General features: G+C 34.7%; 1 protein-coding gene and 1 pseudogene across 1 annotated transcript; both read right to left on the bottom strand.

Annotated features, from left to right (window-relative positions):
- Positions 1-17,876: 17,876 nt before the first annotated feature.
- LOC132058505 (exocyst complex component EXO70H1-like) lies at positions 17,877-19,707 on the bottom strand (annotated as a pseudogene).
- A 17,004-nt stretch (positions 19,708-36,711) lies between these two features.
- Positions 36,712-56,265, bottom strand: LOC132057198 (exocyst complex component EXO70H1-like). The gene is given in 3 exon segments (XM_059449680.1): positions 36,712-36,882; positions 36,884-37,176; positions 54,627-56,265. Coding segments are annotated over 3 exon segments (1,929 nt in total). The 5' UTR covers positions 56,107-56,265; the 3' UTR covers positions 36,712-36,726.
- Between the last annotated feature and the right edge of the window lie 15,824 nt (positions 56,266-72,089).

The following is a 72,089-nucleotide window of genomic DNA, read 5'->3' as shown; positions in this document are numbered from 1 at the left end:
TCTTCAATAACAAGGAGCTAAGAATATTCATATATTCACACTTCACAGTTACATAATTCATATATTCACACTTCAGAGTTACATAATTAGTTTTTCTGTTGCTTATGACTTATGAGTTATGTCTAAATTCGGTGTATTTAAGTTTAAGAAATTGAAGAGCAGGACAAATTAATTCGATAAGAATTTCACGAATATGAAATTAAAAAAATTCAGCTTCAAGTTCCAAGTCAGAGGAAATGCGAATTTTTTTACGTTATTGATATTTGAATTACTTCGTGATATTATATTTTTTAGTCAATATGATATATACATTGGGAAAAAAAAATCTACATGAGATATTACGTACATGGCATTTATTAGAATACTAGTTTTTGGACTCATGATAATCAATACAAACTTTTTAAAACGGTATAGATGATGTTAAAACATGTAATCGATGAGTAATTGAAAATTTGAAAGGAAAGTAAAAGCTGAAAAATGAATAGTGAGCATATTCGAAAGACTTGATCGCCAATTACTATTATATGAATCCAATAGGTGTTTTCCAAATGTCCCATGATCCCTTTATGTGAATCCATAACTGTCTTCCAAGAACATTCTTATTCTCAAAAGATAAAGAATCATGACTCATAGAGTTCTTATGCTGCTAAAGATAAATATGTTTTATGATGACGATGGTCCCATTTCTAGAAACTTCTATGTTATAATTCCCTACATATGTTTCATAACCTCCGTACTTCCAAAAGTTAGAGTTCATGATTCAAAGGTATGACTTCTTTCTTGATAATCCATAAATGTTTTCCAAAATGTCCCTATTTTCCGAGTCAAAGATTTATGATTCTATAAGCTTTTATGACAACAACAACGGACATGTTTTTACAATGTTAATGACGATGCTAAAGATGAGAATGTTTCTATAATGATTACGACGACGATGATGATTTCATATTTAAAAGTCCCAAGCTTATGATTTCAATGTAAATATGAGAATGTTGAGTTATTTTCGTGATTTTCTTGATTTTTATTCATTGTTGTTGATCTCGCCTTATAATAATTGTTCCTTCAGGTGAGATAGAACGATGATGATTATTCCATAATATAAATCAGAGGTTACCGACCTTACGTCACTCCGATGTATTTATAGCTTTTATTTGGCTCTCATGCATGCTTTATATATATATATATATATATATATATATATATATGTATGTATTTTCTCACACCGCGCCGCGTTATAGTCGGTCGGGCATGGCACGTAGATGTGCACACCACTGCAGTGGGCATGTTATGATATTGCCCCGGACGCGGGAGGCCCGGACGCGGGCTAATGATGATAACACCGAGCCTTAATGGCCGGGCATGATACTATATATATATGACACCGAGCCTTAATGGCCGGGCATGGTACTATGTATATGTATAAAAATATTTTTTTTAAACGCTAAGCATGCATGACATCTGCCTTATGAGGCATCCAGATGTACAGGTTATCTCTTTTATTTCATGTTACCTTTCATGTCTATATTATGTTGTTATTCATGCCTTACATACTCAGTACATTATTCGTGCGCGTCCCTTCTTGTGGACGCGCGCTCGTACCCGCGGTAGGTAGGAACACGGATCAGACCCGTACGTGTTCTATCAGCGGATTCTCAGGAGCACTCCACTTACTTCGGAGCTGCAATTGTCCTTATGATCATTTGTATTCTATGTAGAGGTTCGTAGACGTATGTGTATAGTTAGATGTTTTATAGCTCCACCGGCTCATATTGTTGTATAATATATTGCTGGCCTTGTCGGCCTTATTTTGAGCTCTTGATACTTTACTGTTAGCCTTGCCAGCTTTATGAAATACATTATGTTGTGGCGACCTTGTCGGTACACGTATGTACATATGTGCTGAATGATCGGATATTCCTATGTTGGGCCTTTTCTGCATGCAGCTATTCTTTGAGTTATGGTTTATAATGTTCAAAGTCACGGATGAGTCAGGTGGTTCCCGGCCTACGGGTCGGAGCCCGTCATACTCCTGGTAGGGGTGTGACAAAGTGGTATCGAGCTTGATTCGTCCTAGGGAATGTCTACGAGCCGTGTCCAAGAGAGTCTTGTTTAAGGGTGTGAAGCGTGCCACATTATAAACAAGAGGCTGCAGGGCATTTAGGAACCATTGACCTTTCTTTCTTATCTTAGATCGTGCCATAGAGCTAAATCATAGGATATGATGTCCCTGATCCTAACCCAAATGTTTTGATCATGGATAAGCAGTTGATTATGTCGCTACGAGGAAATTGCTTCGAATTGAAGTTGTTCATTCGAAAGGTATGTTTCCTGTTTTATTAATATGGATAGATGTTGATATAAGAACTTGAGCAAGATATTATGGTATTTGTGATTGCTGTGTGGAGCATTTGATGTGTTTTCTGAGCTATGTGCAGGAATGAGGTAGTAAGAATTATAGAGAAAACTCTACCGAAATTTTTACAATTGAATTGTTTGCATGTCTATAGAGAAAGAGTAAAGGGAAAATGTGACCATCAGCCATTTGGTAAGTCATGATTGAAGGAACAACTATACGATGCTTTCAAAGAGAAGTTTTAGAGTGATTCGAATTTAATTTAAAGGAGGAACCCTGGAGGGAAAAATGATTAGTAGTTAAGAAACTGGGATGAGTTGCGTCCGAGATTTCGGAGGATTGAAACCTATTGGAAACATGAAGAAACTTGACATTAGGAACTCAAATACGGTATTACGATTTATAGATTAGATTGGTTAGTAAGAGATAACAAAGAGATATTGATATAGAAAAGGAAGTTAACGAGTACGGAAAAGTTTCACCCTAGAAGTATATATATACGAGATCAAGATGGGTTTTTATTCATAGTGGAATGTTCTGCAAACTTCCTAGTAGATATTATTAAGTGGCAAACGGGAAAGAGCACTTTAAGAGCAACCTTGAGGACAGAAGTACGAGAAAATGCTATTATAAATTAATTAAAGGAAGTTATGTGATCGGTGACGATAAGAGGAAGCTTAATAAATTAGTAAGGTTGACCAAAGGTAGATAGTAATGGCATACGACAGTGGACTTGGAATAGAGATGCGATTATAAAGGAAACAGGAAAAATATACGAGGAATAGACATACATACGAGCAAGCTATGGTATCGTAAAGGGAAATAAGAAATGAATGAAGGAAAAAAGGAAAAGGGCGTATTTTACTAAAATTTCATGATGAGAACGAGAATCTCCAGGACATTAGAAGGATTATGATGCATGATTATGATACAAACAATTAGTTAAGAGAAACTATGGGACACTATGAGCCAAATTAAGAAAAGGACGAATCGTGAGAATGAATGAGAGAGAGTATCGACTTTTACTAGTATGATATAAATCCAACTCGGAATCAGGAACCAAGAGTAAGAGGAATCTCAAGGGTAGTGCGGTGAAAGGATAGCTATGCGGGAAAATTGCGGGTGAAGGAGCATGGTATAGTCGGGCATTCTATAAGGAGCTTAACAATTCCGATGTCACCATTGATTCGTTAACCTAGGGGACTATTAGGCATGAAGGAAGGAAGTGGTTTGAGTTGGGTCCAATATGTGTGGACATTTGACTTGATACAAGAATCCGGGTTAGCAAAAAAAAAAAAAAAGAAATAACTCAAGCCACGTACGATGAAAGTAACTGCGGCATTATATGGACTAGAAGAGTTGAAGGATCGCTAGGTCGGCCAAATGACTACCAAAGACGGTCAATACTCGAATATTCGGTATATGAGAACATTCTTAGACGAATTAGAATATTCCCAAGTACAGAAGAAGGAAATGTACTGGCTTGAAGGAGTCGAAATTCGAGATGAACTAATATAGCAAGGATGTGCTAAAGAAAAGTGGAAATGGACTAAATACAAGTATATTATGAGACAAACATAGGAAAGGAGGCATGACAAGATAATGAAAGTTTAGCAAATCAAGGAAATAAGTTTTGTCAATGCAATACGTTGTGTTCCGGACTATGATTCGAATCGCTAGTACCAGAGAAATTTTTGGTTACAATTAAATATGCAGCAAACGTGCCCCAAAAAGGTAACAGAAGAAGTGAGAAGGCCTACAAGTGACCAAGGATAAGTAGTAGGGATTAGTAAAGAGGAATCATAGCACTGGAAGAGATGAGAGTTTTAAAAGAGGAATATTTATAGGAATTTCAATGATCGTCAAAAGAAAGAAAGACAGTATGCCTATGGATAGCACGACAACAACACTGCCTGAGACTAGAAAATACCTCCTGCATCGTGAAATCATAAGTCACCGTTTATATTAAATTGCGAAAGTATATGTCATAGGACCATATAAATAATCGTCCTGATGAAATGGCTAGTAAAATGGTGTGGGGACGACCATAAATATTTGAAGAAGAATGGAAGCTAGTTAAGTCTCAATTAGCCGCTGGTATTGGAGAGCCAAGGACTTAAAGAGGGAAGCACACTCGTATTGAAAGGAAGTTGTGATTAAGTAAGATTTTATTTTAGTCTCCTGCTTATGAGTTATTTTGTAATGATGTTAAGATTAGAGGAGAGGAAATTGGAGGAAAGCTTCAAACATAGATTTGAAGATATTTTGAATAGTAGATTAGCTTGGGATATGAGTATTAGTATGTTGTAACTTGTAAATATAATCTTGTGATAAAGGATAACGACGGTGACAAGAAAATGTTGCATACAAGTGTATACGGGATGATGCTGAGGTTGTTGTATGGCTCGAATTGAGTTCCATTTAAATATGAATCCCTTGGCTATAGTATTTTTGACGCATTGGATGAGTAATCTGAAGTAAAGTAATTAATGAGAATAATAAGCCATTAGCAAGGCAATGCTATTGCAAGCCATCTAGGCGCTACCATAGGTGGAACTATGATGACATTGTAAGGAATTAAGGAGTTCGACAAAAGCATTAGAAAGGAGATAGAATGATATGTATATAAAATTGATTAGTACTAAGAGGGATAATCTAAAGTAGCACTAGAGAAGCAAGCAAGGAAAAGTGCCACAGCCAAATAAGAAAGTTGTCCACTAGTAGAGAAATAGAGGGTTGCGAAACAGGAGGGACTAAGTCAACAGAAGGTGAAGTCATGGAAGTAGATGAAGATAAGATCGCAGGAAAAGGATTCAAGGATATAAATAAAGGAGATGGACATTTAAGGAATTAAGAGATCCGCTTGATTGATAAACCAAATGACAGATGATTGCGTAAACTACGGGAAAGACTTATTAAGTGAGAATCGGGCAAAGGTTAAAAGTAGAAGGAGAACCCCAAAGGAAATGATCAAAGGATATCACATTTGATTGGAACAAGCGGGTGAAAATGAGACCTCGTGAAACAAGCAAAATGATGGCTCTTATTGGAAAAATTGATGAGTGAAGGTTACAAACAAAGGAAAGAATGAAAAGATCCGAATTCGCTGCATGACTAGGAATCTTGGTTATTCTTTGACAAATTTCTGAATTCACCCCTAAGTTATTAGCCGAACAAAGGATCAGAAACTTTAAGAGTAAATTGAAGGTAAGGAATCATTAAAGAAGAGGTTTGAGATGTTTTTGATATAAGTACAAGAATTACCGTTAGTTAGCCAAGTACTAGAAATCCAACTGAAGGAAAGAGAAATTAAGCGAGACATTTCGGTGTTAAACTAGTTGAAAGATAAAGTACCACAAAGATTAATTCGACTGCTATAGAAAGCAAAGGATGTTAAAATGTGACCAGTCTTGAGGTTATCTTTAAGGAAGGAAGAACAAGAAAAAGTAAACTCCAAGAAGACAAAGGCCTGGGATATCTGTAAAACATAAAAAAGATACGTGGAGATCGAAGAGAACAAGAATTTCTAAATAAAAAGAAGATGGGATCAAAATTGGATAAAAGTATGCGGTAAGTACGGGATGAAAGGGCATACAAGAATGTAAACAACGAAGGCTGAAGAGACAATGAGAACGATAAAGCATAAATAGTTAGTAGACAAACAGATAATAAGAAAAGGGACGACCTTGATTATGGGAATAAATTTCGGCTACAAAAGAAGAAGGATAAACTGCATAATTCGGATAAGTTCAGTTTTAAATGAGCAAGTAAGACTACATGTAAGTAAAGTAAATATCAACAAATACAGGTAAGAACATTGACATCTACCTCAGAGCGAACTCTACCTCAACATTCGAGGACGAATGTTTATGAAGGGGGGGGGGGGGGATGTTACACCCCACACTTTCAGAGCATGAGCATATCACGTACTTCACCGTTGTAATGGAGCATTGGAGACGTCCATGAAGTTTGGAAGGTACAAGTCATGGCAAGTACGTAACAATAGAATAAAGGATGAATTACGATCTCGTAAGTCGTAACCAGGAAGGACAATCTTGAAACACGAGAACATGATCATTACCAAGTATAATAAATGATAAATAGCATGTAAGGGGAGTTTTGGAAGATTTTGGGACCAAGCAAATCAAAGAAAATAAGTTTGTCGAAAATTTGAAAAAAAAAGTTGGCAGAATTAAGGGCAGAATTTTGGGTCAACTTTGGAAGGGCATATCTCCAGGCATATGAGGATTTTTAAGGTGTTTTAAAATCCTAAAATGAAGTTCGTCGAGTCTAGTTTTCAACTCAATAAACCGCTCATCGATACGACATCGGAATAGAGAATTATGGACGTTACAAGTTAGGCTGACGGAGCAGAAACAACACTGCTACAGTGCTGCTACGGTGCTGCCGACTTTTAGCCTCTATAAAAGGGTTAAAAACCCCATTTTTCTCCATCACAATCTTCTAAAAATTTCCAGAAAATTCAGCAAGCAAAAGAGCTCTTAGATCACATAAAAGATGAGGATTTTGAGTAAATTTCAAGTTACGGCGTATTAATCAAGGTCCGGACAACGTGTAGTCGCGATTATAGTTTTGTCTTGCGTTGGAATTGGCTTGGATTCAAAGTAAACATTGAAGATATTGCTGCTCTCGCAAGAATATGGTATGAAGCTCTCCTTATTAATATTAATTTTAGTTTATTTACGGAGATAAAGTTATTAAATAGTCGTATAATAAGTTGAATAGTTGAGAAACTTGGAAAACATCGTATGGAATGTTTTATGGAGCTATTGGTGTTGATAATGTTGTTGTGATGTTGGTATTGTTGTTGTTGTTGTTGGTTATTGGATTGTGATTTCGGGCTAGGCATATAAACAAGGGAGATGCTGCTCGAATTTCGGCAGATTCTAAATGGATTTTAATTAAGGGTTTAAGACGAGTGTATGACGATGAGCCTAATAATAGTATGGATGGTCATATATGTAGATTACGAGGCTACGAATGATCTTAAGGGAATTGCAAGACAGGACGTAAGTTGGAAGTTGAGAAATTATCTTCCAGGTATGTTAAGGCTATTCCTCTTTCTTCTAAAGGCATGATTCCTTTCTTATGAATCCAATAGTGTGTTTTCCAAATGTCCCATGATCCCTTTCTGTGAATCCATAACTGTCTTCCAAGAACATTCTTATTCTCAAAAGATAGAGATTTAATGATTCATAGAGTTCTTATGCTGCTAAAGATAAATATGTTTTATGATGACGATGGTCCCATTTCTAGAAACTTCTATGTTATAATTCCTACATATGTTTCATAACCTCCGTACTTCCAAAAGTTAGAGTTCATGATTCAAAGGTATGACTTCTTTCTTGATAATCCATAAATGTTTTCCAAAATGTCCCTATTTTCCGAGTCAAAGATTTATGATTCTATAAGCTTTTATGACAACAACAACGGACATGTTTTTACAATGTTAATGACGATGCTAAAGATGAGAATGTTTCTATGATGATTACGACGATGATGATGATTTCATATTTAAAAGTCCCAAGCTTATGATTTCAATGTAAATATGAGAATGTTGAGTTATTTTCTTGGTTTTTCTTGATTTTTTATTCATTGTTGTTGATCTCGCCTTACAATAATTGTTCCTTCAAGGTGAGATAGAACGATGATGATTATTCCATAATATAATCGGAGGTTACCGACCTTATGTCACTCCGATGTATTTATAGCTCTTATTTGGCTCTCATGCATGCTTTATATATATATATATATATATATATATATATATATATATATATATATATATATATATATATATATATATATATATATATATATATATATTTATTTATTTTCTCACACGCGGGCTATAGATGATAACAGGCATGGCACGTAGATGTTATATATGACACCGAGCCTTAATGGCCGGGCATGATACTATATATATGACAGGACCTGAATGGCGGGCATGATACTATATATATATTGACGCGGCACGATGATAACACCGAGCCTTAATGAGGCATCCGGCATGATACTATATATTCCATGTTACATTTCATGTCTATATATTATGGTCATGCCTTACGTATGATACTATATATATGACACCGAACCTTGTGGAATGGCGCTTATGATACTATATATATGACACCGATTCCTTAATGGTCAGCATGGTACTATGTATATGTATAAAAATATTTTTTTTAAAGGCTTAAAATAATTTATTTCCCCTTCGTGGCATAAATAACTCTCATTACTCATAATTGTTATCTCTTTTTTTCCTTGTTACATTTCATGTCTATATTATGTTGTTATTTTTGCCTTTTTAAATACTCGGAGATATTTTTCTCTATAGTTTCTAAAATTTTTACAAAACGCCGCGCTAAAGTGCTTAACGTAAGTATATAAGATTTCACTCAAATAATTGGTGTTCTATCCATTTCCGATTTTCGGAGCACTCCACTTACTTTGGATTAAAGAACACATGCATATGTTATTTAATGACTAAGATTTAATTGACTAAAACAAGGCCGATATTCAATTGCATTTTTCATATTGTTCATGCATTATTAAATAATTTATTCTCTACCTATTTTACGTGAGATATAAAATAACTTTCCTTACTCATAATTGTTTTTTTTTTTTTTTCCCTTCTTCCCAAGACACAAACTAAGTAAATTTCCACTGACATTTTTAAGTATCTTATTTTTCCATTTTTTAAATGAGAAAAGTTGCTCTGAGACTATTTTTCTCTATAGTTTCTAAAATTATTTACAAAATTGTAGAGTAAAGTGAATTAACGTAAGTATGTCTGATTTCACTCAAATAATTGGTCAAGTTGGCCGTTCGATAAACATTGTGTGCCGAACATATTGGAACTGAATGAATATTTTATTTCCAGTCAAATTTTGCGCAGCTCTTACTGCAAGTTGTTTTGATCGAATAAGCTGTTTTTTCAGATTTTAGTCATATTACTTAGCTAAGATTAAAGATGAATAAGGAAAAAATGAACAAAATTGATAGTTAATAAACAAGAAGAAAATTACAGACAAATGATAACTGATTATGTTGGGTCGTTGAAGTACAGGAATATATCTTCAGACTTATATTTGTTTTCTAATATGAAAAAAGTCAATAGCAGTTATCGTTTTTCGACGTAACCCGATATCTAAGTTAAAACAAAAGTTACAAATAAGGCATGACGAAAACATGTTTATCGTATCATAGTATCACAAAGGATTGCAAATAAGCAAAAGCCTTTCATCTAACGAAGTCGTTATGCTAGCTGGACATCAGGAAAATATACCCTTTTTTTTTTAACTACAATTTGTATTTATTTTATATTACATGATCCATTTCCTTCCTATCATTATATTTTTTAGTACAAAAAATTGCAAATGGGGAAGGGAAGTTTGGGTCGTACTTCTAGTAAAGTGTAGTTCATTATATTTTTTAGTACAAAAAATTGCAAATGGCGGAAGTTTGGGTCGTACTTCTTGTCCAAGTAGTACACAACATGTACAATTTTGCGGCTCCTAGCTACTTTTAGTTTGAAAGAGAGATACCTGAAGAATAATGATCAGTAGTTTACTTTGTGTTTATTTCTTTTTATTTATCAAAGCACTCTAGTATATTCTAGTTGTTAATTATGTTTGTTTATGTTGGAACTGCAAGTTGGACTTTGCGCGTAACTTAATACTTAACTCCGCTTCCAATTTAAAGATCTTCTTTTCTTTTGATCACTGTAAAAAGAGTATATATATTTAGTAAGTTGGCAATTCAAACATCCTGCATTAAGTTTATAACTACAAGATTCAAATAACTTTTCTACTTTACACATCTTTAGTTTAAGGTAGCACAAAATTAAAAAAAAAACTCCCTTTATTTCTTAAACTTCAATGTAAGTCAAACTAGGACACTTAAGTCGGAACAGAGGGAGTATAAAAAAATAGCTCATAAAGTGATGATTGTTTAAAACCATATAAGGAGATAATAATTTATTTCTCTTAGTGGCGCATGTAGATTTTTTCTTAAGCGATATCAATATTTGAAGAAGTGAACAAATAAATAAGTTACATTAGTAACAAGTGGTGTCAATTTAAGTTAAAAATGATCAAAAATAAGTGGTGTTAATTTTTATTTATAAATATCTCGTGTTATTTTTTTTAGCGATATCATACGAAAAGAATCGTCTAACTAAAATAGCCTTTATAATTAACTATAAAACCAAATCTTCCCAAAAAATAAATGTAGTTTACTTCCTCAATGTGAAACCAAAATTGTATAATAACTTTTTATTTGGACCTGTCTAAAATGAACAATATCACATCATGTTAAGGAGTATTTATGGGCGCGTAGTTCTAGCCCAATAATTAATAAGGAGATGATAGAGTAATGGCGTGGGACCCAGCTTAGTATTGTTGCCCGTCTATGTAACTATTTTCTACTTTTATCCATAGCTCTGAAGTCGCATACAAAAAATAATAAAAAGAACCCAATGGACTGAGTTTGGTGGCCATAAATACTCGATTAACAGAATAAAACATGAATGATGATGGGATGTGGAACTTAATTCAAGCGAAAGATTGTTAGGTGTGTGTGAACAACTTACGTTTCACGTTGAAAGCAAAAAAGAAGAAAAACTATATTTATTAGGTGTTTGATACTCTGGTGTGAGACCTTTTGAAGAAAACCGTACAAGCTTAACCAAAATTAAATAGTATCACATTATATTAAGAATATGTTAAGTTATTTTAGCCCAACATATAAATCTACCCCCAGTAAAGATTTCTTATCATTAGTGTTCGACTCTTCTAACGTGTATGACGAGTATATAATATTATTATTCAAGTAGGACCCAACCCTAATATAATTGGCCTGTGGGTTCCAATTAACAGTTGATCATGTCATGGAAAGTGTAAGCAAAAAGTTCATATGAAATCGCTTACCTCATATATGTTTTACCAGCTTGCTTATCAGCCACCATTCTAGTTATATATTTCCTGAAATTTTCTCAGTTGTTTCGTTTATTTGTTACATTAGTCGTTATTTAATTTTTTTTCCTTAATCTTTGTCCTTAAGGGTCTTTAGGTTTGTGATGGATGATATATCGTACTAATTTCTCGAATTGACTATTTAACACATTTTCTATCGTCAGAGATCAGAATAATTATACCTAGCGATCTAATTGCTCCACATTTCAAACATGTCACTTTCAAGAATTCATTAGACAAAAGAAACTATAACAATTAAACCAACTACTAATTTATATGTAAGTCATGCGCTCCTACTTCGGTCAATTAGTATGAGCGATTGCAATTATTTTTATGTCAAGTCTTTCGAGATTTAAAAATAAAATACAAAAAAATGGCTATAATATAATGTAAAACTTGCTAAAAGCCCTTCTACGACCTTATCTTCTCCCTTTTTTCTTTTTGCTGAAAGATATATTTTATATATTAACTATATCATTACAAACTTGACCCCCTCAAGACTAGATAAATTTGAAGGATCAGTATCAAAGTAATCATATACAAACGAAGGCGACGAAGTAGAACATTGCAGGACAGCATTACCATTATTAATACAATCATCTTGCGATAAAATATATGTCACAATACTGCTTCTCTAAAGATATGTAGATGCATAGCTAGACTTCCAAGATCATCAAGCAATAACCTATCATATAGGATGGAGTCATAATAATTTATTAGCTACTTATGCATCATTCTACCAAAAGGAAAAAAAAAAAGAATCTAATTAAAATGATTATATATACTCAGAATTCTGTTTATCCATTTTCTTTTCCAACAAGCTGATGTGGGATAAACGAGTATTTAGATCCCCCTTTCCAAACAATGACAATTCAGAGATAGCATCGTTAAGATCTATCTCGGCGGACTTTAATTTCTATCTTTCGTTATGTTGTAAAATTTCCTCTTTCAAGCAAAAAAAATAAATAAAAAAAAAAAAAAAATCGTGCTAAGGGGTAAAATACAGTATTAAGAGCTCACATCACTACTAGAAAAAGAAAATGAGCTTTGCATCAATTGGACATTCTATTTTAATTTTAAGGATTCAAATTAAAACTTATTCCATTAACATCAATCTTTCTAAATAAATTAATGAGAAGATTTGGGTTGTTCTTCATTATATGTAACAGAAAAAATTTCGTTATGTTTCAATTTCACTTTCAGGATTAAAATTTGAATTTTTTCAGTCATACAAACAAAATAATGAACATCAAAAAAGCGTACTAATTGAGAATATGTATTTTAAATTAATGTTAGATTCCCACATCGGAAATGGATGGGAGACTTGGTTTCTTATATATGGTCTTGACAGTTTTTAACTCATGAGTTAACTTTTTGAGTTGGTAAAGTCTATGTTTTATGATTGTATTTACCAAAGGGTCCCAAAAATTTATATATAAAAAGTTGGTGTTGGGTTTTAAATGAGAATGGGGTTTGATTACCAAAAAATTTTGAGTTAGATAAGTCAACGAAAAATTAAAAAAAAAAAACTTTTTGTCCCGCGTGTTGTTGGTGCTCGTTATACAATATAATTAAAAACGTGGAAATACGTTTTGATCAATATTTTTTTCTTTTTTTTTTTTCAGCACTAAAAAAAATCCAATACCTAAACTTTTTTTTTTTTAACACTTAGTGTGTTTTTTCATACTGTCACCAATGATTAATCGTTGTGAAAATTAGTTATTTCCATAGATCATTTCTTTTTTAAATAAAATAATGTAGGCTGTTACATCAAGGATACGTACATTATTGAGATCCATTTTAGGGGTTGAAAAGGTGCCCGAAGTAATTCTATTACTATAAATATAGTTAATGTTTGGTTGATTTAATTATTGAAACTATTCTCATAAGTTCTTTTTTTTACGTTGAAATCTATTGCGTTGGGTTAGATCTTAAAGTAAATAAAACTGAAGAAGGTCACGCCAATTTGGGGGAAAATCAACCTGAATGGGATAATTTTTTTTTTAAAAATCCATCACCATCGTAGTGATGGGGGGTTTGTCCGCACAGATCTCGAAAAATGTCAAGTTGAAAAAAAAAATTAGTTACACGGAGGGGGCCATGAGCGCTACCTCCATACATAAAGTTTGACCACTATATATACTATTTTTATACCTAATTTTTTAGAAATATTTATATTCAAAATAATGTTTTATGGATTAAAAAATAAGTCACCTTAAATCAAAGCACTTAAAAACAAAACACTTAAACTCTTCTCCAAAACTTATTTCGAGTTATTCATTGACTATGCGGTCCTCTAGCCTCTGATGTATTGAGCTTCACCTTCATTCAAAAAATATCTAGGGACTTGAATTTGACGTTGCCCTATTTCACACACGACTAATCATTGGTCAAAGTATGAAAAAAAAACATTCCTTTTTTCAAACAAAACTTTATCGAGATTTTCACGTGACGATCCGATCTATGCCTTAGTGTTTTCTATAATGACCATCTATCATTTGTACCACTAAAAAATATCGAGTCTAATTCTACTTCAAGTGGCTTCACACGATTAATCATTGGTCATTGACACACCAAGAAATTCCAAAAAAAAAAAGTTTACTAAATTATTTTTTTTAGTGCTCGCAAAAAAAAAAAAAAAATTGGATATGCAAAGGCCATGACCATATTCCAAATTCTATTCCTAACAATACCACGTTATACAATCTTTTTTTTTTTTAATTTTTCGTTGACTTCCATTTTTGTTTGGTATATAAAGTGTTGCACCCCCTTTGATCCATACCGTGTATCTTACTAGTTATCTCAGCTTTGAAGTTTTTGAGTTGTAAACAAACTTTATGATTGTGTAGTCTCCTGTTCTTGATCTTGAAGTTGGTGTTGGGTTTTGATGAGAATGGGGGTTTGATTGAAAACATATATTAGATAGTAAATGAGCAATGATTTTTTTGTTCAATTTCTTAATGCACCTTGCTCTCCAAATTTCCCAACATAATCATTGGAGTGATAAGTAGAAGGTTTTCAAAATAACCAATACCTTATTGTGTGTTTTGTTGTCTCCACATGATTGGCTTTTGAAATTGTTATTTCCAATATCATTTCTTTTATTAAATAAAATTTTAGGTGTTTCCCGTTCTACATTATTGAGATCCTGATTTGCCTAATTCTATTACTATAAAAGTTCACTTTGTGCAAAAAACTATTCTCATAAGTTCTTTTTTTTTTTTTTTTTGTGTGTGGGTTAGAGAAAATGTGGAGAAGGTCTCATTAGCAACCAACCTAATCCTTCATTCTATCCTTGTTAGTTTATTGCTTTATTCGGCCCTTCCTTTCTTTCATTTACTTTAAACCGTGTTCTTCTCGATAGAAAAGTTGGTTGATATTATATGTTCCAATTTAGTTTATAGCATAAGAAAAAAGAGATGTGAAATTATCTCCAGGTCATTATTGGATACACGTTATCTTAATCTGAAAGTATGAAGATTTATGTTTTCTTTAATGCTACTTGTAATTACTAAATAAAAAGAAGCAAGTTGAGCATATATATCTTTGAACATTCTGAATAAGCAGATCACCCCTTTTATCCTAATTCCTCAAAGATAAGGATAATGTGAACATAGGTGCTTCATTTGAGGAATGAAATCACATCATGCATTTATACTTTATAGACAGAGAAAATTTGGTTCAAGTGCTACTTATCGAATAAAAACACCAGGTTAGAAACTCATTATTAAACAATGAACATTTTAAATTTAAAAAGATCGTCAATTATATGAGTCTCCTATATAAACATTTAACTAAGTTCAGGTCCGATCCAATGTATATAAATTAATTCCTATATATTTTAAAAAAGAAAAAAAGGAGAGATAAAAGATGTAAAGAATTAATACAAAACAGCTATCTTTAAGCACCCAAAAATGGACCATGGACTTGAAAGACAAGGAAATGACTAAAGGAGTATGTAGACTCGTCTATTTTCCAATGTAAAACCATGATATTTGTTACCATGAAACCTCTTTCAGTTTACGCTTCTCAAAAGTACTAATATTCCTTCTAGTTTGAAACATAAAATCTCAAACTCTGCCAAAATGATTATACAATTTTGCGACATTCATATTTAAATTATTGGGTGTTTGTGTTATCCTCTGAACTATAATTTGGCACGATTAGTTGGAAAGAGAATACATGTAAGCCACTTCCTCATTCATTTACGCTCTTTCAACCCTTGCTTATTTATGCTTCAATTTAACTACGTTTCCTATTAGCTGATTGATAAAACGAAGATTATAAAACCAAAATTGTGTAATAATAATGTTCGCTTTGGCACCTACTATTTCAATCTACCCCAATAAATATTTCTGGTCATTAGAGCATTTGACTTTTCTAACGAGTACGATATTATTTATTACTTCCTCCGTTTTAATTTATGTGAACCCATTTGACTGGGCACGACATTTAAGAAAGAGTGAAGACTTTTGAAACTTGTGGTTCAAAATAAGTCTTGAATATTTGTGTGGGTAGCAAATCATTTCCATAAAGTTGAATTTGTTTCCAAATTAGAAAAGAGATTAATTCGTTTAAGTAGCATTAAAAAGGAAATAGTGTTCACATAAATTAAAAAGAAAGGGGATTCAAGAAATGGGACCCAACCCTAACATATTTGGCTTGCGGATCCCATCAGTTTGATGTCATGAAAAGTCTAGGCACAAAATTCACATGAAATAGCTTACCTAACCTGTTTTACCAGCTTGCTTATCAGTCACAATTCTAGTTATTTGCTGAAATTTCCTCATTTGTTTCGTTTTCTAATAGGCGGAGCCATGCATGGCTTGAAATTTATAATTTTGAACTCATAGCTCGTGTTAATTATTGAGTTTGCAATTAAATATTTATGTATATTTAATGAATTTCTTCTCTGTCGCATAGATGAAGTCATGTGTGTTTGATATGGAGCAATTTTTTTTTTCAAGAAATGTTGTCCAATTTTTTTGGTGTTTGATTGGTCAAAGTGTTTTGAAAAATATTTTTTTGAAAAATAAGTTTCTTAAAAATCAAAAAGATACTTCCTTAGTAAAAATAGAGAAAACAAGTTTCAAAAATGACCTGTCATATTGAATGTCTCCCTCTCACCCCAACACTCCACCTACCCCATCCCCCGCCACCACCTAGCACGCATCCTTCTACCCCAATCGTAACTACAGCCGACTCAATAAGATTGGAGCCTTAAAGCCAAACTTTATAAAGAGATCCTAATTATTTATTTATTTATTTAAAAAAAAAAAAAGATCGTCATATATATTTTCATATAAAGACTATTTTTCTAGCTTTTTTAGATGCGAAGTCATTAATTATTGTTTTATAATTGATTTCTTCTAACAAATCATTTTCAATTGATAATATAGCCATTAAGGGCTCCTTTTGGGATTTAATTGTTTCTTCAATTTTATTTTATTTTTACTTTCTCTTTTTTGGAATTAGAATATTTAATAACAAGATAATAAGAATAGTAAAAGTGGGAATTAGACTTTAACAATACATACAAAAGAAAATTAGTAACATATATGATAAACTTTTAAAAAAAATGGGGTCCTTAAAGATTTGGGGCCAAAAGTCATTGCTTTAGTGGCCTTATGGTAGAGCCGGCCCTGACCACACCCCCAAAACTCCCACACTGCCACCCTGCAATCCCTAGCCCACCCCCACCCCAACCGCTCCACCAACTCCATCCTCACAGTTAGGGTCAGGGTGTACATGAACCAGGTTGGTTCGGGTTTTTCAAATACCAAACCATAACAATTGTGCCGGGTTTTTAAATCTACAAACCAAACCAAACCAATAAAAGTCGGGTTTTTCAACCTCAGGTTTTCTCAAAAATTTTGGTTTTCTCGAGTTTTTCGGTTTTCTCGAATTTTTTGGTTTTTTTCCTATAAAATTTTCATACAAAACATATAACTTGTGCTTCAAATATTCTAAATTCTAAAATAAGTACTGTTAATAAGTATTACTTACATGACTAAATATTATTAAAAAAATTAAATTAAATTATTTACTTTCACTATCTAAACCAATAGAAAACTAAGGATAGACATTCAGATCTGCAACGATGACTACTCAGAAGTGTGAATTCGGAAACTAGCTTGTCAACATATTTCCAACTAACTTTCCGTCGAAAATTCATCTTTTTTAGCAGTGATAGCAATATAACCGGCATAGCCATATACCAATAAGGAAGCTTAATGTAACTAATGAATCTTCACATTCTTGCAAACATGGTTTTGTTTCTTAAAGCATAGAATATATTTACGTTATTACATTTTTCATACTGCAGTATGGTCAAAACACATTACTTTCTGTTTCAAATTATCTGTCGTGGTTCTTTTTTACACGCTTCTTAATAATCATTAATTAAGAGAGATTTTAACTATTTTACTGTTTATTAGTATTTGATATTAGTATTTGAACAATCATAACACCACCCCAAAACTCACTAGTACCTCTCCATCTAAAATAGTACGCAATAACTAAACTTTTGAATTCCAAAAACTTGCTGGTGTATGCATGGAGTTACAAAATAATCAATTTATCAAAATATTCTCATCAACCATTTTAGATACAACCACAAAATTTGTGCAATTTATACACCTTTCAATACGATCATATTTCATGTACTTTACATATTTATAACTGTTTTTCTTCACCGCAATCGTGATGGTGTTGTACGTGATGAACTTCCCAATTCAACCGGTCCAAAAAATAAATCGGACAAATAATGTCCTAAATCCTCGGGAGAAAATCTGATCACATGACTAGAATGTCTCTCTTTTAATATTACATCTCTGTGTCTTGTTTAACCCTAAATAAGGTCCAGAAAAATATTTAACAAATTCAATGAAGGATATGAACAAGAAACGCTAAATGGGTAAAAAATCAAACCTAAATCATCGGGTTCGGAAGGGCCTCGGTTAGAAACCGAGGGTCATGCCTTTTTATCTCGAAATTTTCAAGGAATGTAAACAAAACAAAACTTATGAACAAAAGGAACAGTAGCTATATTCTTTGAATCTCTCAATCCTCTCTCTCTTTCAAAATTGCCAACCCTTTTCTAATGGGGTTATCCCCTTTATATAAATGGAGGAATTATAGACCTAAAAGACAACTCTAAATAAAGCAAATAATCTGCTTGACAAATACGTCAGCTGGGATTGGCGCCGAATATCCTAGAGGGCGATATTTCCGACACTCATTCTTCCATTATTATCTCGCACAACTCCGTTCTCGAGCTCTCGATCCCGATGTGATGCTCGGGCGTAACTCGAGCATAAGGGTAATAACGGGAGACCGAGCATGACCATGTCCTTGGTTTTACCCGTATACATGTCTATTGTAAAACTCTCTGTACACGGGAAGTATTTTCCTCGCGATTGACACTTTCAAATCGTCGCGGAGCTTACTATTAGGTACTACGCACACAGATTGCTTCCGGTGAGCTTGCTCGCACAAATTAAAATTTGAAAATCTCCTCCACTTGTTGTGGAGCCATTGTAGCATTTGGTTCACGCGGGAGAGATTCAATGACGTGGCTCCATCCTAGCCGTTCATAATTCAACGCGAACTTTTTGATTTTTCCCTCTTGTTTTGATATCCAATTTTCACCTAGCAAGTATTTGAGATTCGACGAACGGACTTTTACGACGACGTAGTGGAGATTGTTGGCTAAGAAGAGATACGCGAGAGAAACGTCCTTGTAGTGCTTCGCTTTACCGTGGAGTTTGCAGAGAAGAGTGAGAATCAACCAAGCGAATTGGAGTGAGATCACCGGTGCCGGAGACTCATCAGAATCGGCGATATTAAAGTATGATTCTGGCAACGAACCTTTCGCCGGAGGTGGAGACTGACGAGGATATCGGAGAGTACGTTGCTGTAATCAGCAAGTAGAGTGATGTAATTCATTGCTTCGACTGTGAGATGATGGATTCCACCTCCTGCAACGGTCGTCTTTGAGGATTCCTTTTGTAGAGTTGTTTTGAACTCAGTTAATACCGTCCTTATAGACTCGCCAAGCTTGATGAGTGATGTTAATGCTTGAGATCGTACAGCAGATTCCGAATCGAAAGAAAATATAGCTTCAATCTCCTGCCAGTGTTCTGCGATGGAAGTGTACATGTCGAGCAAACGGAACATTTTTTCAGGTGACTTTTTGCTGTTTTTCGCTACAATTTCCGGGAAACTAAACAGAATCATAGCTCCATCTTTTGATATTTCAGTATAACACATCTCTCTGATTGAATCGTTCGATGCAAAGACGTGATCGCAGAGAATCCTCTCTCCATTAAAAAATGTTTTCATTGCTATATCAATTGCGTTATGCATATATATATATATATATATATATATATATATATATATATATATATATATATGCATAAAAATAGTGCAAATTAATAATGTCCAAAAAAAAAAGTGCACCCCATATTAAAAAATCAAACAATATTCATGTAATTTCCAAAGTATCTCATTAAGTCAATAATGATGGATTCATTGCCACGCATATCAATCCATTCGTGTGAGCAAATGAAATTGCTTTTCTTCAAAAGGTGTTGCTAAGTAGTCAAACCATACAATTTTTTTTTTTTGGCTATTCCGCATGTCATTTATTTGTTATGTTTATTAAAATAAATATACTTAAAATATTTATATTTTAAAATAAGATAGAATTTAATTACTTTTTTATTTTTATTCTTACTCTAGTAAATGTGAAAAGAGATTAATGTCGTAAAAAAATATATATCAAATGGAGATCAAATAATGAATAAGGTAAATTAGTCAAATTATAATTCTAATCGACGTTTTCTTAAAAAATCATGCAAAAGACAACATGACAAGTAATGAGCTAAACCGAGAATATTTATCAAAAATTAAAAATAGTATTTCTTCGTTTAAATAGAAAATCAATTTCTACTTTGTTTCGTTTTAAACATGTAAAATTAATTTAATAATTAGAATTAGAATTATCCAAATTAAAATTTGATAAAAAATAATAAATATTTTACACCTTTAAATTAATCGAATTAAAATTGAAAGTATCAACTGATGCTTAAATATTGCTATTGTTTTATCTCAAAGAGAGGAAAATAGTTTCCTTTTAAACAAGTCTTTTCTTTTAAAAAATATTAATAAATTTGCCGATTTTGTATTCATAGCAAACATTAATATAATAAAGTTTTAGATACGGAGCACAAACTACAATGTTATATTAATCGTGCTTTGAACATAATATATATATATATATATAAAAAATCACTATCCAAACACAACTACATACACATAGGTGCACTATAATCTAAAGTGTTGGGCCCGTGAGCAGCACAGGCATAGGCCGTCTAGTGAATTAATAAAATTCAGCTTCAAGTTCCAAGTCAGAGGAAATGCGAATTTTTTTACGTTATTGATATTTGAATTACTTGGTGATATTATATTTTTTAGTCAATGAGATATATACATTGGAAAAAAAAAATCTCCATGAGATATTACGTACATGGCATTTATTAGAATACATGTCTCATCATAATTAGTACAAAACTTTTTAAAATGGCGTAGATGATGTTAAAACACGTAATCGATGAGTAATTGAAAATTTGAAAGGAAAGTAAAAGCTGAAAAATGAATGGTGAGCATATTTGAAAGACTTGATCGCCAACTACTATTATAATTTTTAGTTATACACAATCAACTGAATTAGTATAACCTTTTTTTTATGTGGTCCTTATAATAATCTATCAAATATTCAGGTTGACAGTTCCTTATTGTTCTTTTTTAACATTTCAATGACATTATTACTTAAATGTGAATAATCTTGTACTTTCTGACTGCAACCTTGATTTCCTAAAATATAAGTAGGAAAAATTGTCAAAGAAATTCTCAAACAACATCAATCCTCGTGAATTCTACATTATAAGTTTATAACAATGTCAAGTTATTGTCTCATCCTCTACTTAGAATATAGTAGAAATAGATGTAATTAGATCAACCTATGATGCAAGCTCATATATGGAGCAACAAAATTAAAAGCGATCGACCAATCACTAGAAAGTTCACGAGAAATCAAATATGCTAGAATTTAATAACCAAGAGTATTTGGAAACCATAATAGGAAAGAAGTAATCCATATGTTTTGGGAAGTTTTACTCTTTTTAAAAAGATTATGTGAAAAGAAAAAAGTAATATCAAGGAGTCCGATGATCATGTAAAATACAACATGACAATGCTTGAGGCAATATCATTGAAAAATTCATACCTTTTCCAATGAATTATATTTGGCCTACACTGCAAGAAAAATTAAGAGTACTGGAAACTACAAGAGATTATCCACTTTAGGATTGTGTGAAAAGAAAAAGTAATTATCGAGAAATTCGATGATCTTGTACGATATAACATGACAGTGTTTGATTTTATAATTTATCATAACAGAATACATACTTCCTCCAATGAATTATGTTTTGGATTACACTGCCCAAAAAAAAAAAATTAGAGAAACAATTTATAGCAAATCATTGGACAAAAAAAAAACATAACAAACAACTAACATATGACTTGGCTATAAGCTGATTCAAGAGAAAATAGAAAAGAAGAGCTTGGAAGGAAAAGAAGAGGAAGTTGGGAGTCCTAATGGACTTTATTCGCTACCTAGTCCTCTTATCTCCCTCCCTACTCCCATTTTAACCACTCTACCCCCTCTCATTTCTTAAAACACTACACAAAATCTAAGGAAAAGAGAAAAATCTCTCTGCACCCAAGGTTCGCTTTTTCTTGCAAATCTCTCGTTATTTCAAGGTGTGTGCTCTCTTTCACTGCCCTATAACTTGATTGTGGCTTTCTATTTCAAAATTTCCATGCTTATCTTGCTAGATTTAGAGAAAAGTTGGTTTCTTTGAACATGAGTTTTGATTTCTTAGGGTGGGAAGTTTCTTGGATCATGGAGGGTTATTTCGTCATTTTTTTTATTTTTTTTTAAATAAAACAACTAGCACTAGGCATAGTTGTGAATTTTATAAAAATAAAGTTCTGTACAGAAAGTGTAAAGAAAGCAAAAAAAAAAAAAAAAGGCAAAAAGCAAAAAAGATTACAAGGCCAAAAGTGCCTAGAAATCAAAGGTTAAACAGCCTAAGTAGCTATATCTAGCCTAATGTATGAATGACCATTCCAAGCCTAGGCTTGATTCCATTTTAGTCACCTCAAGCTCTCACCAGGTGTTATGTAATCAAATGCCAAATGTAAGTATCCTTCCAACTTGCAACCGTGCAAAATTAGGCCTTTATGCTAGCCAAAGTCAGATAATCCGAGTCTCCTAAACTTGAATATGACAAGTTTATCCGACTTATCCTCTATTACTAAGGAGATTCTTCCAACAAAACAACATGAAGTTAATACCACACATTGGATAGAATTTGCTTAGTAGCGTAGTCAAGAGCAGATAAACTTGATCTTGAAAAACCTCCACCTTGATAATCCCGTCAACAATGATCTGCAGCTTTCAGTGTTGCTGCATTTGAACTTATGAATTGCATGCTTTAATCTGGCTCCCTAGGAATTACTGTTTTAAATCTGAAGCTTGGCAAATGCATTTTATCCATGTTTACAAGTCTCCTAGCTGCAGTTGGTAGATCAGTAAATAGCTCAAAGTTAAGAGTACCTGCAAAATCAAAAGCATAGTTAGTTAAGAAATCAGCAAGCTGGTTGCCCTCTCTCAGCACATGTCTAACTTGTATCAGTCCCTTCTTCCTCCATTCTCTAATCTTCTGCACCTTCATACTAATACTCCATAGAACTTCCCAGTCCCCTTCTACTATCTTCATTAAACCAAGTGAACCTGTCTCCAATATCAGTGGTAGATGTTGCTTTGTTACACAAAATATAATGCCATCATGCATTGCTTTTGGCTCTGCACACAGAAAAGTTGTTTCTGCAATCTTGCTAGCAGTAGCATGAATGAACTCTCATTCATGATTTCTCACACAAAATGCAAATGCATTAGGACCGGATTTCCCGAGGCACCATCACTATTACATTTGAACCATCCCGCAGAAGGCTAATCCATTGAACCGATGTACCGTATGCGAGGCCTATATTGTTCCAAATGTTGTACCACCGAGGCCAAGAGTTTGCGTATTTGTCATCCATGGATATCTAGTTTTGGCCATTGAATGAAATTAAGATTAATCTTATATATGACCTTATGCCTAGACATATTGCCACCATGCAAAACTGTGTTTCTTTTTTTCCAAAGTTGCCAAAGTGTGATTGCAGGAGCTGCTTGATATAATGGTTTCAGCTTTGAAGAACACTTTGTGTCCCATCATTTCTTGATAGTTTGATTAACTTGAATGAAAGGGCCTTGCACACCTGCTGCTACTGAGAACATCTTCCATATATCTGCAAAGATATTGACCTGTCACAAACATATAGTTTATTGTTTCTTGGTGGGGCTGAGCACAACACCTGCATATAGACACAATAGATATCCCCATCTTTGCAAGTACATCATCAACAGGTAACTTCTGCTTCCACACTCCCCACAAGAAGAAAGCAATCTTGAAAGGCAAACCTTTTGTCCAGAATTGCTTATAATGCCAGTTTGAGGCACCTCTTTGTCTTATTACTTCCCATGCACTACTAACAGTGTACTTACCACTACTAGTGAGCATCCACCAGGCCTTATCCATATCTTCTGAGGGAGTGTCAATGTGCATTTCCTTTCTTATATGATCAATAATATCTTCTGGCACAGTTTGTTGCAATGTCTGATAATTCCAAGTGCCATTTTCCATCACATCTGCAACCTCCTGAATACTGTTATCCATAGGGAAATTAGCTGGCATAAGCTGGGCAAGAGGACCAAGTTTAGTCCAGTTCTCAAACCAAAAGCTAGCAGAACCATTTCTTGGTTCCCACCAGATCTCCCCTTCTATAACATCTCTTGATTCTGGCATCTTCTTCCATAATTGTGAGCCTCCTTTCCATTGAACCATCATTGGAATATATTTCTTACAGTACTTATTCCATATGAATGTTGACCACAAGGTACCAGAAGTTCTGAATCTCCACCATAGCTTAGTAAATAAAGCTTTTGATACATTAAAAAGGGACCTAAATCCCAAACCTCCTTCCTGTTTAGGAACACACACTTTCAGCCAAGCTGACCAGTGTCTACTCTTGCCTTCTTCCTTATTACTCCAATAAAATCTTGCAAAGATTTTATGCAGTTCATTTAGTGTGTACTTAGTAGGTGCCGTTACGGCAGTATAGAAGGTACATTGGCATACTTTGTAAGACAACTGTTGATAAGAACTCGCCTTCCCTCCAAATGATAACAACCTTCCTTTCCAGTTCTGTAGCCTATCTTTCACCCTCTTAATTAGATCATTATAATAAACTTTCCTTTTTCTAAAGTGGAAGATAGGACAACCAAGATATTTGAAGGCAAACATGCCTCTTGTAAAACCAGTTACCTACTCAACTTCTTGGCATAATTGCACTGCTGATTTCTGATGCATGTAAAAGAAACTTTTCTCTCTATTTATTAATTGACTTGAAAACTTTTCATAATCTCTCAAAACATTCATAGTCAGCTCCAATGATAATTTATCAGCTGATGCAAAGATGATGGTATCATCAGCATAAGCAAGATGATTGAGGTTTGCACTCCATTTAGGCATACCAAAGCACTTATAGTGATCATGCTTAAATAAAGAGTAAAGTGCTCTAGATAGCACTTCACAAAGTATAAATAGAGCAGGTGACAATGGATCACCTTACTTCACACCCCTTGTAAAGTGGAAAAACCATAATATTGGCCATTCAACAAAACTAAATACCAGCTTATTTGCCAACACCTCCATATCCGGTCCATAAAAATTTTTAAAATCCCATTCTTCTCACACCATAGTTAAATATAGCCGTGGACACTTATCATATGCCTTAGCCATATCTAACTTAATCACCACATTTGCAGGTTTACCTCTCTTTCTAATATCTGTGACAATTTCTTGAGTGAGCAACACATTCTCAATAATGCTTCTTCCCTTCACAAAACCAGACTGGTTGCTAGAGATCAAACCTGGTAGAATCTTATCCAGTCTTCTATGAACCACTCTTGAGATGAACTTGTTTATGATGTTACTCAAGCTTATTGGTCTGAGATCCCCAAAAGTGTGAACTTCTGATTTCTTAGGGATCAACACCAAATTAGTATGAGTTACTGATTTTGGGAGAGTATGACCTTCATAGAAAGCCTAAACCATTCTGAATACATCCATTCCTACAATGTCCCAACATGAATAAAAGAAAGTTCCTGATAATCCATTAGGACCACAAGCACTCTCTCCTTTAAGTTCAAAAACAACATTCTTTACTTCTTCCTGGGATGGAAGTGCACAAAGCAAATCATTGCTTTCAGAAGAGTCTATTTGTCGAATATGCTTTAAAGATGCCAAAATCTAGAGCCCCTTCATCTTGAGAGAATTGTTGTTGGAAGAAATTAACTACTTCTGCTGCAAGCTGCTCCTTATCATCTATCCACTCACCATCAGATATTTGAATTCTATTCACCTGTAACCTTTTTCTCCTTCCATTTACTAAATTGTGAAAAAACCTGGTGTTTCTATCACCTTCAGAGAACCAAGTGTATCCTGCTTTTGTCTCCAAAACTCTTCCTCATAATGTAAATACTTCTTCAATTCAGCCTGAGCAACCTGCAAGACTATTCTATTTTCTGCAAAAGGATCATATTCAAACAGTTGTTCCTTAATTCTCACTATATCTTCCCTGATGATAAGTTGTTTGAAGATATCTCCAAAAGCCATTCCACTCCAAGCAGATAGAGCCCCTTTTACTTTCTTGATCTTCGTTTAAAAAACCAAAAATATTGCCAATACTCTCCTCAGACCAATTCAGCCTTACTATGTCCAAGAGATCTTTATGCTCAGTCCAAAATTTTAAAAACCTAAATGGTTTTATGAATGTCTGAACTTCCTCACCCAAAGTAATAAGAAGTGGGGCATGATCAGATCCAGTCCTAGATAAATGCTCCACTTCAATGTGACCAAACCATTATTGAAACTGTGAGTTAAAGAAGATTCTGTCCAATCTTTCAAATATACAATCATCCCCAGCCCTGCCATTCCACCATGTAAAAGGACTGCCTTTAAAACCTGTTTCAAATAAATCACATGAGTTGATACAAAAGGCAAAATCCTCATAGTCCTGAGGGACTACAGGGACTCCAATTATTTTCTCCTCTTCATTCATCACTACATTAAAATCTCCCCCCAATGTACAAGGCATGTCATAGGAGCCAGCTAACTGATAAATATTATCCCAAAGAGGCATTCTTTCTACTTCATCACATTTAGCATAGACCAAAGTTGTTATAAGAGATCTATTGTGCTCTTGAAGAAATAGTTTCATGTGATCTCATTGCGGCAAGATCGATAAAATTTCCATATCTAAATTCTCCTCTACAAAAAACCAAATCTTTCCACTACACAGACACACCGATGCATCCCTAACCTCCTTTTGAATTTTTGTATCCGTCTAACATGTTGAAAAGGCTCCATTAAGGCAACTAACATAAACCTGTGATGTCTATGTAATATTTGAAGTCTGTGAAAAGCTTGTTGTGTACTCCGCACCGATCTAATATTCCAAATGAATGTTTTAATCATCATTTAAAACTTGACTTAATACCGCGTATCTCTTTGGCACAACCCTGGTAGGTTGTTGTGGCTCTGCACCTAATGGTTTCTTTCCTTCTATCTGTTTCTTGCCTTTCCTTCCACCTTTGACCTTTGATGTTGGAGAAATATCTACTTGTTTGCATACCTGCTCAAGCTTCTGCTCAACAGACTCCTCCAGGTCATCCTCATTAATGTGACAATTCTCTTTATCCTCCAAATGACCTTTAGCATTTTCAGCATTATGTGAAATAATATCATGTAATCTCTGCATAGGGGAATCAGTCTTTAATAGCTGTAAAGGCTGAGCCAATGGACTACTGCGAACAATAGCATTTTCAGCAGTTGGTTGAGGTGAATAGAGTCCACCTCCACCTGGATCATCTATGCCAACACTATCTCCATTCACCACATCTCCTCCCATAACCTTTCCTCATCCACCCTATCCCCCCATTTATTAGAAGGAGAACTAACTTCTAATAAACCATCATGAGCTACTACCACCTCCTCTAGATTAGTCAGAACTTTTCCGCTTCCCTTTGTTCTCGCCTTTTCTCTCTGTACTATGATCTCATCCTCTTTGTCTACTCCTTCTTCTATATTGGATGTACCTATAGGTGGCACAACTTCTTGAACTTGTCCGTCGTATTGCTGTTGTTGCACAATATCAAACTTTTCAACCTTGTTCTCCTTCTCATTGACTTCAGTTGCAGGAGAATTATCTTCCACTATATTAGCATTCAACCCCACAGTGTTAACGTCCACCTCCTCTACTTGCAGTGTTAGTTCATCCTCCACAAGTTCTACTCCTTATTCCACAATCCCTCCATTCTGCAAAGCTTCAAAAGCATTTTTGAGTTTGAACTTCTGCTAAATTCCCATTTATAGGTCTCCCATCTATAAATTTGTATGGATTCTTTTCTTTTGTAACGCCCTCTTATCTTTGACAGTATTCCAATCTTCAGGGCCTCCACCATATCTCCCCCCTGGTCTTCTAAAATTCCTATAATGCCCCTTATTTGGCTGAGCATCTTGAGGTTCTGCAGTCTTGCCCTTGTCTTCTTTTTCTACATGTACCACTCTCAGTTCTGGATGTAAGATCCTGCAACCTTCTTCATTATGACCCTGCAACTTACACCTTGTGCAGTATTTGGGTAATACATCATACTGAATTTGTACCTTGACAATCCTAGAAACACCAGATTTCTCATCTGTGATCTTCATGTTAACTACTTTTGGGAGATTAGCAGCAAGATCTACTATAACTTTAACTCTAGCACAGTTTGGTCGAGTTTTATTAATAGTGGCCATATCCAGATGCAATGGTTTACCAACTGCTGATGCTAGAGAGAATAAGGAGTTCTTCACAAAAAAAGTTGGCAGTAAATTTGGAAAGGATATCCAAGCCATCGCCATTGTAGTTTCCTCATCAATTTTGAATCTAGTATCATATAACAAAGGCCTCATCTGGTACATTCCTCCATCTCTCGACTTAATGTAATGAGCCATCTTTGCCATCATCTGTAGGTAGTCTTCAAACCTTTCAAACCTCATAAGAATATGTCTATTTCTAAATAATCCAATACGACAGTCTCCTTTGATCCCACACTGCAATGGGATCTGAGTTCTCAATTCTTCAAGTTCCGGCCAGCCATATGAGAACTTACCAATGACAGCATATTGGAGCTTCTCAATTATGTTCATACGTTCAACTTCTGCTTCTGTCCATTCCACCACGTGTTCTCCTTCAACTATGTCAACTGATTTGATTGGAATAGGCTCAATGACATTTTCCATCGTCTGCATGGTGTCATTACCATCTTTATTCACTATTGTCGCAAAGTTCTTATTAATTGTCATCATTTCCGCATGGTTTTCATGGCTGTTAGGGTTAGGGTTTTTAGGGTTTATGGAGGAAGATGCTTCCATGTGAGGGTTTGTGGAGGAAGAAGGGTTGGTCAAAGGAGGGAATTGTAGTGTAGAGGAGATTGCCAAAGGCCGACCAGCCACCTGAGCCAAGGTCAAGCAACCAAAGGTGGCTGACCAGTAGCCAGCGCCGCCATGAAGGTTTAGAATAAGGTTAGGGTTTGCATAGGAATAGGAGAGAGAAGAGAGCAATTATTTTTGGTAAAGTCCTCATAGCAAGATAAGATGGATATTTCGTCATTCATATTGCTTTAACATCACTTTATACTAAAGATCTGCTTAAAAAGGGGTAGATTATGTTGGGGTGTTGTTGTTTTGTAGTGGTGCAATTTTTCGATGTTCTTGCTCAAAATTTTGGTACCCATTGTAGTCGGAATAGGGCAATAGGTTGTAAAAGTCATACATGCTATCATACTACTTGATCCATAACAAAAATGAGGGAACTATGATGAAAATTTGGGTTTCCTAAAAGTTGATTTTTAGACTGGGGAAGATGGGTCCGCTGCGGCGGACCTTCCATCGCTATAGCGGTCCAACTGTGGCGGTGGTTAGTCGCTGGGAGCGGTCCCTTCTGTTGGGAGATGCCCGCTGTAGTGGGCCTCTGCTCGCTATAGCGACCAGGAAACGCAATGGCGAAGCCTTGTTCGCTGTAGCGGCCCTCTTGTCGCTATGGGCTCTCCGCCGAAAGGGTCATTCTACCGCCGCAAAAAAGTCGTCGAGGCAAAGAATAAAATTTTGGGATTTTCTACCACTCCATGCATGGCTTATCACTGCTAAATCTTAGGGCCACAATATTCTAACTCGATTTTTTTTCTTCATTTTTTCAGGCTAACTCTCTCACTCTGCTATGGCGGATTCACAACAACAAAGAAGAACAACAATAACCGGAACAACAATAACAAGGACAACAACCACCGCCTCCAAGATATGTTAAGTTCGCTCTCATACTTGCAAGAGGCGTTACATGGAACAACAAACCATGGGCTCGGCTCCCACGAGCGGGCCTTCATTATGGACCAAGTGAAGGAGAGCCGGCCCCCGAGTTCTATCACCTTCTACATCGCATAAGATGGGGTCCGCTTGTCGAGGAGCCGTGAATGTTAACCGCAACTAGGTCGGGAATTCTATGCTATGCTCCCTACTATTGACCGGATCTGCCCCGTGCAGCCAGAGATTACTATCGTGGGGTCAATATAAAGGTGGGTGTCAAGCCCTTAATGTTGTTCACGGGTCGCCCAACCCTTCACAGCCGAGCTTTGACCAAGGACCACGAGGAAGCGGCCGTGGTTGGTGAGGATGCTAGTGAAAGATTCAAAGAGGAGGAAGGCTACCTGGGGTGTCACCTGTTCTGCCATTAAGAGTCGATACTTCACTCCTGAGGCTTGGAGGTGGCTGAACCTCGCTGCCCGATGGGTTCGCCTTTCGAGCAATATAACTAATGTCACTTACTCCCGGGCTTTTATGGTGGCTTGCATTCTGGATAGCGTGCCCGTGAATATGGGGATGCAGGTGATCGAGGAGTGGCGGAGTTTTATGGCCAAGGCTGGCCCGAGTTTGATGTTTCCCTCCCTGATTACCCATCTAAGCCCCAATGTTGTGGCTGTCGGAGCTCGGTGATCGTATGTGAGTGTGATGTCGCTTTTGACCCACTGAAGGTCAAGGGAGCACCGGGCAGGGGCAAGAGAAAGAGGACTGGCTCGGATGACAGCGATGGCCCACAGGGCGGGAGTGGTCAGTCACAGACCCCGGGTACCTTGAAGGGCATGGAGGCAAGTATGGCTAGGGTGAAGGCGGACATGATGGGGTTTGCAAGGCCCTCCATAAAGGCCGGGCCGTCTAGTGATGCTGCTGGTACTGGCTATTTCACTACTGATCAGGTGAAGGGCTATATGGATGCCCAGACCAAGATGGGGGAGGTTGTGGATGCCTTGCAAGGCGCCTATGATCCTTAGCCTAGGCCCATGTGGATCTCCAAGTTGACTTGGACAGGGAGAAGAAGAAAAGCCGAGCTAGGAACAAGCCTGTTCGTGAGGATGTGGAAAGGCGTCAAAAGCCTTTTGAAGGCCCTAGTTCCGAAGGCGAAGCACCCCAAGGTGACCATCATAGATTCCCTTCAGTTCTCCTTCCTTAGCGCGTCCAAACTTAGCAGCGAGGACTCTAATGACTCCGAGGATGGTGGTGATGAGGCGACTAGCCGAGGAGTGGCTTAGAGATTCCCCCCTGTATATCAGCTTTGGTTATCACTTGCCCTTGCAGGGCTTTATGTTCAGACAATTTCTTATTTTTGGGATGTTTGGATAATTTTCCTTTTTGTTATTTTTGGTGCGGGTGCCCCAGATTAAGGGTGCTCGTAAGGCAATTGCTCTAGTTGGGCTGATATTTTTATATAGGTATTTGCTTTGGAAATGATTTCTTCTAGGTTTTTTGATGAATTACATAGGTTGGGAAAAACAGAGAGAGAGGGGAGCTACTAGTTCATGGTACCGCTGCGGCGGTCACTTGATCACTGCAGCGGTACCGCTATGGCGATGGGAGTCTCGCTATAGTGGGGTTCTGCAGAAGTTGGGTCCGCTATAGCGGTCCGATGCTCGCTATAGCGAGCCCGCTGTAGCGATCCACTTACCGCTGCAGCGGTGCTACAGTACCAGTGGGCGAAAATTTTTGCCCACCAGTCCAGGTCGCGTAGGGGCTCGCTCAGTTTCTTAGCGCGTAACAACACGATTTTCACCCAAGGAGTACGAATGCACTACTAATCTTTTAATCTTCCTAAAAAGAAGTACACAATCCGGAACACTTTACCCTATCACGAGATTTCCGTTTGTTCACACAATAAACACGCACCTACTCATGGAAGGTCTTTCTTGAGTCAATGTAGAGAGATACCAATGGAATTGACAGATACCAATTTTCCCATCAAAATACCAATTGGAATCAACTAGGTACCAATTGGATTCAACTAGGAAACGACGTAACTAGGTTGCACGATAGAATGAATGAAGGGAAACTTCTAGATGTCCTATAGCCTCTTGCGGACGGGTACGGACGTCATCGTACCATTCCACAAGACTCTACTAGACATTTGCTCTTGTACTTGTGAGATCGGTAACTTAGGCTCTGATACCAACTGCACGACCCGTGGGTCGAGTCGTGACACTTGATCGCCAATTACTATTATAATTTGTAGTTATACACAATCAACTGAATTAGTATAACCTTTTTTTATGTGGTCCTTATAATAATATATCAAATATTCAATGACAGTTCCTTATTGTTCTTTTTTAAAATTTCAATAACATTATTACTTAAATGTGAATAATCTTGTACTTTCTGACTGCAACCTTGATTTCCTAGAATATAAGTAGGAAAAATTGTCAAAGAAATTCTCAGACACATCAACCATCGTGAATTCTACATTATAAATTTATAACAAATGTCAAGTTATTGTCTCATCCTCTACTCAAAATATAGTAGAAAGAAGATGCAATTAGATCAAACTATGATGCAAGCTCACATATGGAGCAACAAAATTAAAAGCGATCGACCAATCACAAGAAAGTTCACGAGAAATCAAATATGCTAGATTTAATAATCAAGAGTATTTGGAAACCATAATAGGAAAGAAGTAATCCATATGTTTTGAGAAGTTTTACTCTTTTTAAAAAGATTATGTGAAAAGAAAAAGTAGTATCAAGGAGGCTGATGATCATGAACAATACAACATGACAATGCTTGAGGTAATATTAGTGAAAAATTCATACCTTCTCCAATAAATTATATTTGGCCTACACTGCAAGAAAATTTAAGAGTACTGGAAACTACAGTATTATCCACTTTAGGATTGTGTGAAAGAAAAAGTAATTATCGAGAAATCCGATGATCTTGTACGATACAACATGACAGTGCTTGATTTTATAATTTATCATAACAGAATACATACTTCCTCCAATGAATTATGTTTTGGATTACACTGCGAAAAAAAAAATTAAAAAAAAAATTAGAGAAACAATTTATAGTAAATCATTGGACAAAAAAAACATAACATATGACTTGGCTATAAGCTGATTCAAGAGAAAATAGAAAAGAAGAGCTTGGAAGGAAAATAAGAGGAAATTTATGCTATAGGGAGGGCTGAAGCGTACGTGGGTGGAGGAACTTGGGAGTCCTAATGGACTTTATTCATTTTTAAAAAAACCTTTCACATTACTGACTCTTCAAATTGAATCTTCTTCATTTTTAAAACTCTTCAGATTACTAACTCTTAAACTTATTCATGTTTTAATAGTGAGTAATTATGGTGGGTGAATAATTATGGAGGAAACAGTTTTGGTAAATTGATGTGCAGCAGTAAAGTTTGATGCTGCCTGCTGAACTTCTAATCCAAACTTTGTGTAATTAAAATATTACTAATTAATTAGATTTTAATTTTCTATAGGGGCAAAATGGTAATCTAACTTTGAAGGTTGGAGCTTCCTACTTTTAGTATAATAATATTATTTTTGTCACATGATCAATATGAAACTTGAATAATAAATACTTTAAAAGTCAAAGAAATATATAGAATGGTTTATTCGATGAATTAATTATACTGCTTGATATTCAATTGCATTTTTCATATTGTTCATGCATTAAAAATAGTTTATTTTACCCTTCGTGAGATATAAAATAACTCTCCTTACTCATATTTGTTTTTTTTTTTCCTTCTTCCCAAGACACAAACTAAGTAAATTTCCACTGACATTTTTAAGTATCTTATTTTTCCATTTTTTAAATGAGAAAAGTTGCTCTGAGACTATTTTTCTCTATAGTTTCTAAAATTATTTACAAAATTGTAGAGTAAAGTGAATTAACGTAAGTAGGTCTGATTTCACTCAAATAATTGGTCAAGTTGGCCGTTTGATAAACATTGTGTGCCGAACATATTGGAACTGAATGAATATTTATTTCCAGTCAAATTTTGCGCAGCTCTTACTGCAAGTTGTTTTGACCGAATAAGTTTTTTTTTCAGATTTTATTCATATTACTTAGCGAAGATTAAAGATGAATAAGGGAAAAATGAACAAAATTGATAGTTAATAAACAAGAAGAAAATTACAAACAAATGATAACTGATTATGTTGGGTCGTTGAAGTACAGGAATATATCTTTAGTCTTATATTTGTTTTTTAATATGAAAAAAGTCAATAGTAGTTATCGTTTTTCGACGTAACCCGATATCTAAGTAAAAACAAAAGTTACAAATAAGGCATGACGAAAACATGTTTATCGTATCATAGTATCACAACGGATTGCAAATAAGCAAAAGCCTTTCATCTATCGAAGTCGTTATGCTAGCTGGACATTAGGAAAATATACTTCTTTTTTTACTACAATTTGTATTTATTTTATATTACATGATCCATTTCCTTCCTATCATTATATTTTTTAGTACAAAAAATTGCAAATGGGGAAGGGAAGTTTGGGTCGTACTTCCAGTAAAGTGTAGTTCATTGTATTTTTTATTACAAAAAATTGCAAATGGCGGAAGTTTGGGTCGTACTTCTTGTCCAAGTAGTACACAACATGTACAATTTTGCGGCTCCTAGCTACTTTTAGTTTGAAAGAGAGATACCTGAAGAATAATGATCACTAGTTTACTTTGTGTTTATTTTGCTTAATTTATCAAAGCACTCTGGTATATTCTAGTTGTTAATTATGTTTGTTTATGTTAGAACTGCAAGTTGGACTTTGCGCGTAACTTAATACTCCCTCCGTTCCCAATTTAAGTATCTTACTTTCTTTTTTGATCTGTCCCAAAAATAGTGTCTCTTTCTATATTTAGTAAGTTGACTTCAAACATCTTACGTGACAAGTTTATAACTACAAGATTCAAATAACTTTTTGCAATTTTACATATCTTTAGTTTAAGGCCACAAGATTCAAAAGTCTCTCTTTATTTCTTAAACTTTATGCCAAGTCAAACTAAGACACTTAAGTCGGAACGGAGGGAGTATAAAAAAATAGCTCATAAAGTGATGATTGTTTAAAACCATAGAAGGAGATAATAATTTATTTCTCTTAGTGACGCATGTAGATTTTTTCTTAAGCGATATCAATATTTGAAGAAGTGAACAAATAAATAAGTTACATTAGTAACAAGTGGTGTCAATTTAAGTTAAAAATGATCAAAAATAAGTGGTGTTAATTTTTATTTATAAATATCTCGTGTTATTTTTTTTAGCGATATCATTCGAAAAGAATCGTATAACTAAAATAGCCTTTATAATTAACTATAAAACCAAATCTTCCCAAAAAATAAATGTAGTTTACTTCCTCAGTGTGAAACCAAAATTGTGTAATAACTTTTTATTTGGACCTGTCTAAAATGAACAATATCACTGTTAAGGAGTATCTATGGGCGCGTAGTTTTCGCCCAATAATTAATAAGGAGATGATAGAGTAATGGCATGGGACCCAGCTTAGTATTGTTGCCCGTCTATGTAATTATTTTCTACCTTTATCCATACTACGAAGACGCATACAAAAATAATAAAAGAAGACCCAATGGATCGGGTTTGGTGGCCATAAATACTCGATTAACAGAATAAAACATGAATGATGATGGGATGTGGAACTTAATTCAAGCGAAAGATTGTTGGGTGTGTGTGAACAACTTACGTCTCACGTTGAAACCAAAAAAGAAGAAGAACTATATTTATTAGGTGTTTGATACTCCTGTGTGAACACTTTTGAAGAAAACGCTGTTTAACCAAAATTAAATAGTATCATATTACGTTAAGAATATGTTAAATTATTTTAGCCCAACATTTAAATCTACCCCCAGTAAAGATTTCTTATCATTAGTGTTCGACTCTTCTAATGTGTATGACGAGTATATAATATTATTATTCAAGTAGGACCCAACCCTAATATAATTGGCCTGTGGGTTCCATTTAACAGTTGATCATGTCATGGAAAGTGTAAGCAAAAAATTCATATGAAATCGCTTACCTCATATATGTTTTACCAGCTTGCTTATCAGCCACCATTCTAGTTACTTCCTGATCAAATTTTCTCAGTTGTTTCGTTTATTTGTTACAATATTAGTCATTATTTAATTTTCTTTTCTTTCTTAACCTTTGTCCTTAAGGGTCTTTAGGTTAGTGATGGGTGATATATCGTACTAATTTCTCTAATAGACTATTTAACATATTTTCTATCGTCAGAGATCAGAATAAGTATAACTAGCTAATTGCTCCACAGTTCAAAAAATGTCACTTTCAAGAATTCATTAGTCGAAAGAAACTACAACAATTAAACCAACTACTAATTTATATGTAAGACATGCATTCCTACTTCGTAGGAATCTACTAGTTCTTCAAGGAGAAGAAGAGAGTTATTTTCTATTTTGAAATGAACGAAGGTAAAGTTTCTTTTTTTTTTTTCTCCAGAAGTGATGAGAAGTTGTTTCCTACAGAACTTTTCTTATGTTTCCTGAATAGGTACAACTGTTCATAAACTTTTTTCAACAATTGTGTCATTTCCTTTTATATTAAATTAAATATATACCAAAAATATATTTATGTAATATTTATTATTTATATGAATCCGGGTTGACCCTCAATCTAACTCCTTCATATACACACCAAAAAACTTTGTGCAATTTATACACCTTTTAATATATTCATGCATTATACATAATTACATTGAGATAACAACAAAAGAAGAAAAAACTATATGTTTCTCTTCACCTCAATCGTGATGGTTTTGTATGTGATGGGGATGACTGAACTGACGATGAACTTCTCGATTCAACTGGTCCAAAAAATAAATCGGACAAATAATGTCCTAAATCCTCAGGAGAAAATCTGATCACATGACTAGAATGTCTCTCTTTTACTATTTACATTTCTATGTTTATTGTAAAACTCTCTGTACACGGGAAGTATTTTCCTCGCGATCGACACATTTAAATCGTTGCGGAGCTTACTATTAGGTACGACGCACACAGACTGCTTCCGGTGAGCTTGCTCAAATGACAAATTAAATCTCTTGAAAATCTCCTTCACTTGTTGTGGAGCCATTGTAGCATTTGGTTCACGCGGGAGAGATTCAATGACGTGGCTCCATCCTAGCCGTTCATAATTCAACGCGAACTTTTTGATTTTTCCCTCTTGTTTTGATATCCAGTTTTCACCTAGCAAGTACTTGAGATTCGACGAATGGACTTTTATGATGACGTAGCGGAGATTGTTGGCTAAGAAGAGATAGGCGAGGGAAGCGCCCTTGTAGTGCTTCACTTTGCCATCGAGTTTGCAGAGAAGAATGAGAATCAACCAAGCGAATCGGAGTGAGACCGCCGGTGCTGGAGACTCATCAGAATCGGCAATACCGAAGTATGATTCCGGTAACGAAATGCCATTTTTTTTAAGGTATTGATATTTGAATTACTTGGTGTGTTTTTGACATTATATTTTATAGTCATCTATGTGATACATAAGAGCCGAGAGTCTATCGGGAACAGTCTCCCTATCTCCCAAGATAGAAGTAAAGTCTGCGTACACTCTACCCTCCCCAGACCCCACTTTGTGAGATTATACTGGATATGTTGTTGTTGTTGTTGTTGTTTCTATGTGATATATAAGTTTGAAGAAAATATCTGTGAGATATGTGGATATACATGTCATTTATTAGAATATTGATTTTGTCACATGATCAAATTGAAACTTGAGTAAATGCTTTAAAAGTCAAAGAAACATATAGAATGGTTTATTCTGTGAATTTATAATATTACTTGATATTCAACTGCATTTTTCATACTGTTCATGCGTTAAAAATAGTTTATTTCACCCTAAATAACTCTCCTTATGTTATAAAATAATAAAGTAAGTAAGAAGCTATTGTGGAGAAAGAGAGAAGAGAGGAGAATTCTTTATTTTTCTTGAGGGATCTATTTACAATGAAGTAGAACCTCTATATTTATAGGGAAATACTGACTTGATCCCAAAGTCACTAACTCTAATTTTTCTCCTGAAGATAGACATCTACAATAATAAATAATATTGATAACACCTTACATATATTTGTTCCAAAATATTAGTCTTTTTTTCTTCTTCCCAAGACACAAACTAAGTAAATTTCCACTGACATTTTTAAGTGTTTTATTTTCCATTTTTTATATGAGAAAAGTTCTTCCGAGACTATTTTTTCTATAGTTTCTAAAATTATTTAAAAAATTGTAAAGTAAAGTGAATTAACGGAATTAGGTCTGATTTCAGTCAAATAATTGGTCAAGTTGGCCCTTGGACACACATTGTGTGCCGAACATATTGGAACTGAATGAATATTTATTTCCAGTCAGATTTTGCGCAGCTCTTACTGCAAGTTGTTTTGACCGAATAAATTCTTTCATCCGTCAAAAAGATTGTCCTCCTTTGACTTGACACAAAGTTTAAGAAATAAAAGAAGGAAGACTTTTGAAATGAGTGGTCCAAAACAAGCCTTAGATAGTTGTGTGGCTCTAAATCATCTCATAAAGTTAAATTGTTTAAATATAGAAAGGTGATAATCTTTTTGGGACAGACCAAAAAGGAAAGGAGGACAATCTTTTTGGGACAGAGGGAGTAATTTTTTAGATTATAGTCATTTTACTTAGCTAAGATTAAAGCAAAATAAGGAAAAACTGAACAAAATTGACAGTTAATAAACAAGAAGAAAATTGCAGACAAATGATAACTGATTATGATGTTGGGTCGTTGAAGTACAGGAATATATCTTCAGTCTTATATTTGTTTTTTAATATGAAAAAAGTCAATATAGCAGTAATTGTTTTTCGACGTAACCCGATATGTAAGCAAAAACAAAAGTTACAAATAAGGCATGACGAAAACATGTTTATCGTATCATAGTATCACAAAGGATTGCTACTAAACAAAAGCATTCATCTAACGAAGTCATTATGCTAGTTGGACATTAGGGAAAACACACATTTGTTTACTACAACTTTGTTTAACCTTAAAACGAAGAACAATTAAATTTATGCGTGACGCCAAAGATATGTGGCTAAATTCAATTCAAGATTAAATTGCGAGATGAGTCAATAAGTAAATAAAGAAGCAGATCTGACCGAATATTTATTATGTCAGGCCTCGGGTATAGAAACCGAGGTCAATATCCTATGCTGAACACGGACACGATGAATAATGAAAATGAACTCAAGAACAAAATGGAGATGAACTTAAATGATTCTTTTCTCTTTTTGATATGAACTCTCTCTTTCTTTTACGTTGCCAACCCCTTCAATGGATGGGAACCTCCTCTTTATATAGTAGAGGAGTCCCAACCCTAGTACAATTCTAAATAAAGGAAAGAAATCGGTAACAAGGTCGAGAGATCGACGCCGAAATGTCTAGGTTGAGGGCGGCGGATATTTCGGTCTTCTCTTTATGGCAGTTAACCGCCCTTCCTTTATCACCTCATCCCAGATCGAGCTCGATGCCTCGTTCCCGATGAGCCGATCATAGCGTGCCCGAGCATAACCATGACAACGGGAAACCGAGCATGTCCATATCCTCGGTTTTACCCGTATACAGATAGTCCCCCTATTTCGACGGGTATCAGGGCCTTGGCTCAGTATACAAGGAAAAACGGAGTCTCCTCGATGCTTGATCTTACCGTTGTGCGGTAGGCCTATAAAACCTCGAGCAGAACCTCCTTTCATCGGTGCTTAGAGACGGCCAGTCTTTTCTTTAAATTCTGTAATATAGTTTTATTGGTAGACTTGGCCTCGCCATTCGCGCTCGGGTGATACAGGGTGGATAAGATTTTTTTGATTTTGTATTCTTCGAAAAACTTGTTGACCTTACTGCCTATGAACTGCTTCCTGTTATCACACGCAATCTCCACGGGTACCCCGAATCGACATATTATATGGCCGTAAATGAAATCAATGACTTCTTTTTCCCTGACTTTCTTGAGTGCCCGCGCTTCGACCCATTTAGAGAAATAATCAGTCATAAGTAAAATAAATTGCGTCTTACACAGGGCCCATGGCAAAGGCCCTACTATATCCGTGTCCTATTTCATGAATGGCCATGGGAAAGGACCGGATGGAGCTTTTCTCGGATTGGTGTATTGACGGGCGTGCCTTTGGCATTCGTTACATTTTCGAACGAAGGTTTTGGCGTCTTTCTCCCGTCGTTCTAATAGTATCCCGCTCGATCGGCTTGCGAACCAATGAATCGGCTCCCCGAAATGATTTTCGCAAGTCCCCTCGTCAATTTCCCTCGAACGTAGTCGGTTTCTCCCCGGTCCCAAGCATCTCTTCAAGGGGTCGTGGAATGACCTTCGGTATAAACCTGTCATCGATCAAATAAAATCTAGCATTGCTTTAGTTCGGAGGGCTCTTGATTCCTTGGCATCGATGGTAGCTTTCTACATTTGAAGATAGTCTATGTATTTGTTCCTCCATCCCCAGTGAGGGGCAGGTCGAGTTTATCTCGGGGTGGCCGGTCTACTAAGTGATTTTGTCAGCAATCGCACCATAACTCCGAAATTGAACCCATACCGGTTCTCACCGAGGATCCCGATTTGCCGGGCATGCGCTCATTATTTTGATCTGGGGGTACGTGTTCCAACGTCCGGCTCCTTGAGCCGGCGAAGGACCACACACGCAATTTTTCCTGATACCTCCGCATTCGATCATCTTTGATTTCGAAGGTTCCGTTCGTTTAGTTGACCACCAGGAGAGAATCGCATTTGGCCTCAATGATCTCGGCTCCCAAGCTTTTAGCCAATTCTAAACCTGCAATCATAGCCTCATATTCGGCTTCGTTGTTAGTTAAATCAGCCGATCTAATAGATTGTCTTATTACGTTATTCGAGGGGGATTTAAGAACGATCCCTAACCCGGACCCTTTTACATTAGAAGCACTGTCTGTGTAAAGAGCCTAGACTCCCGTACTAGTCCCCGAGGTAAGAAGCATTTTCTTATAGACCTCGGAGATCATGGCCGGTGCAAAATCTGCCACAAAATCCCCCAATATTTGGGATTTAATCGCGATTCGGGATTTGTATTCAATATCATACCGCTATATCATACTCGCTAATCTCCGCGGCCCATTTACTAGTCGGCACCGAGAGTTCGGGTTTATGCGTGACATTCATGCCAAGGGTACTACGTTACGGCGCATATGGGATGACACTGAAAGTATGGTTTTAATTTTCTAGATGCACTCAATAAAGCCAAAGCGACTTTTTCCAAACGTGGCTACCTGGTTTCGGCGTCACCGAGGGTTCTACTTACATAGTAAGCCGGGTATTGCGTACCTTTCTTCTCTCGAACCGGACACCGCTCACGCCTATCTCGGACACACACAAGTATAGATACAGTAAATCGTTCTCTTTTGGCGTGTGGAGTAGAGCGAGCTTGATAAGTACCTTTTAAGTTACGGTAAGGCCATCTGACATTCGGGGATGCAAAGTCAGTCTTTTTCTTTAGCAACGAGAAGAACCGATGACTCTTTTCCAAGGATACGGGATGAATCGGCTTAGGGCGACTATCCGTCCCGTCGATCTTTGTACCCCTTTGATGTCATTGATCACGGTGATATCTTCAATTGCCCTTATCTCATCCGGGTTGATTTCAATCCCCCGATTTGATACCATGAATCCGAGAAACTTACTTGATCCAACTCCGAAGGCATTTTCAGTTCGGCTTATTGTACTTTCTTAATATCTTTGAAAGTTTCCTTGAAAAATTCAAGCGGTCCTGCGCCGTCGCGGGGACTTAACGACCATGTCATCTATATAAACTTTCATGGATTTCCCTATTTGGTGTTCAAACATGCGGTTGACTAAACGGCGATGAGTGGCACCGACATTTTTTCACCGGCATTTTTTAAGCTGAAGGGCATTACATTATAACAATATGTGCCAGACCTAGTTATGAAGGAGGTTTTTTCTCGATCCTCCGGGTCCATTTGTATTTGGTTGTACCCGGAGTATGCATCGAGAAAACTCAGCGTGTCGTGACTCGTAGTAGCGTCGATCATGCGATCGATGCTGGGCAAAGAAAATGAATCCTTCGGGCGAGGCCTTGTTTAAATCTTTATAATCTACGCACATTCTAAACTTATTCCTTTTTAGGCACTACAGTTAGCTAACTAATGCAGTATTTTACCTCTCGAAAGGACCACATATTAAGGGAGCTTGGTTACCTCGTCCTTAACGAACATCTTTCTCGGGTTGTGGCCTCCGCTTTTGTTTGACAAGAGGAAACTCGGATCACATCCAGTTCGACTTGTGTGTCGTCACATCCGGTGAATACCCGTCATGTCTAAATTGGACAAAGCAATCTGAGTTATTTTTAAGAAACTCAATAAATTTTTTCCTGAGCTCGGGGGTTAACCCCATGCCCAGGTATACCTTCTTCTCTTGTAGATGGACGACCAATATGATTTGCTCGAGTTCTTCGACTGTGGACTTAGTGGCATCAGAATCATTGGGCACCACAAAGGTTCTCGATACTCCGAATTTTAACTCTTGGTCCAGTGTGTCTCTGTTCTGATCTTTTGAAAATTTCGGGATCGGGATGCAGGATTCTATAGAAATCTTCCCTTCGTTCCGCCGGGCACCTTTATAGTCTTAATAGATTCTTCAACCGCGAACATTTCTTTTGCGGCCTGTTTCACCACGGACGATTTTGATACCTTCTGGGGTCGGGACTTCAATACCTGATGCATAGTTGAGGGGACCGCTCTTACGAGGTGAATCCACGGTCTGCCCCGCAATGCATTGTATCCCATGTCTCCCTTTATCCGCCAAAATTTTGTCTGGCACAACGCGATTCACTTGCACCATATTGATCGGAAAGTGATCACCCTTCGTCATCTCGCATGCCATGTTGAATCCGTCGAGGACCCGTATTGCGGCACGATCGATCTAGTAGTCAGTATGCTCAACGACTCTCCATCGGATGATATTAGGTAAGGCTTCTCCGGATCAATTAGCACACGTTTAATTCTAAATTTATTGACAATGACATATATTACCAGTGCGTCGTTATGCGACTGGGCGATGCCTTTTATGTCCTCGTCATCGAACGTGATGGGACCATCGGGGTCATCATTCCGGATACGCTTTTCCTTCGCATATGGAAATTTTGGTGCGTTTCTGACCCGCCCAATGGGAACGTCGATTCTCCCACGATCATGCGTATCACCTCGCCGAGGCTCTTCCGGCTTATCTGCTTGTTGGAATCTAGGTTCTTGAAATGGGTCTCGTTCATTAGGAATTCTCGGAAAGTATCCCAAATTGAATGACAAGCGACCTCTCTCATTTCCGACAATCCTCGGTCCGATGGTAGCCGCGAGTATGATGATACTTACAAATAAGACTTTTATTCCGCTTCTGCAGATAAGATTGGATTGGCCTTGGATGTCTTGTTTCTTGCTCGATAACGGCCGCCGCTATAGTTGCTACATCGACGCAAAAGTTGTACTCGGATAACACTTGGAGTTTTTTCTCAAGTTTCCCGGCTCTATCAGTAGCATTTTTGTTTATCAATCCATGACTACTTTGGCCTCGATCATTCCTCCTATCATTCTTTGCTTATTCGCGTCAGTTCCCCCTTCATCGAGTGGATAAAGTGCACTTTTTGTATATGGCGATGCGGAATCCCGATCTACCACTCTCCTCAATCGATCTCCCTACCTAATGCCATGATACGAAGAAGCCACCAATTCTTATCATCTTCGACCCCATCTTCGGCCGACACTGTTGTGTACATCGGCCCGAGGGCGATCGGCCGGGTATTCTGTGGGTCCATTTTGCTTTAGCTCCACAGACTCATCGAGCTCCTTGAATCGAGCCCTTGGGTGAAAGCCTCGAACGGCCCAACTGTCGGTGGTACCGGGGTAAGTTCATGCGCTCCATTTCAAATCGAGCCACAAACTCGCGGAGGGTCTCGTCGTCGTTACTTGACGTTGAACAAGTCCGATTTTCGTGTTTCGACCTTGATGGCCGACGGGCCTTGACGAAAGCATCGGCCAACGGGCAAATAAATCAATTGAATGCTCGGGTAAGTTATGATACCAAATCATCACCCTCGATGTGGTTCCCCAAATTTCTTAAGAAGACCGATTCCCTTCGTCACTCCGCGAGATCATTGCCCTTAATAACACACGTATACGCAACACATATTCATTTAGGTTCGTCGTCCCATTGTACTTCGGGATATCGGGCATGCGAAATCTGCGGTGATTTACATCGATACCGCGCTCTAATGCATGGCATTTGAACAAGTTTTTCGAATCCGGTCCCTTGAACACTCTGGGCCGGAATCGATTCCTCGAGTTGTAGTTCTCCGCCTTCTTGTCGTTCGCCTATCTTCTTTTCGCCGGACTCGACTCGTTTAGTCAATCGCGATCGTTCTTATCAATTCGGCCGCGCCGGGGTAGTTCTCGTTACCCCGCGGGGACGTGTCTTTCTCCGTATCCCGGGTCTATTCGATGGAGGCACACGGGTGCACGACCCCGATTTGCAATCGTCGCGATCTTCTGTCAAGCCCGCAACCGAGCCATAGCCATGTCTCGCCGGTTTTGGAGCGCTGCAGCATAACCTTGCCTACCGCCGCCCGTACGTTGCCCACCGATCCGACTTGAACAGGGTTAACGGGAGGCGCGTTGTTGTTTGGTACGTCTCCGTCGTCATGCTCGTGATGGCTCAGTTCCACTTGGAAGTTGACAAGAATCCGACATTTACGGTATACTGAAATCAAACCTTAAAGAATAAGTGTAAAATACGAGTGTAACGAATGTTGTATTGAACCGCCACTACTATCTACCCCACGGTGGCGCTAAACCGTTTAACCTTAAAACTGAGAACAATTAAATTTATGCGTGACGCCAAAGATACGTGGCTAAATTCAATTCAAGATTAAATTGGCGAGATGAGTCAATAAGTAAATAAAGAAGCGATATCCGACCGAATATTTATTATGTCGATCGTATATAAGCCGAGGTCGATATCCTATACTGAACACGGACACAATGAATAATGAAAATGAACTCAAGAACAAAATGGAGATGAACTTAAATGATTCTTTTCTCTTTTTGATATGAACTCTTTCTTTCTTTCTGGTTAACCCTTTAATGGATGGGAACCTCCTCTTTATATAGTAGAGGAGTCCCAACCCTAGTACAATTCTAAATAAAGGAAAGAAATCTCAGTGACAAATGTTGCCGAGATCGACGCCGAAATATCCGGTTGAGGGCGGATATTTCGGTCTTTCTCCTTATAGTGCTTAACCGCCCTTCCTTTATCACCTCCTCCCGGATCGAGCTCGATGCCTCGTTCCCGATGAGCCGGTCATATCGTGCCCGAGCATAAACATGACAACGGGAAACCGAGCATGTCCGCATCCTCGGTTTTACCCGTATACAAACTTGTTTTTATTTTTATTTTATATTATATATATACACGATTCATTTCCTTCCTATCATTATATCTTTTAGTACAAAAAAAAAAGGCAAATGGGGAAGGGAAGTCTGCTCGTACTTCTAGTCCAAGTATTACACACCATGCTTTAAGTTTGAAAGAGAGAGAGCTGATGAAGAATAATGATCACTAGTTTACTTTGTGTTTATTTGCTTAAGCTATCGAGCACTCTAATATACTCTAGTTGTTAATTATTTTAGTTTGTGTTAAAACAAGTTGGACTTTGTGCTCAACTTAATCTAAAAAAATAGCTCATAAAGTGATGATGGTTGTTTTTTTTTTTTTTTTTGATAATAGTATAATTTATAAGTGATGATGGTTTAAAATCAAATAAGGAGATAACAATTTTTTTAATGACGCATGTAGGATTTTCCGTAAGCAATGCTAATATTTAAAGAAGTGAACAAATAGATAATTTATTATAGTGATAAGCGGTGTCAATTTAAGTTAAATGATAAAAAAAAATTGATCTGAATTTTTATTCTCAAATATCTTGTATTAAGTTTTTAGCGATCTCCTATGAGAAGAATCAAATGACTAAAATGTAATGAACCATAAAACCAAATGTTCCCAAATAGATACATGTAGTTTACATCGTCAATGTGAAACCAAAATTGTATTATAATTTTTTATTTGGCACCTGTCTAAAACGAACAATATTATTACATCATGTTAAGAGTATTTTTGGTTTGTTTTTGGCCCAAGTTGATGATATCGTGAAGCAGCCAATCGACGAGACAAGAAGTTGACAGAGGTAAGTGGGGCCCCGCCCAGTGCCTTTGCCCATCTACGACTCGGTTTTCTACCTTTACATGTAGGCGTAGCTTGCAAGACGCATACAAAAATAAATTCAATGGGCCGGTTTGGTGGCCATAAATACTCGATTAACAAATTAACCCACGAATGCATTTACGAGTCATGTGGAAGCAATCTGACGTAGATTGTTGTGTGTGTGTGAACAACATCTCACGTTGAAAGCAGAAAAGCATAAGAAGCTACTTATAAGGTGTTTGATACTCTTAATGGTGTGAGAACTTTTGAAGAAAACAAGATACGTTAACCAAATCGAATAATATCACACTATATTAATAATATGTTAAGTTGTAATTTTATCCCAACAAATAAATCTACCCCCACTAAAAATTTCTTATCATTAGTGTTAACACCCAATTTTGGCCCTCTGTATTTAAAAATTAACTTCTTTAGGCTTCCTAGTCATTAAATGGCACAAAATACTGTTTTTATACATTTTTTAACTTTAATATAATTTATTGATGATTGTCCTTATTTTTAAATAATAAGAATTTTTATCAATTTATTTTTTCATTTTAAATAATTATTTTGTTACAGTCGTTTGTATATAAACAACATGCTAATACGATTTTACTTCAATTAATTAGCGAGGTCCCTTAATTCAAATCACATTTTTACTTTATTCACGAAATTACCTTAAATATATTTTTATACTTCATTATTTTAGTTCTATCTATTATTACATGGAAGTCGGAACTAATTTTAAACACGGATAAGATTTAGCACATGGTTTTGAGAAGCCCATGGTTTTGGGAAGCCCATGGTTTTTTTGGCACATGGGTTAGATAAAAAGTGGTTTACCTTTCTTTTATATAAAGGAGGACTTCCCCTCTCATTTTTCTCACCACTTCACACTACCTCACATATATTTTTCTTCTCTCTACACTCTCCATATTTTCTTTTCATAGGAAGACTAGCAAGACTAGCATCTTCCTCCTCTCTTTTATTTTTTTTTATTTTTTTTCTCTTCTTTTTTCATACATTGTCTTTACGCTTTTATATACCTTGTCTTTACATTCATTATATGCATAGCCTTTATATTTTTTTATATACATTACATACATTGTCTTATATTTATTCATGCATTTATTCATGCATTTGTCTTTATATTTGTTCATGCATTTTGTTTATATTTATTCATACATTGTCTCTACATTTTCTTCATACGTTTTCTCTACTTTTTTCTTTAAATTTGCATACATTTTTTTTTTACTCCCCTATAAATATTTTTCATACACTTGCAAGCATTTTCTTTTACCTTTTTGTCAATACCATCACATTACATGCTTATTTTTATTTTATTATTTTTTACACATTTTGTTCTTTATATTTTCTCTACATTGTCTATACATTATTTTTACATTTACATATATTTTAATTTTTTTATTCTTATATTTTTTACATATATCACATTCTTACACCGTGTATACTACACCAATTCTACGGTCGAAACAAGTTTAATCTCCCTTTTGTCAAGTTTAATAAACTTTATGTCGAATCGCTTTTTTAAAGGTTTTATGTCAAATTACTTTTCAAAGACTTTATGTCAGATCACTTTTCAAAGGCTTTATTTTAAATCACCTTTTAAAAGCTTTGTGTCACATCCCTTATTTTTTGACTTTTTCAAACTTCTTTAACTAACATATTTTTCTTTCATTTTACAATTTATTACAAATATTACACTCTTGGCCGATGAAGAAATTTCCGTCGATTTCCAAGGCCTCCCATACACAAAAGACGGGTTTTTATGTTAAGTTTATTCATTATTTCTTTAATTCATTCAATAGTTATTTATTCTCTTACTAACACTTTTACTAAGTGTTTATACAGGTACCCGGAGACACATCCGGAAGACGACACTCGGAAGGAACCCGAAGACTTCATGGAATCTTTATACACTTTTATACTTACGAGGTACATTCTCTTTTATATATTCTTTTTTAATATACATTCTTTATAAAAACTTGATACTTGATATAAATACATTTTTATACATTGTATATACTTAGTATATTATCACCTAGTGTAGCTTTTCATGAAGTCATAACATTTTGAAAACATGTAATAATAATAATAAACGGATAGATAACCCCCCTCCCCCTCTAGTGTTCGAGCAAACTAAGTTTAAGAATTGTCTATTGACGGCTCCGAGGGATGCTTAATACCTTCTCCTCATGGTAAATAAAACCCTTATCTAGAATCTCATAGGTTTCCGTGACTAAAAATGAAGTAGACACATAAATACATATAGGTTTCCTGTTTTTCTTTAAAAAATAAGGTGCGACTCTAACCCCTTTTATACCGCGTAGAAAAACCGGAAAGTTGCAAACTATCTTGGACCCGTTCAAAATAGGGCGTAACAATTAGTGTTTGGCTTTTTTAACAAGTATGATACTATTATATTATTTAAGTGGGACCCAACCCTAATATAATTGGCTTGTGAGTTCCAATTAACAGTTGATCATGTCATGGAAAGCGTAAGCAAAAAATTGATATGAAATCGCTTACCTCATATGTTTTACCAGCTTGCTTATCAGCCACCATTCTAGTTATATATTTCCTGAAATTTTCTCAGCTGTTTCGTTTATTTGTTACATTAGCCGTTGTTGAATTTTCTTCTTTTTTTTTTCTTAACCTTTGTGCTTAAGGGTCTTTAGGTTTGTGATGGGTGATATATCGTACTAATTTCTCGAATTGACTATTTAACACATTTTCTATCGTCAGAGGTCAGAATAATTATACCTAGCGACCTAATTGCTCCACATTTCAAACATGTCACTTTCAAGAATTCATTAGACGAAAGAAACTATAACAATTAAACCAACCACTAATTTATACGTAAGACATGCACTCCTACTTCGGTCAATTGAATTTATGAGCGATTGCAATTATTTTTATGTCAAGTCTTTCGAGATTTAAAAATAAAATACAAAAAAATGGGTATAATATAATTTAAATCCTGCTAAAAGCCCTTCTACGACTTTATCTTCTCCCTTTTTTCTTTTTGCTGAAAGATATATTTTATATATTAACTATATCATTACAAACTTGACCCCCTCAAGACCAAATAAATTTGAAGGATCAGTATCAAAGTAATCATATACAAACGAAGGCGACGAAGTAGAACATTGCAGGACAGTATTACCATTATTAATACAATCATCTTGCGATAAAATATATGTCATAATACTGCTTCTCTAAAGATATGTAGATGCATAGCTGGACCTCCAAGATCATCAAGCAATAACCTATCATATAGGATGGAGTCATAATAATATAATTAGCTACTTGTGCATCATTCTACCAAAAGAAATATTTAACCAAAAGGAAAAAAAAGAATCTAATTAAGCTGATTATATATACTCGAATTTCGTCTATCCATATTCTTCCAAGCTGATGTGGGATAAACTAGTATTTGGATCCCCATTTCCAAACAATGACAATTTAGAGATAACATCGTTAAGATCTATCTCAGCAGACTTTTTAATTTTTGTCTTTCGTTATGTTGTAAAAGTTCCTCAAAAAAAAAAAAAAAAAAAAAAAAATCTTTTTCGTGTTAAGCGGTAAAATACAGTATTAAGAGCTCCGCATCACTACTAGAAAAAGAAAATGAGCTTTGCATCAATTTGACATTCTATTTTAATTTTAAGGATTCAAATTAAAACTTATTCCATTAACATCAATCTTTCTAAATAAATTAATGAGAGATTTGGGTTGTTCTTCATTATATGTAACATAAAAAATTTCGTTATGTATCAATTTCACTTTTAGGATTAAAATTTGAATTTTTTCAGTCATACAAACAAAATAATGAACATAAAAAAAGCGTACTAATTGAGAATATGTATTTTAAATTAATGTTAGATTCCCACATCGGCAATGGATGGAGACTTGGTTTTATATATGGTCTTAACTTGCTTTTTAACTCATGAGTTAACTTTTTGAGTTGTGTAAAGTCTATGCTTTATGATTGTATCGAGTCTCCGACATCCCAATTCTTGATCTATCTGAAGTTGGTGTTGGGTTTTAGATGAGAATGGGGGTTTGATTCCATGACTGTTGAGTTAGATAGTAAATGAGCAATGAACGACTTTTGTCCCGCGTGTTGTTGGTGCTCGCTTTACTTCGGCTTAAATAATCTGATTGATTGATTAATTTTTGGTTCTTCGCATTGTTTTCAAAATAAATCCAATACCTCGATATTGTGAGAGGGTTAAATTTGCACTCTTCAGTTGTCACTCATGAGTTAGCTTTTGGAAATTAGTTATTTCCAAGATCATTTCTTTTATCAAATAAAATTTTAGGTGTTTCCCGTTCTACATTATTGAGATCCTTGTTATCAATTGAAAATCTAATTCTATTACTATAAAAATAGTTAATGTTAGGTTGATTTAATTATTGAAACTATTCTCAGAAGTTTGTTTTTTTTTTTTTTTTTTGGTGGGTTAGAGAAAATGTGGAGAAGGTCTCATTAGCAACCAACCTAATCCTTCATTCTATCCTTGTTAGTTTATTGCTTTATTCGGCCCTTCCTTTTTTTTCATTTACTTTAAACCGTGTTCTTCTCGATAGAAAAGTTGGTTGATATTATATGTTCCAATTTAGTTTATAGCATAAGAAAAAAGAGATGTGAAATTATCTCCAGGTCATTATCGGATACACGTTATCTTAATCTGAAAATATGAAGATTTATGTTTTCTTTAATGCTACTTGTAATTACTAAATAAAAAGAAGCAAGTTGAGCATATATATATATATATATATATATATATATATATATATATATATATATATATATATATATATATCTTTGAACATTCTGAATAAGCAGATCACCCCTTTTATCCTAATTCCTCAAAGATAAGGATAATGTGAACATAGGTGCTTCATTTGAGGAATGAAATCACATCATGCATTTATACTTTATAGACAGAGAAAATTTGGTTCAAGTGCTACTTATCGAATAAAAACACCAGGTTAGAAACTCATTATTAAACAATGAACATTTTAAATTTAAAAAGATCGTCAATTATATGAGTCTCCTATATAAACATTTAACTAAGTTCAGGTCCGATCCAATGTATATAAATTAATTCCTATATATTTTAAAAAAGAAAAAAAGGAGAGATAAAAGATGTAAAGAACTAATACAAAACAGCTATCTTTACACCCAAAAATGGACCATGGACTTGAAAGACAAGGAAATGACTAAAGGAGTATGTAGACTCGTCTATTTTCCAATGTAAAACCATGATAATTGTTCCCATGAAACCTCTTTCAGTTTACGCTTCTCAAAAGTACTAATATTCCTTCCAGTTTGAGACATAAAGTCTCAAACTCTGCCAAAATTATTATACAATTTTGCGAGATTCATATTTAAATTATTGGGTGTTTGTGTTATCCTCTGAACTATAATTTGGCACCATTAGTTGGAAAGAGAATACATGTAAGCCACTTCCTCATTCATTTACGCTCTTTCAACCCTTGCTTATTTATGCTTCAATTTAACTACGTTTCCTATTAGCTGATTGATAAAACGAAGATTATAAAACCAAAATTGTGTAATAATAATGTTCGCTTTGGCACCTACTATTTCAATCTACCCCAATAAATATTTCTGGTCATTAGAGCATTTGACTTTTCTAACGGTTACGATATTATTTATTTCTCCCTCCGTTTCAATTTATGTGTGAACTGCATTTGATCAAGGGGCTACATTTAAAGAAGAGTGAAGACTTTTGAAACTTGTGGTTCAAAATAAGTCTTGAATATTTGTGTGGAAATGCTGTAAATCATTTCTGCTATAAAGTGAATTTGTTTAAATTAGGAAGAGGGTTAATTCATTTTTGGTTAAAAAGAAAATAGGTTTACATAAATTGAAACAGAGGGAGTATTCAAGAAATGGGACCCAACCCTAACATATTTGGCTTGCGGATCCCATCAGTTTGATGTCATGAAAAGTCTAGGCACAAAATTCACATGAAATAGCTTACCTAACCTGTTTTACCAGCTTGCTTATCAGTCACAATTCTAGTTATTTGCTGAAATTTCCTCATTTGTTTCGTTTTCTAATAGGCGGAGCCATGCATGGCTTGAAATTTATAATTTTGAACTCATAGCTCGTGTTAATTATTGAGTTTGCAATTAAATATTTATGTATATTTAATGAATTTCTTCTCTGTCGCATAGATGAAGTCATGTGTGTTTGATATGGAGCAATTTTTTTCAAGAAATGTTGTCCAATTTTTTTGGTGTTTGATTGGTCAAAGTGTTTTGGAAAATGTTTTTTTGAAAAATAAGTTTCTTAAAAATCAAAAAGATACTTCCAGAAAAATAGAGAAAACAAGTTTAAAAATGACTGTCATATTGAATGTCTCCCTCTCACCCCAACACTCCACCTACCCCATCCCCCGCCACCACCTAGCACGCATCCTTCTACCCCACTCGTAACTACAGCCGACTCAACAAGATTGGAGCCTTAAAGCCAAACTTTATAAAGAGATCCTAATTATTATTATTTTTTATTTTTTTAAAAAAGATGGTCATATATATTTTCATATAAAGACTATTTTTCTAGTTTTTTTAGATGCGAAGTCATTAATTACTGTTTTATAATCGATTTCTTCTGACAAATCATTTTCAATTGATAATATAGCCATCAAGGGCTCCTTTTGGGATTTAATTGGTTCTTCAAAAAAAAAAAAATTTACTTTCTCTTTTTTGGAATTAGAATATTTAATAATAAGATAATAAGAATAGTAAAAGTGGGAATTAGACTTTAACAATACATACAAAAGAAAATTAGTAACATATATGATAATCTTTTTTTAAAAATGGGGCCAAAAGTCATTGCTTTAGTGGCTTTATGGTAGAGCCGGCCATGACCACACCCCCAAAACTCCCACACTGCCACCCTGCAATCCCTAGCCCACCCCCACCCCAACCGCTCCACCAACTCCATCCTCACAGTTAGGCCCGGGTGTACATGAACCAAAGTTGGTTCGGGTTTTTCAAATACCAAATCATAACAATTGTGCCGGGTTTTTAAATCTACAAACCAAACCAAACCAATAAAAGTCGGGTTTTTCAACCTCAGGTTTTCTCGAATTTTTTGGTTTTTTTCCGATAAAATTTTCATACAAAACATATAACTTGTGCTTCAAATATTCTAAATTCTAAAATAAGTACCGTTAATAAGTATTACTTAGATGACTAAATATTATTAAAGAAAAATTAAATTAAATTATGTACTTTCATTATCTAAACCAATAGAAAACTAAGGATAGACATTCAGATCTGCAACGATGACTAGTGTCGCACTACTCAGAAGTGTGAATTCGGAAACTAGCTTGTCAACATATTTCCAACGAACTTTCCGTCGAAAATTCATCTTTTTTAGCAGTGATAGCAATATAACCGGCATAGCCATATACCAATAAGGATGCTTAATGTAACTAATGAATCTTCACATTCTTGAAAACATGGTTTTGTTTCTTAAAGCATAGAATATATTTACGTTATTACATTTTTCATATTGCAGTATGGTCAAAACACATTACTTTCTGTTTCAAATTATCTGTCGTGGTGCTTTTTTACGCGCTTCTTAATAATCATTAATTAAGAGAGGTTTTAACTATTTTACTGTTTATTAATATTTGAACAATCATAACACCACCCCAAAACTCACTAGTACCTCTCCATCTAAAATAGTAAGCAATAACTAAACTTTTGAATTCCAAAAACTTGCTGGTGTATGCATGGAGCTACAAAATAATCAATTTATCAAAATATTCTCATCAACCATTTTAGATACAACCAAAAAATTTTGTGCAATTTATACACCTTTCAATACGATCATATTTCATGTACTACACATATTTATAACTGTTTTTCTTCACCGCAATCGTGATGGAGTTGTACGTGATGGAGATGACTGAACTGACGATGAACTTCCCGATTCAACCGGTCCGAAAAATAAATCGGACAAATAATGTCCTAAATCCTCGGGAGAAAATCTGATCACATGACTAGAATGTCTCTCTTTTACTATTACATCTCTATGTTTATTGTAAAACTCTCTGTACACGGGAAGTATTTTCCTCGCGATTGACACTTTCAAATCGTCGCGGAGCTTACTATTAGGTACAACGCACATAGATTGCTTCCGGTGAGCTTGCTCGAACGACAAATTAAATCTCTTGAAAATCTCCTTCACTTGTTGTGGAGCCATTGTAGCATTTGGTTCACGTGAGAGATTCAATAGCGTGGCTCCATCTACCGTTCATAATTCAACGAACTTTTTGATTTTTCCCTCTTGTTTTGATATCCAATTTTCACCTAGCAAGTACTTGAGATTCGACGAACGGACTTTTACAACGACGTAGCGGAGATTGTTGGCTAAAAAGAGATACGCAAGGGAAGCGCCCTTGTAGTGCTTCGCTTTTCCATCGAGTTTGCAGAGAAGAATGAGAATCAACCAAGCGAATCGTAGTGAGATCGCCGGTGCCGGAGACTCATCAGCATCGGCGATACCGAAGTATGATTCCGGTAACGAACCTTTCGCCGGAGGTGGAGACTCGACGAGGATATCGGAGAGTACGTTGCTGTAATCAGCAAGTAAAGTGATGTAATTCATTGCTTCGACTGTGAGATGATGTATTCCACCTCCTGCAACTGTAGCTTTTGACGAGTCTTTTTGTAGAGCTGTTTCGAACTCAGTTAACCCCGTCCTTATAGACTCGCCAAGCTTGACGAGTGATGTCAACGCTTGAGATCGGATAACAGATTCCGAATCGAAGGAAAATATAAGTTCAATCTCTTGCCAGTGCTCTGCGATGGAAGTGTACATATCGAGCAAACGGAACACTTTTTCAGGTGACTTTTTGCTGTTTTTCGCTACAATTTCAGGGAAAGTAAACAGAACCATAGCTGCATCTTTTGATATTTCAGTAAAACACATCTCTCTGATCGAATCGTTGGATGCAAAAACATGATCGCAGAGAATTCGCTCTCCGTTAAACAACGTTTTCATAGCTATACCCAAAGCGTGAAGCCAATCCTTGATTTTCAAGTCCACAACTTCCCAGTGCATTTTATGAACTTGTGAAGAACTCAATTTCTCAACAGCGAGTCTATAAACGGCTTCATCGATGATCGATTTACGTATAACTTTGTAAATCTTCAAGCACTCTTTCGTATATCCAGAAGAGATCATGCATTCTGCTATCAATCTCAAATCAGCCATTATAACATTAGAAAAATCCTCAACTTCAGAAATAGATTCACCGGCATCAACAACACGAGCATCATCATCCTGATCAACTTCGAACTCAGAGGTGCTCGATCGAGTACTTATAGAAGTACGTGAAGACACAGTGGATATAGATTCAGGATCCAAATGTGCTCTATTTATTGATAGAATCTGGTAAAACTCCTTTTCTAATCGCTTCATCGCGATTTGCATTAGAGATTGAGCACGAATGAGTTTATCCGATCTCGAATTCTCACTTGCGTGAAAGTGCATGGCTTTATGTAAATTATTCACACATTTGATGAAATCCTTGGCTTCTTTTCTGTTTTCGTAGAAGAGAGAAGTCACTTTCGCGAACGTAGTGGTGTTTGGATCCCACTTCGTGATGATCGGCTCGGCAATCTCAACCGTCCGATCGATCACCGCCTCCGAGAAACTCGGACGCGACGGTGAAAACGCGAAACGTGATGGAGAAGAGAGTTGTGAAGTAGATGGAGTATTAGTATCACTTGTTGATGAATGTTTAGGTGAAAACCAATTAAGAGTTCTCATCCCTTTTCTCGGCATATTTTTATTATTTGGTATCTGTATTGAGCTTATCTGTTTCAAACACGAGAGTGAAATGAAACTATCAAAATTTGGGTATTTGGTTTGTGATTTTTTGATGAAGAAGGAAGAGTAAAGTGTTTATGATTTTGAAGCTTTGTGTTTGGATTTTCATAGCAGTTAGAGGGGATATATATAGAGGGAAAAAGGAGCAAATTGTATTGGACATTAGGGAGTCTGAAATATACGCGGGGGTGCGTTTGACTCTCATGCGTGACATGCCATTACACGTAAGATTTAGTGAGGAGTTTGAAATTTCACTTATTCAAAAGGTCTTATTACTCACACGTATTTAAGAAGCTGAAACGATCTAGAAATTACCTCAACTTGGAATATATATTAAAACAAAAACAAAAACAAAAACAAAAAACAGCTTCAAGTTGCATGTCAAGGAAATGCGATTTTTTTTCCACGTTTTTTGATTTTTGAATTACTTGGTGTGTTTGAGATTATATTTTCTAGTCATTTATGTGATATGTACGTTGAAAAATCTTATTGAGATATACGTATACATACATGTCACTTTGTTAGAATATTGATTTTGTCAGATGATCAAATTAATACTTAAGTAAATACCTTAGAAGTCAAAGAAATATGATTTGATATTCAATTGTATATGTTTCATGATGTTAATGCATTAAAATATAGTTTTTACACTTCGTGAGATATAAAATAATTCTCCTTACATATATTCGTTCAAACTTTTTTTTTTTTTTTTTTTTTTTGCTTCCATACAAACTAACATTTTTAAGTATTTGTTTTCCCATTTTTTTATATGAGAAGAGTTGCTCTAAGACTATTTTTTCTATAGTTTCTAAATTTCTACAAAATTTATATAGTAAAGTGAATTAATGTACATAGGTCTTATTTCACTCAAAATATTGGTCAAGTTGGCCGTCGGATAAGCATTATGTGCCAAACAAATTGGAGAAGACTAATACTTAATTTAATTCCCGACATATTTTGTGCAGCTCTTACTGTAACTCTTTTTAACCGAAGAAGTTCTTTGTATATTTTAGTCATATTACTTATCTAAGAATAAAAGATAAAATAACGAAAAAGTGAACAACGTTGACACATACTAAAAAACAAGAATAATTACTTGAAAATTACAAACAAATGATAACCGATCATGATGTCGGGGGGTTGAAGTACAAAAATATTTTTTCAGTCTTATATTTGTCTTTTTTATGAAAAAGTCAATAGCAGTTCGTTTTCGATGTAACCCGATATCTAAGTAAAAACAAAAGTTACAAGTAAGGCATGACGAAAACATGCTTATCATATCATAGTGTTACGAAAGGTCAAAAGGAGATATATATATTGCCAATATACAAAAGCATTCAACTAATGAAGTCCGTTATACCAGCTGGACATTAGGAAGACACAACTGTTTTGACTACAACGTGTGTCTTTTTTGCTAATAAAAATTAATTGTTTACCAGTACAATGAAAATCTCATCTCTGTATATTCTTGTTCTTAGTACAAGAAATGCAAATGGGTGTGGGGAAACTTGCTCGGACTTCTTGTCCAAGTATTACTCTACGCGTACTATTTTGCGGTTCCTACTTTTAGGAGCCGTTTGGACATGATTTCATCTCATGAGATGAAATTATGTTTGGACATGCAATTTTGATTTCTTAAGTTGCAGTTTTTTTATAAACATAAAACCCCACAAGTTGTGAAAACCATCAAAATTTTCTCAATTCTTATACAATCTTACCAAATGAGTAAATCATAGATCATAATAAAATTAATACGCTACTAGAAGAACTTTCTTAAAAATATAACAACAATTGATCAAACTTTAATTCAATAAAAAGGAAAATTTAACATGAATAGTAATGTAACTACTCTTTAATATAATCCTCCCATATGATAAACATAATTGGTAAATATATTTTACCAACTTGCAGATTAATATTTAATACAAATGGTTGATAAACATGATTGGTAAATTTATCTACCAACTTATGGGTCTTTTTTTACAAAATATAAACGTATGGGTCAAATTTTACATTTATATTTTTTGAAATCATGATTTCAAATCCCAAATCATGCTTTTTGGATGATTTGGAATTTCATCTCGTGGGATGAAATCAGAGATGAAATCGCATGTCCTACTTAGTTTGAAAGAGAGATGACTGAAGAGTAGATAATCACTAAGATTTGTGTTTATTTTAGGGATAAGGCACCATTACCCCCCTGAACTATACCTGAATTTGCTACGACACACCTTACCTTTCCCCCCGGCCTATTACCCCCTAAACTTATTTAAAACGGAATAATTACCCCTAAATGCTGATGTGGCAAAGAGAGTGTGTTTCACTCTCTTTGAGAGAGTGAGAAACATAAAAAAGGGGAAAACTTAATTTTTTTTTTCCTTAAAAATGCATTTTCTTAAAAATTTGAAAATAAATCTAGTCTTCCACATTTAGTTTTAAAAAACGGGTTTTCCACATGTTAAGAAAATAATTAATTTTTTCAAAATTTTATAAAAATTTAGTTTTTTTCACATTTTGGCAAGAAAAACACTTTTCCGGATTTTATTTGAAAAATAAAGTGTCCTAAGAAAATGAAATCATGAAAATCAAGATTTTTTAAGACATTTTAAAAAAATAATCAAGTTTTCCATATTTTTAACAAATCCATTTTTCCATATTTAAAAAAAAAAAAATTTTTCGAGTTTTTTTTTCTTTTTCAAATTTTCAATTTTTTTTTTTTTAAAAGGGTTTTAAAAATCCTTTTTTTAAAAGAAAATTCAGTTTTTTAATCCATGTTTTTAGTTTTTTTTTTTTTTAAATGGGTTTAAAAAAAAATTAAATTTTCAAATTAAAAAAAAAAGACGGTTTTAAAACTCATTTTTTTTAATGAAAATTCAGTTTTTATTTTTATTTTTAAAAAAATTGACACGTAAATAAAAAATTAAAAAAAGAAGAAAACAAATAAATACACATGTGGTAAGGAGAGTGTATGTCACTCTCCCATATGAGAGTGGGCGTCGAGCGTTTAGGGGGGTAATTATTCCGTTTTAAATAAGTTTAGGGGGGTAATAGGATCCTGGGAAAGGTAAGGTGTGTCGTAGCAAATTCGGGTATAGTTCAGGGGGGTAACGGTGCCTTATCCCTTTATTTTATGCTTAAGTTATCAAACACTCTAATATACTCTAGTTTTTAACTATATCAGTTTCATTTTAAATGAAAGTTGGACTTAATTAGTGTCTAATTAACTTAATCTCGATAGGTAGCTCATAATATAAAGTGATGATTGTTTACTACCAAAAAGATTGAGACTAATTATAAATTTTGTCGCTATAAATCTATCGCCAAATCGCTCATAGCTAATAGATGTTTTACTTTGTTAACATGTCACTAATCGATCACTAAATATGATTAGCAATAACTTTTGTTATTTAGCTAAAAAAAATTCGATCACTTATAATTTCTATTTTTTTTTTTTTTTATTTGTATTGGTTCAAGATCCATATAAGAAAGACAATAATCCAATCATTTCGTGTGGCGTCCGCAAAAGTTTTCATAAGTGATGTCAGGATCTTAAGCAGAGAACAAATGAATAAATGACTATAGTAACAAGTAATGTCATGTTTTTTACAGATATCCTATGTTAAATTTTTTTTATTTTTTTTAATGATCTCCTATGAAAAGAGTTATATAACTAAAGGAATATTCGTAATAAATTATAAAACCAAATCTTCCCAAGAAAATACATGTAAAATTTACTTCCTCATTATGAAACCAAAACTGTGTAGGAATGTTCTATTTGGCACCTGGTAAATGAGTCTACCCCAAGTAATGATTTCTTATCATTATAGTATTTGGCTTTTCTTACGACTAACGTGTACATAATTATTCAAGAAATGGACCCAACCCTAAATATATTTGGGTTGTGGATCCCAACAGTTAGATGTCGTGGAAAGTGTAAGCACAAAATTCATATCAAATCGCTTACCTCATCTCTTTTACCATATCTTGCTTATTAGCCGCCATTCTAGTATTTGCTCAGTTGTTTCGTTTGGTTAATTGCATAGTTACTTAATTTTCTTTGCTTTTTTAATTTAGAGTGTACATATTTTAGGAGTTGGAGAAAAGAAAACTATCACCTTTATCCTTAAGGGTCTTCACGTTTGTATGTCATCGTACTATTTTCTATAATTGACTATTTAATTAACACATTTCTATCGTCAGAATAATTATACCCAATTGCTCCACAGTTCAAAGTTCAAACGTGTCACTTTCAAGAAATCATTAGACCAAAGAAACGTATTAACAATTAAATAACCAAGTACCAATTTATATGTAAGACATGCACTCCTGCTCCGGTCAATTGAATTTATGGCCCGTAAACACCTAATTTTTTACCAAACATATATTTTTACATCATTTTTAGCGTTTAAATACTTCTTGTAGGTCTAGATCAAATATTTTAATTTTTATTTCATTTTTAGTAAGTCTTATTTTTAAAATTTGAAAACTACAAAAAATAGTCACATTTTAGGATAAGTTTCATCAGTTATTTTTCAGAAAAAAAAAAAAAGAGAATTTACAAAAATATGTTTTCTTTTAATTTAGGTTTTAAAAAATAAGCTAGTGATTTTTTGTAGTTTTCTTAGTTTAGATTTCATTTTGGACTGCCTATTAAATTTTTCTACATTGTATTAATCTAAAAAATAGTTCATTAGTAATTTTTATCTTACGTTATACTTTAAAACACAAAAGGAACTAAATAAAAAATAAGGGGAAATAGCAAAACTAACCTAAAACTACCTTGCCACTACAATCAAGACCCCTATAATACCATACCTCTTACGTCTATCCCTACAAAAATTCTGCAACAAAAAAATAGACCCCTACCCTAACAGCCGCCTAAACTAACCTAAAAGTTTTCAACTCACCAGCACTCCCACGTTTTTAACTTTTTCTATTTTATCCCACCCCAATTCTAATCCCTATCAAACTCTTATACCCCTCAACCTTAAAACTCTCAACAAAACATATCCCAAACATAGTCCAATTCCCGTACGTTCCTTTTGTGCAGTACCTATACACCTCTATATAAACAAAAATAGACACGCACAGTCAGAGGAGAAGAAAACACACAGAAACATAAAAACAGCAAACACAAAGAATAAAATAAAGGTTTTCTTTAAAGTTCGAGTTTGAGGTTTTCGTTCGCGGTTTCGAGTTCGTGGACTTGAAAGTTAGCTTTTGTTAACTTTCGAAATCAGTAGATTGTAGCTGTTTTCTTGTGGGGAAGTAGTCTTCGCTAAAGGTAAAACTCAATCTCTTTGTACGGTTTAACGTCACGATTATATGAGACCTGATTTCAATGTTATGAAGTTGCTCAGATTCTTTATTTGTCCAATTTGTTATTATTCTTTGACGCCATAATATGAATCATGCTCAAATTGTTACATCGTTATATTAAGAGTAAGATTGAATAAAACGTGTAATTATTTTTTTCAAAATTGTTTCGGAGTTTTGTTGCACTGTATTGAGTTAGTCTAAAATAAATTCACCTCTGGTATATGACTCATGTTAACCAAACATAATGAAAGTTAAGTTAACAAAGTACTATAATATTTTTTTTATCACTGTCAGAGCATCTTTCCTAAGGATTGCAGAGATTCAAGGCTTCAAAAATATATTGTCGTTCACTTAGATATTCTTATTTGTTTATTTACCTTTTTCAAATTAATGAAAACTAAAGAAGAAGTGAAATCCTATCCTATGCAGTTTTACATGTAACTTTAAAATAGTTGAATTCTTCTGCTAACAACACCTAGCCCTTGTTTAATTAGGATTGACGTTTTTCTTTACTTTTAAAAATGGGAACTAAATATTTTTTTTGGTATTGATAATTCCTTGTAATTTTCCTGATATTGTTTTACATCAGTGATTTTTGTTTCTCTCCCGACTTGTGCATGGTCCACTGTATTATTTTCTTAAAAAAGAGATTAGGTTATACAGAATAGCATGCAGTTAGTTTATTTATTTTCTTTGATCTACTTTTATTTCAAAGTTTATTTAAACTCATGGCTCAGATCAAGATACTATTAAATTATTTGTGTTGGATGGCTGCATGCATTTTTTTTTAAAATATAAATTTGAGGGGTTTTAACTTGAGCAAGAAAAGCAGAACGCTTATCTCCAATTTAATATGTTTGTTAATAGTATACAACCTCAATAAGTGTTGGTTTATCATAGGACAGTGTAGCTTCATGTCTTAATTAATTATTTTGTTGCTCCTTGGGTCAAATACTACCCCATTTCATTAATTAAAACTGGTCATTTGGTGATGGGTAACTCAATTATATTCATTTGATTAGTCTCGGTCCTTTGTCATGACATAGTAGAATTATTTGGCCGAATGTTAAATGGCTCTTCCAAGTTAGAATTCTATTTTTGCTGGTTCATTAATTGTGATAATTCATATTGATAATTCATAAGACAGTTTTGAATATGTTTGAAATAAATCAAAGAAGGCAAAAAATAAGCATTCTTAAGTTCATAAACCTAACGTATCCTAAAAAATAATTTAAGTCGAATATAAGTTGATAAAGCGACCGTGCTAGAACTACGGGACTCGGGGGTGCCTCACACCTTTCCTCCGGCCAACAGAATTCCTTACCCGATTTTTGTTTTCGCAGACCAATAATTAAAGAGTCATTTCCTTTTGATTAGGGATTCAATAAGGTGACTTGGAACATCAAAACTCAATTTCAAGTGGCGACTCTGAATAAATAAAATAATCCCTTTTCAAAGCGTCACTTTAATTGGAAAAAACTCTTTTTAAATCCTTTTAAGCGAGATGGAAAAAAAGGGGTGTGACATGGCCCGTTGCAATTATATTTATGTCCAAGTCCTTCAAGATCTTTTATTTTTGTAGGTACGAGATTTAAAAATAAATACAAAACAAAGCGGTATAATCTAAGGTAAAACCTGCTAAAAGCTCTTCTAATGCTTTTTTTTTCTTTTGCTGAAAAAGATACATTAATTAACAGTTATAAGAAGTGATCCTTCTCTTTAACATCTAATTTGAAGGATAATTTATAGAGTAGTCATATACAAACAAAAGCGACGAAGTAAAACGTTGCAAGACCGTAGTAGTATTATTAGTACATCCATATTCAAACAAAATATTTGTCACAATGTCGGCTTCACCGAAGATATGTAGCACAAGTGGTTCTCCAAGATCGATCATCAAGCAATAATCTGTCATATAGGATGAAGTCGTAATAATTTAACAATGGGTTAAATAAATCTCAATCTTTCTAAATACATAAATTAATGGGAAAAACTGGATTATTCTTCCTTATATGTAACATAAAATTTTTCTTTACGTTTCAATTTCACTTTTAGGATTAATGATTTGAATTCTCCGTCATAGAAGCAAGATATATACTGAACATTGGAAAAACACACTAATTAGAGAATATATGTTTAAGAATAATGTTAGATTCTCATATCGATATTAGTGGATGGAGGACTTGGTTTTCCTTATATGATTTTGGGGATCTTTACTTCATGAGCTGACTATAGGGTTGAGTAAAACACATAATCCATTCTTTATCACGATACTAGAGTCACAGACATCCCAATTCTTAATTTACCTGAAGTTGGTGTTGGGTTTTTGGTGTAAATTAGTTTGGTCCCATGACCTAGTGAATAACAAATGAAGGGATTATGTCCCACATTAAATAAAAGAGAAGAATGTACAGTCAAACTTCTCTATAGCAGTATCGTTGGGTCCGAGCTTTTTTGGTTCTTATAGAGAATAGTTGTTATACACCTATAACAGCATTGACAATTAAATAATATTTCGCTATTATAGGTAAAAAAGATGCATAAAATTTAATTTTTCAATTTTTAGTTGCCAAATTCTAAGCTTAATCACACTAGGAAAATCTTTTAATGAAGAAAATATATATATTCTTATGATATTCTTTGCCATAAATTTTGTATTAAAGGATCAAATATTTTGTCAAAATCTCTACTTATTATTGGTAATCACAGATACTCTATTTTATAAAGATGGTTAATAATATATTACCAAAAAGAGAAGATAGATGCTATATCAGGATAATTTTAAAAAGAGCGTACTGTTATAAAGTTGGTTGTTGCTGTTATAGGTAAAATGCTGTTATAGAGAAGTAAATTATAACATAAAAAATCGGTTCCGAAAAAAAAAAGATCGGCTATTAGAGAGAGGTGTTGCTATATGCAGATACTGTTATAGAGAGGTCTGACTGTATTAGGTATTGTAAAAATATGGTACATGGGCCTAACTCAACCCCAAAAGCTAGCTCATGAGGGGAGGATTGCTCAAGTCCATATAAGCAAACCACCAGTTCATTCCCTAACCAATGTGGGACTTTAGCCCACTCCAACACCCCTCTCCACGCCCAGGTCAAACTGGAGCGTGGACCGGTAGCCCAAACGGGAATGGACCTCTCTCTGATACCATGTAAAGATATGGCACATGGGCCTAGCTCAACCCCAAAAGCTAGCTCATGAGGGGAAGATTGCCCGAATCCATATAAGTAAACCAGCAGTCCATTCCCCAACCAATGTGGGACTCTAGCCCACTCCAATAGATATAAATAGAAAACGCTTTTACACTACCTTAAAGAGTTGGGAAGAAAGCAAGGTCAGCTCTCGCGTTGTCGTCATTCGCAGTTTTTAATTCTGTTGGTTTGAAATAATTTCTGTAAATTACATTATATTATGCATGATTCAGTTGCCAGGAGAATGTGTTAAATTTCCATATTGTTAGTGGATGAGGGACTTGGTCAGTCTTGAGCAATACTCACCCCATGAGTTAGTTTTCGAAGTTTAATTAGTTGTTTTCAAGATAATTTGAAGAAAATAAAAATACTCAAAGGAACAATATAAGCACAAGTGAAAGACTCAACAATGGCCATATAAAATAAATTTATCAAACTAGAGAGAGAAGGTAGGAGGCTTTACTTAATACTTCAAAACTCTTGAATCTCATTGCAATGAAAATATGTGACAGAGCATCCCTATTTGTAATACTAGATAACCAACATATACTAGGACTAGAAAACCCATTCAAATATGAACTAGACAAATAAATCCTAACTATATATGAATTAAATAAATACCAAATATCAAATCCTAAATAACTTTGAATTAGTAATCTTGGTTTAATTTCAACATAGCCTCCCTTAAACCAAGATCTTCAAACTTGAGTGTGTCATGAACAATATCATATTTTGTAGAAGTCAACCACCTTAGACTCTCCAACAATTTTCTGAAATATGTGGCTTCGACAAAATTGCAGGTGTCATCTTTGGTCATCTTCAGTTTCTCTTCAACATGATTCAAAGTTAATCTGACTTTCTCCATCTTCAAAATATCATGAATATATTTCTTCTTCTTCTTGTAATCTGACTTTCTCCATCTTCAAAATATCATGAATATATTTCTTCTTCTTCTTCTTCTTCTTGTATCCTTCAATAACTAGTCTTGATTTAAAATCATCTGCTTCTTCAATTGATTTTTTACTTGGTCTTGTGTGGCCATTCAACTCTAGTTGACCTTTCAATAGGTGGTAGAGCAGTATCATCAACAAATAATTTTTCATGCTTCTCAAAATATGCAATCTCGAATAATGGCTCAAAATTGATTGCGTCTTCAATATCCATAATCATGCATAGCATCTTTTCAACTTTATGAGCAACTCCAGTTTTAGTGGCTTATGAAAACATCAGCAACTTGTTCTTCAGTCTTGTAATAATCAACAATATTTCCTTATCTTGAACCAAATCACAAATGAAGTGATATTAATATCAATGTGTTTGAGGTGGCCATGAAAAACTGGATTCTTTGTTAACTCAATCGCAGATTTGTTATCACAAAATATTTTTGTAGAATTATCTTGCTTGTGTTGAAGAAATGCAAGTATCCTTCTCAACCATAATGTTTGTGTAGCACTATTTGTTGCGGCCATGTACTCTGCTTCAGCCGTTGACAAAGCAACAACTTGTTGCTTTTTTTAAGACCATAAAAACACACCATACCCCAAATAAAATGCATATTCATAAATACTTTTTCTTTGCATCATATCACCAACTCAATCACTGCCTGTAAATCGAACAAGACTAATATCATTAGTCTTTGAATAAAATATGCCATCAGAGTGTGTACCTTGAACATATCTCAAAATTCTCTTAGTTGCTTGCAAGTGTGATTGATGAGGCGACTCCATAAATCTGCTAATTAATCCAACTTCATAAAAAATGTCAGGAAAATCAATAAAAGGCAAACCATCAATCAAATTCTTTCTTGCAGGAAAATTCAAACTCCCAAAATTCAGATGCCCAAAGCGTAGATTCCACAACCAAGTATCATCACAATTCGCAGAACTAAAGCAAGATAAATCACCACTATTTAGATAAAGAGGCCATAAACGACTATTATTCATCTTTATTATTGCAATGAATCCCATTTTATCATCACTGATAGTTCCCATTCATTACACAAAACGCAAATCATAACCTTTTTCTGTTAGTTGCCCCAAACTCAATAAATTATGATGAAGACTCGGAACATAATATACCTCAGATATAAAATGAGAAGATCCATTGTTCGATGTAATTGGAATTTTTCCCCTTCCAACAGCAGGCACCTTTGCATTATTGAGAAGTCTTATTGTAGCTTTAAATGGTTCATCCAGATCAACAAATGATTCCTTATTTCCAGACATATGATTTCCATAACCAAAATCAATAAACCATTCATTCCCTTTATTTTCTTCAGTCCTTGAGCTAGAAAACAATAATGTCTCTTGTTTATCTGCATAATTTCTAGCCATCTTTGCATGATCTTCCCTATTTTCAGATTCATTGTACCAACAATCACATTGATAATGTCCATATTTTCCACAGTTATAACACCGAACATTTGATTTATCATGTCTTTGAAAATTTTAATCACTCTGTTATTCCCTCGTGAAATTATTATCATTTCTCTGTTGATAGGAAAAATTACCTCTACCATGACCTCGATAATCATCGCTACCACCCCGTCGTCTACCTTTGAAATTGTGACCTCTTTGATGTTTCAGCCAGATTTGATGTTTCTTCTTTCTTTTTTTTTTTTTTTTTTTTTTTTTTAGGTTGATTCACCTTTGCTTGCAACGCCTCGTCAACTGTTTCAGTTGTTTGTTGATTCAGGAACATCTCATCCGTCACCAATTCACCTTCTAGATCATCAAGTGCAAAAGTGCTAAGATCTTTGGTGGCCTTAAGGTCCGTCTTCTTAGTGTGAAATTTTCTACTCAAGGACCACAATATTGTTTTAGCAACTTTAACTTGGTCTAATGCTTCCCCATTAGTCGTCAAATCATTGACAATATTAATAACTCTTGTAAAGAATTCTTTGGCAGACTCTGTTGGTTTCCCTTGGGCCAACTCGTACTGACTTCTAAGCTCTTGCAATTTGACTTTCCTTACGTCAGTGGAACCTCGATGTGAATTCACCAAAAATTTTCAAGCCTCCTTTGCATGTAAAAATTTATTGTATACATGCAATTCGACCTTAATGTCAAGGTAGAAACGTGCCTTATAATCCAATTGTCTATTTTTCTCCAATTCTTTAGCTTCTTCACCAGTCAATATTGTGCCTTCTGAGGTTTCCATGAACCCTGTATCAATAATGGACCATAGTCCAACAACATTGAATAAATTCTTCATCTGTTGATACCATCTCCCAAAATTATTTTTGCCATCAAACACAAAAACGGGACAATTTGCTAAATATGGAATATCCATTTTTTTTTTATTTGTGCCGGATCTCACACGAGGTTTTGATCGGATCTCACACGAGGTTTTGATCGGATCTCACACATACTCTGATACCAATTTGAAGGAAATAAAAATACTCAAAGGAATAATATAAGAACAAGTGAAAGACTCAACAATGGCTATATAAAAGAAATTTATCAAACTAGAGAAAGAAGGTAGGAGATTTTACTTAATAACTCAAAACTCTTGAATCTCACTACAATGAAAATATGTGACAGAGCATCCCTATTATAATACTAGAAAACCAACATAGACTAGGACTAGAAAACTCATTCCAATATGAACTAGACAAATAAGTTCTAACTAGATATGAATTAAAGAAATACCAACTATTAAATCCTAAATAACATTGGATTAGTAATCTTGATTTAATTACAACATAATTTCTTTATCGAATAAAATTCTAAGTGTTTTGCCGTTCTACATTATAGAGATTCTTGTTATCAATGATACTCTAATACTATTACGTAAAAATAATGTTTTGTTGATTTAACTATTCTCATAAGTTTTTTTTCTTTATTTGGCCAGAGAAAATGTCCTTTGTAGGTCTCATTACCAACCAACCTAGTCCTCCATCCTTTTTAGTTTATTGCTTTATTCGGCCCTTTCTTTTCATTGTCTTCGAAACCGTGTTCTTCTGGACTGAAAATTTGGCTGTTTTATATGTTCTACTTAAGCAGTTTATTGCATAAGAAAAAAGATACTCCCTCCGTTCCAATTTAAGTGTCTTAATTAGTTTGACTGGATACAAAGTTTAAGTAATAAAAAGAGATTTTTGAATCTTGTGGTTCTAAATTAAATTAAAGATGTGTAAAATGTACTAAAATATCTTTTGATCTTGTGGTTTTAAACTTGTCATGTACGATGTTTGAATTGTCAACTTACTAAATATAAAAAAAAAAAAAAAGTACTCTTTCTAGAACAGCCCAAAAAGAAAAGTAAGATACTTAAATTGAGACGGAGGGAGCATGCGCTATAATCTCCAGAAATTACAACAACAACATACCCAGTGAAATCTCCAGAAATTAATATATAAATTATCTTAAGGGAAATTAACTTAAATAGCCGCTCACAACAAATAGCCGGCAAAATATTAGCTAATGGATGTAAATATTTTTGGCTAGCGCCCTAATGGGTAACTTCCATTATCTTAATCTGAAACGCTGAATTTTTATGTTACTTTAGCTAATTAACAAATTGAAAAGAGCAAGTTGAGCATTTCTTTGAACATTCCGAATAAGCAGATCATAATATATATTCCTCAGAGATAAGGATAAGTAATGTGAACATATACTCTGCATTTGAGGAATCAAATCACTTCATGCAAATATAGACTTAGAAAACTTGGCTCGAGTTCTGCTTCAAACACGTCATAAACAATGGAAACTGAAAGAATAATTCAATTAATATACACTCAATCCGAAATTGGTCCATCTGAAGTAAATTTCTATTTTTTTTATTTTTTTTAAATATAGTCACCTACGTAGGTTGGGTGTGCTTTTATTCCAAGAGGTGGACTTAGTGCCTAACCTCTATTACAAAAGAAAGATGATAACCATCCTCGAAAACCACTTATTATGGAATGGAGGGAGTATGTAAATATTTGCACAGAATCTTTTGGCACTTATTAACCATGATTAATGAAGATGCATTAGTCTCACCTCATTTAATCACTTAACTATAGTAAATTCACATGATTTAATGTAAATACTTGGTGCAGGTAAGTATTTACCATCTTTAAATGTATTCTTTTTTTCCATTTTTTCGTAGGTTCTGAATTTCTAAATTTTATTTAGTAACTAAATTAATGTAGCCTAGCCTTATTTCACTTATAAGAAAATTGGTCAAGTCAGAAGACGTGCCAAATAAATTGGAATAAAGATAAAATATGATAAAATATGAAAAAGGTGAACAAAGTTGATACTATAAACAAGGCTAATTATTGAAAACCACAAAAAGAAAAATGATTACTGATCATGGTGTTGGGAGCTTGGGGCGTAGAATTACAACGAATTTTCTTCAGTCTTATATATTTGTTTTTTAATATTAAAAAGTCGTAGCAGTTTCTGTTCCGACGTAAGCCGACATCTAAGAAAAACAAAAGTTACAAATAATTAGGCATTAAGAAAAGATGCTTATCTTATGAATAGTAGCAAAATTCGTTATACCAGATGTTAGGAGAACACATCTTTTTTGACTACCAACTTGGAAATTTTTAAGTAAAATATCATTTTTATGTGATTCTTCTCTTCTTTTTTGTCCGTAGTTTTAGTATAAAGAAATGCAAATTGGGTAGGGAAGATTGGAAGGAGGGGAGAGAGAATGATTAGTATACTTTGTTGTTCTTTTCTTATGGTAGGCAAAAGCGTTCAGATAACCAATTCGCATTGCGTGGAGTTTATTAAGGAAGAAGCGCTCTCTAATAAAAATTTCTTCATTAACAACGTTCGAATTTAAGACCTATCATCTATCTCGGCATACACTTTAGCGTGGTTATTTTGCATGGATTCTGAAGCACTCTAACATACTTATGTGTCGTGCATTTTTTTTTTTTTTAAATAAGTTCATCCATCATATATTTATTCATAAAACATACACAGAGGGGGACTTAATGCCAATACCTCCTGTAAATTATGTGCTATACATGATAGAAGCATGGAGGGGGTTTCCTCCTCTAATCCGCTCGCAAAAAAGGTTATCTGACCAACAAAGGATTCCTCAAGCAGAATCCTTAGAAGCTCAAAAACCTTAGCCAATTCCTTTCTTATTAGTCCTGATCCTGAAGTTAACCAGTCCAGCTTTCTCCATGGAGTAATTTCCCTTAGCGGAGGTAGGGAGTTGAGAAGGATGGCCCCAAACTTAGCCAAGGAATCTGACGTGGCTAAGTTGGCCTCTCTATAGCAGTGGATCACCTTAGCTTTAAGAGCCTTTGCTTTATCCTGAATCTCGGCAATCCAATGTTGAAGCTTCCAGGTTGGTTTGCTTGTACCATTAATCATATCCACCACTATCTTGGAGTCCATCTCAAGAATAAGAGGCTGAATATTGTTCTGTTGACACCATTTCAGCCCACAATTAGCTGCTTGAGTTTCAGCCATGTTGTTAGAGCAGAAATTCATAGAGACAGTGAAGGCCATAATCAGGTTCCCATGATTATCTCCGAGAATGCTCCCTCCACCTGCTTTGTTGGCTCTGCTCACTGAGCTACCGTCGATATTAAGTTTGAAAACCATCAGTGGTGGTCTCATCCAGCAAACAGGGGTGATGGAGGGTTGGCTGAGGTCACTGAGAAGGACTAACAGTTTGTCAGGCTGGCAAACTTCTGAAGAAGATCGGGTGCATATGATACCTTAGGCAAATCCGACTATTGTAATGAAAGAGGAAAGTGAAGAGTTTCATCAAGCATGATACGAGTTTACATGCTTTTGAGCTCGATAATGGTGTAGCCTAAAGGATAGATTTATGGAATTTTTACTCATTGTAGCTTCTTTTAAGACCTAATTATTAATATTAACTACCCTTTTATTTAATTATATTTAGTAGCTAATTAACTTTTCTAAATTACAAATGGTAGCTATATCAAAAATACATACCCAAACACATATATCTTTCTTTTTTCCCAATCGCTACCCATTTCAAATTTTTCATTTCTCAAAACCCTAAAAAAAATCTCTCTCCTTCTTTCAACCACCACCACTATGGCCTAGGGCTGTCAAGTGGGCCAGGCCGGGCCATTTAAACGTGGGCCACAAGGGGCTGGGTCGGGGCCGGGCCGTAAGTTAAGGGGCCGGGCTTGGAGAGGGAAAAGGGTGCCCGGCCCAGCCCTACCCGGATAGGGCCTACACCTCGGGCTAACCGGGGGGGGGGGGTTATAGTTAGTGGGCCGGCCTTTTTTTTTTTTTTTTTTAAGTTCTAATACAAAAATAGACATTTACATTTACTACTAATAATAAAATTAACATTTACAACTAATGATAAAATTGCTAAATTAAAAAAAAATTTAGTCGTCGTCAAATTCAAAAAGCTAGCAGTTGTAAATTTAAAAAACTAGTCGTTGCTAATTTTATTTGTAAATTTAAAAAACTAGTCGTTGCT

The sequence above is a fragment of the Lycium ferocissimum genome, chromosome 5 (genome assembly GCF_029784015.1).
Source record: "Lycium ferocissimum isolate CSIRO_LF1 chromosome 5, AGI_CSIRO_Lferr_CH_V1, whole genome shotgun sequence".
Lineage (NCBI taxonomy): Eukaryota > Viridiplantae > Streptophyta > Magnoliopsida > Solanales > Solanaceae > Lycium > Lycium ferocissimum.
This window is presented reverse-complemented; position numbering and strand designations above follow the sequence as displayed.